Consider the following 72089-nt stretch of genomic DNA (forward strand, 5'->3'; position numbering starts at 1 on the left):
GTGATTCCCTCCAGGATAAAATGATTACAGAATTGTGGCTTTTCATTTACTATCCTTACATTTGACAACATGACAGAAACCTTCAGAGTAGATTTTTCTAAATTCCAGGGGCCTTGCCCCAAAACATCAAAACTTCCAAAAACTGTCAAAGATAAAATTATTTCTCTATTTTAGCTTCTTACAAAATATAAAAAGCTGAACAAAGAAATAGTTACAGTTAATATACAAAATGTACTCTATTTAAAAAATGGCATTACATCTATGCATAAATCTTTCAGTCTGGTAACTGCCCCATTCCCAAACAGCACTTCAAATTGATAGAGATTGTCTTGCAGGCAATAGCCTCCCAGCTGCCTGCATTTATTGGAATATTGCTCTCTGAACACGCATGCATTCAGATTTGTTAAATATATCCTCTTCTGCTTCTGGAGTTAGTTGGATGTTGTCTTTGACTGGCGATAGGGGATCTGGCTTCTTACAAGAAGGAAGCTTTTCAAAATCTCTGCAAAATACAAGAAAATGAATTTGGTGTTTTTAGGGTACTAGTTATTAGAGAATAGTCTACCTAGACAAAAGAGAGATATATGAAGACAAGACCTTCTAATTTGTCTCTCTTCTGAGTATCCCAATAAAATGTGAGTTTTGCTTCTCAGTTCCCCCTTCCTGCTTCCTAAATCACCTTTTAAAGCTGGTGCAAGGCCACTACTAAATATGTACTAGCTAAGAAAGAATGATTCCAATAAAGAACCTTTAGTTCCTTTCTCCTTAGCACCCTTCTCCAGTCTGGCTAAGAACCAACATAAGTGAAGCATGAATAAGGTTTAAGCCCTATCTTTTACTCCTGCCTCCTCACAACCTTTTTTTCTTTTTTTGGGGCTGAAAATCTCTAGGTCTATAAACATCCTATTAGGAACACACTTAGGAATACTTCTGCACCCTCAATTTCTCTTTAGTAGCAGTTCTCGAAATATGGCCCACGGTCTCCTAAAAATTCTCAAGACCGTTTCAGGGGGTTTACAAGATCAAAACTATTTCATAATAATATTTACACTTTATCTGCCTTTTCCACCGTGCTGACATGTGTTCATCCAAAAGCTGAACTGACGTAGAAGCTACTGGCAACTTAGCACGAGTCAAGACAGCGGCCCCAAACTACACGAGAAATACAAGCAGTATTTGTATTCTCCAGCTCCATGCACTTGTAGTTAAACAAAGCCAGTCTCGCTTAAGAATGTTCTTAAAAAAGCAGTAAAAATCATTAATTTTATTAAATCTCAACCTTCAACCTCTTAGTGTGAGAAAATGGGAAACCAAGGAGGCACTTTTGTTGGTACTGAAGGATGATGGTTATCTCCAGGAAAAAAAGCACGTGTGACACTATTAGGGTTATTCAAATTTAGGTAATCGACTAACAGTATTTGTTGCCGAGGATAAAATTCACGCTTTCAAGAGAAAGTTAAGATTTTGGAAAACTTCCTAATACTTAAAGACTTTGCTGGTAAGATTGTGATTTCTTTATATTGTAAAATGAAATGTGTCAATATTTGGAAGATAACTCAGTAAGACAACATTTCCTAAATGACCACTTCATGCATGAATAAAAGAGGCACTCAAGGTGCAATCTGGACCAATGGATGGTAATGTAACAATATGCAAAGTTGGCTGACAAGTTTCAGACTCTACACTGCAACCTTTAAGAAACCATCACTTGTTGAATTTTGGTATCATGTCAAAGTATAAAATTTACAACTAAACAAAAAGTCTATTAAATTATGTTTCCCAGCCAAAAATATGTATGGAGCCAGATTTTATTCCTATACTTCAACCAAAACAATCTACCATAACAGATCTAACACAGAAGCAGACATAAGAATCCAGTTCAATCCTGTTAAACCACAGTAAAGATTTGCAAAAAAACCATACTTATTTTATGTAATAATATACTATTGATTTTAGTATGGGCTTGTCACTGTTAAAGATAAATATTTTAAAATGTCCATTTTAATTTCTAAGATAGTTAAGTGCTGACAGGTATAATCACGTAAACCAAAGTATTATAGGGCCCTTAGTAATTTTTAAGGGTGTAAAGGGTGCCTGGAAGCAAATGTTTGAGAACTGCTGCAATATGGTATAATCCTAGACTTTACACAATGCAAAATAAAAAAAGTTGTCTGGCACTTGCTTATTTAAAGTGAGTCCCCTCATACCATCCATTTCATCTGACTGTGACAACATTTCTATTAGATAAGATTTAATCCCACCACCCATGTAAGTTTCCCTCCCTCTATTCTTAGCACATTTGCTTTATTGAGAAGAACAAGAGAATAAGTTAATTATAAATCACAGCTACTCCAAGGCTAATTTTGTAGTCTAACAGAAGGAAGTACTATGGCTCAAAAAACATACATATACAGAAGATCAATTCTATTAAAATAGTGTCTGCCCCCTACATTAGAAATCTGGCACATTCATCATAGACACTGGATGATTCTCCCCACTTTAGATGTGATGATCTAGGGAAACAAATTGCTTTAAATCAAGAAGTGTGATGCAGCATTATTTTCCCACCCCCGTGTCTAGAACAACCCTACTCTCATCACAATCCTGAGTGACAACAGAACAAAGCTGAGACACTTAGGCCAGAAAAAGTAATCTGCTTCAACAAAAGACCCCAAAGCCAGACCAGGAACTCAGGATTTTCAGTCTGGCACCTTTTCACAAGAAGGCATAGACACTAAAATTAAATGTACTTAAAAAGAGCTAAAGAGAATAGAGAAAAATAATTCTTATAGGGTACTAGAAAACAAAACTGACTCATATGAAAATAGAAAGAAATGGGAGAAAGTAATTGAAGTTACAAAAAACAATAACTTATCCTATCTTAGAAGAAGTAACACGGCAACTCACTTTTTAAATCCAAAATTTTTCCAGAGCTCATTGATTTTTATCTGCAATCCTGGCCTGTTCTCAGCATTATGATGATTTCTCTTCTGGATGTTTGATGGCTTCTTGCTGAGCCCACTGGCTCGAGCTGGAACTAGAGGCTTGATCCTGGTCGCAGAAAGATTGTCCACAGAACTAGATTTATACAGCCCGGGAATCTGAAGAATAAATGCTCCTTTTAATACTCTTCTGTTCAGGCAACTACCTTTAATTAACTTTGAACTAGTATCTGTAGATACTAGATACTGTTCTACTAGAACAGTAGAACAGAAAAATAACTGATAAGCAATGTGTAAAAATGTTCACTTAATATATTTCGATTCTACTTAGTAATGTATCTTGGATAGTTTTCTTTTTTACATGTAGAAGTGAATTTTGTTTTGAATAAGTTGTTCAAACACATCACTAATGACATTTAGCTTTTTCTATCCAAGGGTTGATTTTTATCCTGTGGGAAACATGGAGCCATCAACATTTTGTTGTTGTTTAGGATAGTAAAGAGTGAGGAAGATAAAACAAGGCTTTCAGAATGATGCAACTACCAGAGGAGGTATGAAGAATGGAAAAGTTCACACATGAAAGATGAAATCTTGTCCGGGGTGCTGGTGAGGGGAAAAGGGAGAGAGCAAGAAACAAGACAAAGAAAGAAAGATTAGAACTTGGATAGGTACAGATGTGTGGTGGTTTTTCTTTATCTCCTGCAGAAGGATCGAGCTGGCAGAAAGAAAAAGGATAACCCTAAGATTTTGAAACTAAATGGCAAAGAGAATAATATAACTTATGTAACAGATAGAAATGTTCTGAGAGGTTTGAGGTTAAGAAAAAAAAAGGTTTGGGGTGCCTGGGTGGCTCAGTTGGTTAAGTGTCTTGACTTCGGCTCAGGCCATGATCTCACGATTTGTGAGTTCAAGTCCCGAGTCGGGTTCTGTGTTGACAGCTCAGAGCCTGGAGCCTGCTTTGTATTCTGTGTCTTCTTGCTTTGCCCCTTCCCCGCTCACACTCTGTCTCTCTCAAAAAGGAATAAATGTTTAAAAAAAAAAAAAAAAAAAAGGTTTTATTTTAGATATTAAAGATGGATATTGGGGAGCAAGGGGGAAAATTCTGGGGAGTTTCACTAAAACAGGAGTGACAGACCCCTGACAACTTCTGAGAGCAAGAATAATAATAAAAAGATGGCTTAATGTCCAGACATAACTTCTTTTGCGAAACTACTTTCTACATTTCCAGTCCTGTCGCTATAAATAATTTTGGTATCTTTCCGACTTTCTACTGTGATTATGTAAACATAACACAGTGTGCCTGAGTATTTGTGAATATTTAAACAAAAATATCGTGTCATACATACGTTCCATGTTTTTTCTCTTTACTCAAAAATAAAATGGAGGTGCCTGGAAGGCTTAGTTAGTTAAAAGTCCAACTTCAGCTCAGGTCACCTCAGTTTGTGAGTTCGAGCCCCACATTAGGGTCTTGCTACCAGCACAGAGCCTACTTTGGATCCTCTCTGGCAACCCCCTGACCCTCCCCTATTTGTTCTCTCTTTCTCTCTCAAAATAAAATAAACTTAAAACAAAAACAAACATGGATACCTTTCTGAGACAGGATGTTTGAAAAAGGCTTTTGCGCTCAAAGATTTAAAAATAATCTTTTTTTAATGTTTATTTTTTTTGAGTGAGAAAGAGCGACAGAACATGAGCAAGGGAGGGGCAGAGAGAGGGAGACACAGAATCCAAAGCAGGCTCCAGGCTCTGAGTTGTCAGCACAGAGCCTGACACAGGGCTTAAACCCACAAACTATGAGATCATGACCTGAGCTTAAGTCAGACGTTTAACCAACTGAGACACCCAGGAGCCCCCCAAAATAATCTTATATTTACATATTCCACATTTATATATTTAATATATCTAGGATTTATATTTGTATAGTAGGAGATGGGGGATCTTCTTTCAAATCGATATGCAGACCATTTACTGAAATTTTTAAAAAGTGTTTATGCTATTAGAAAAATAATATGTTCACTGTGGAAAAACAGGGGAAAACAACAGAAAAAAATTCACTTATATTCCTACCACCTAAGAGCTAAAACCAGTAATGTATTTAATAATTCACCCCCTTATTTTTAGATAGGCAATTTTCAATTTTTCACTATTGTAACTAATGCAGGCTAAGTGTTCATGTACTTTTTTTTAATGTTTATTTGTTTTGAGAGAGAGAGACAGCACAAGCAGGGGAGAGGCTGTGAGAGAGAGAGAGGGAGAGAGAGGGAGAGGGAGGGAGGGGGAGGGAGGGGGAGGGAGGGGGAGGGAGGGGGGAGAGGGGGGGAGAGGGGGGGAGAGGGGGGGGAGAGGGGGGAGAGGGGGGGGAGAGGGGGGAGAGAGGGGGGAGAGAGAGGGGGGAGAGAGGGGGGGAGAGAGAGGGGGGAGAGAGGGGGGGGAGAGAGAGGGGGGAGAGAGAGGGGGGAGAGAGAGGGGGGAGAGAGAGGGGGGAGAGAGAGGGGGGAGAGAGAGGGGGGGAGAGAGGGGGGGGAGAGAGGGGGGAGAGAGAGGGGGGAGAGAGAGGGGGGAGAGAGAGGGGGGAGAGAGAGGGGGGAGAGAGGGGGGAGAGAGAGGGGGAGAGAGAGAGAATATCCCAATCAGGCTCCATGCTGTCAATACAGAGCCCGACTTGAGGCTCAAAGTCACAAACGATGAGATCATGACCTGAGTCGAAATCAAGAGTCGGTCGCTTCACCAACGAGCCACCCAGGTGCCCCAAGTGTTCATGTACTTAAACTCTCATGATTTCCTTAGACAAGTTCTAGAATTGGAACTTGAATTATTTAAATTGGGTTGAATTATTTAAACTCATTCAAATTGCTTTCCTGAAACGGCAGAGCAATTTATACACAATTAATATGTTTATTTGTCTCGCTATAGTCTCATAAAAATGAGTACAACTAAAAATATTTTTTGAAAATCTGAGCGGTAAGAAATTATGTTTCATTATTTTAATTTGCATTATTTGATTACTAATGAGGTTGAACATGCTTTTATGTGTTAACCAACCATTTATACTTTTTCTTTTGTACTATATATGTCCCTTGTACATTTTTGAGTTAGAAATTAGCATTTTTCATATTAATGGGTAGAACACTTCATACGTAAAATATGTTTTAGCTTATGAGCTTTCCCTTTGCAGTCATGCAAATATTTATGTATCTTGACAAAAAAAATAACCTGGCTTCTCGGATATACAGTTTCTAGAAGGTCTTTTGGCAATATATATCAAAGCTCTAATTCTGGTGCCTTTAGACTAGCAATACCACTCCACGGAATTCATCCCTATGAAATAATCAAGAACGGCACGTAAATATTTATCCACAAGTTCTTGGTTGCAGTCTTGTCTGCTACCGCAAAAAATGTTTAGTTAAATGACAAACATAGAGGGTTGGCTACACTCATCCAATGGCTATTACTCAGTCATCATGAGTAACGCTGTAGAAGCACATGAGAACAAGAGGTTTATAGTGCAGAAGATAAGGGTTTCTTCAACAACTTTACCACCTACAGTCAGGCATAAACATGGCCCTAGAAGGACTGAGAGTAAACATTTCTCCTGTAAATTAAAATATACGCATTTTCAATTCTGTTGATATTTCTCATTTTTTGGTAATAAACATATACTGCTTCTGAAATTTAAAAAAATTAGATGTTTGTTTTACCTTGTTTTTTAGAAGTGTGACTTTTCTTGAATACTGAGATAAATGTAGTTTGGATTCCAGATTACCTTGATTCTCAAATGACTTATTATTGCAGTCAGATTCCTAGATTCCCCAATAAAAAAATAAAATAAGATTTTTACTATGGATTTTTTTATGACTACTAACCAGTATTCAACAAACTAGCAAAATGTTTTACCTCAAGTAAATTGTATAAAAGAAACGATACATTTGAATTTGAAGACTTTTTCTAACCCTTTCAGGAGCCTGTCAAAATGCTGACTCTGATTAGACAAAAGTCTCCTGATGTAGTATCATTGCTTACCCAAGCTCGGCTAATAGGTTTTGTGAACTACTAGCTACAAAAAGCTGAACCAGTACAGCCAAATCTTTAATTGTGGAACACATTCAACATTAAAGAAAAAAAAAAGGCATCTGCTTTCAAGAAGTAGAGTAATATTGCGTCAAATGCAGTTACTTTTCCCAATGCCACTGAGATCTAACCTCTGCCCTATCCCATCATATAAAGCTTTGCTTTACACAGAAAAATCTGGATTCCCACGAAACTCAAATAAAAAAAGGACAATGAATGAAGACTTTACATTTCTGCATTTTTCAAGAGGATTTTTTTTTTCAATTTATTTTGGGATTCTTTAGAGTATTAGATACTTAAAAAATAATCCCAAAGTGAAAAATACTCCATTAACTTGACTGTAATTTTCAGAAACTCTAATATTCCTTGCTCATAGTTAACAGTAGTGGTGACTCAGGGACAAATCATTTGCTTATTTTTCTTTCTTCTTTTTTTTTTAGTTGACACGTTACATTAGTTTCAGACGTCAAATCATTTCTTAAGATAAAGGTCATGAGTAAGGTCATAAGATTAATTCACCTCAAATAGGGTCAGTGAACTCAATACACACAGAATCTAAGATTGTTGCTTTTCACAGTGAACTACCAATGGAAGGCCCCAATACAGAAATATTTTCTTCAGAGCCACACGGTAAAAACTAATATTAAAGATGAAGCCCAATGGCACTGTGGCTTTCTGACACATTTTCTGAATCAACGAAAGATTATGTAATTTTATGTTAACTGTTAGTGTTCTAATTCTTTGAGAATTAACAATTCATTTATCCTAACAGGAGTATACTCCATCTGGTGGCAAGAGAGGACTTAATGAATCATTTCTAGTTTAGGTGGGTAGTTGTTTTTGTGGGGAAGGAAGGGAGAAGAAGGTTCATGTCTCTATAACTGATTAATACAAAAAATGGTTAGCTAGAAGACAGAAATGTGGAAAGTTCATCAGTAGGACCAGCCCACAGCCTGTGAACTGGTATGCTTCTCAGCAACACATGGCTAAAAGATTACAAACTTTTAGTGAAACAGGAAGATGTCTGTTGAAAAAGGAGAAAGCACTTGCCTTGAAAGAGCTCAGCAGACCTAAGAGTAGTCTCATAAATAGATGACGTTTTCATGAAAGATGTTCAAGAGACAGCTACTGTGTTGGCACCCAAATGGGGCCAAGGGCAAATGCAGTATGCAGTACAAAATGAAAAGGATGGTGTTAAAATGGAGGATTGTAGCATTGTTTTTTTTTTTTTAACGTTTATTTATTTTTGAGACAGAGAGGGACACAGCATGAAGGGGGAAGGGTCAGAGAGAGAGGGAGACACAGAAGCTGAAACAGGCTCCAGGCTCTGAGCTGTCAGCACAGAGCCCGATGCGGGGCTTGAACTCACGGACCGCGAGATCATGACCTGAGCCGAAGCCGGATGCCTAACCGCCGGATGCCTAACCGACTGAGCCACCCAGGCGCCCCTATTGTATTGTTTTCAAATGTTTATTTTTGAAAGAGAGCGTGAGTGGGGGAGGATGAGGGAGAGGGGGACTGAGGATCCAAAGCGGGCTCTGCACTGACAGCAGAGAGCCTGATGTGGGGCTCAAACTCACGAACCATGTGATCACGACCTGAGCCGGAGTCAGATGCTTTAACTAAATGAGCCACCCAGGCGCCCCTAAAATGGATATTAAAAGAAACAGAAAGAGTGTTGTAGACCAGTATGGATGAACTGAGGGCAAAGCAAATGAAAGGAAGAAGAAAAGCACACGTCTCCAAGGCAGCCCAGGGGTGGCCTGGCCTAGTCTTCACACTTCAATACCGCAGGGAACAGTTTGAATTCAACATATTAACTGATTTCAGCTTTCTCTAAATGAAAACAATTTGTTCTCACATTGTAAGTTAGCTTTTTTCTTCACTTTGAGTCCAATACAACTCAAGTTTCCTTTGGAAACTTGAATAAAATATTTTCCTTTTGATAAATACAAGCTATCCTGATAGACACACTCCAAAATTGAGGATTATCAAAATTCTCTCAAGTAGTACCGCGGCTATAACTGTTCTTATAACTTGGTAATTACAGGTGCTGAAGATAAAACGAAGTATGTTATATTGGTAAATCTGAGGTAACTCAGATGTAAAGGAAGCTATTCTGTCGTCATGTCATTTTACAACATCACGGCATCTTATGAGCAGTACATACTCGAAGCTTTAAGTCAGACTAAAAGATATTTCATAAGCAAGGGAAAAAATGGTTAGGATGCTTTTATTAACTTAAAACAGAATGACAAAATCACATGCATTACCATTTTGTTTTGTTAGAAAGGGGAAGTTCAGCAGGACTAAGAAGGGTAAATGAAAATATATTTCTAAGTACTAAAACCTTAAGATGAACATCATCAAATTGATAAGGCCATTTACTTATAAGGTTTCAAATGTTATTTGAATCCAAAAGTATATTAAGGAATTAAATGTTAAATGTATTGTAAGTTACCATTCTGCTTATGTCTTAACTGTTCCACAGTATGTAAGTAACTCAGGAGATAGAGTTAGATTGAATGTACAAGAGTTTAAAGAAGTCCTTACAATGAATAAAATGTGAAGTTTCTACACAGTAAGACCTAGAATAAAAAATTCAGACAGCAGGGGTGCCCGGGTGGCTCGGTCAGTTAAGCCTCGGACTCACGATTTCATCTCACATCATGATCTCACGGTTTTTCAGATTGAGCCCCACATCCAGCTCTGTGCTGACAGTGCAGGGTCTGCTTGGGACTCTCTCTCTCTGTCTCTCTCTGCCCTTCCCACACTTGCGTGCATTCTCTCTCTCAAAATAAAAAAGTAAACTTAAAAAAAAAGTTAAGACAGCCAATTATTTCCATAACGTAGGCAAAATTTCCCCAGTGATCTGATTAATACCAGATCTTCTCTTATGTATGGATTTGAAAACAAAGGCTTCATAATGTGACTTACCTCTGAGTCGGAATCCTTACTAGAAGGCTGAGACAGTTTTGACACATTTAAATTGTGTGGTGACAGTTCTGGGCTTCCTTGAGACTTTGGACACCAAGCCGCTGCCCGCACGGGAGGCGCTCCATCACCGGACTCCTCACTCTTTAACTGGGACACAGCAGACGCTTCCCTCTGGTCCGGTGCCACAGTGAGGGGATCGGTCCTTCTCCGGAACTGCTGCAGTGCTGCGCCTGGAGAGGGGCTTGAAGTTCGTGAAAAATCTCCGAGACTTCCAGACCAGCTAAAACAATTTCTGAGTGTCCCCAGGGTGGGGGGTGAGATGGTCCTTGTGAATTTGCTGGTCTCCAAACATAGAGAGTCGTCAGCAATCATAGTTGCATTATCTGGAACCTGATCACCTGAATTACATGCTCCATCTGGACCAGCCAGCTTCTTGCCATCCTGACAGTCTGGTTTATCTACACTGGTCTCTTCATCTGCGATAGAACTTCTTTCATCTGGAACCTCATCATCTGAATTATATGCTCCATCCGGACCAGCCAGCTTCTTGCCATCCTGACGATCTGGCTCAGCTACACTGGCCTCTTCATCTGTGACAGAACTTTCATATGGAATCTCATCATCTGAATTATATGCTCCATCCGGACCAGCCAGCTTCTTGCCATCCTGACGATCTGGTTCAGCTACACTGGCCTCTTCATCTGTGACAGAACTTTCATCTGGAATCTCATCATCTGAATTATATGCTCCATCCGGACCAGCCAGCTTCTTGCCATCCTGATGATCTGGTTCAGCTACACTGGCCTCTTCATCTGTGACAGAACTTTCATCTGGAACCTCATCATCTGAATTATATGCTCCATCCGGACCAGCCAGCTTCTTGCCATCCTGATGATCTGGTTCAGCTACACTGGCCTCTTCATCTGTGACAGCACTTTTTTCTGGGGGCTCACCGCCTGCTTTCGCTGATACACAGTTGGCGGAATCCAGAGAGCTGCAAAAAAATCTAACAAAAAAAATAATACAAAGAATGCATAAATGTTTTAGAGTTTTCTCACAAAGGTGATAAGATTCAGATAATGAAAAATGGAAAAATGGTCTTGTTTCTTCAAGAAAAACTCTCCTAAATACATAATTTCATAAATAAAGAGGAAACTGTTCTTGAAAGTTTAAATTTTGATTATAACAACATTCACACATTCAGAAATTTATTTGAAATCCTGAAGTTGTAGACAGGATTTCCTAAAACCAGTCCTCTCTACATACGTGTATTTGGAACTGGCATAATTTATCTATACCTCATTATCATATAGGTATCCTTTCTCCTAACCTTCACTGAATAGACTCCCAACAGACCAGAAGCTCCTTGAGGACAGCTACCATCCAAGCCATTGTGTCCTCCACAGTACCTACAATAGTGGCTAACACACGGCTGACAATCAAATATTTGAGGAGATATGGAAATATGCGACAGAAAGGACAATTTACAACTACTGTCTCTTACTTTGTAAATGCAAAATAAAAAAATTTAGTCATTTACTCTTTATCTTGGCTTAGTCCATCGTAGTGAATCATCTGGGAACTTGTAGTGGTCCATACTCTACTGGCTTTTAAAATAAATGTCCTATAAACTTTCACACTATTTTAAATATGTGAGGTTATGACTTTCACCATCAATCATTTTTTTAATAAATTTTTTAAAATGTTTATTTATTTTTGAGAGAGAGAGACCGAGAGACCAAGCACGAGTCGGGGAGGGAGGAGGGAAAGACAGAATCTGAAGCAGGCTCCAGGCTCCACACTGTCAGCACAGAGCCTGATTGGGGGCTTGAACTCATGGACCGTGAGCTGAAGTCGGACGCTTAACCAACTGAGCCACCCAGGTGCCCCTCACCATCAATCATTAAATTCTGTATTAATAAGAGGTTTACTCAGTCTGGTAGCTTTAAAACATCACTTATAAACACTCCAATAGAAAAGAAAGATGAGTATCCTTATAGAGAAGATATATTCAGAGAGTTTTTAGGTTAAAAAGGAAATTCCCAGAGTATATGATCAGATAAATATGAAATCTAAAGAGAAATTACTGCTTTAATTAGTTCAAATCCAAGATGATAAACAGAATATTTACTAAATGCTAGAGAATAAAAATACCCTCTCTATCCTTCATCTAATCCCCAGCTGAGGTGTGGGTACAGGGCAGGAAGGAAAGGTCTTACTAGGCTAGTCACTAAGCACAAAACAGCTCCTAGATCTGATTACATAATTCATTTTTAAATAATAACCCCTATGATATCCAAGTATTCTTCCAGGTATGATTTCATAGGTAAGAAAAGTTATAGTAACAGTGCCCAAGGTTATAAAATTAATCAGCAAGAGAGCAGAATTAAAACCCAGAACTCCTCCCAGATCATGGCTACCTCTTCCCAATTAGTGTATGTTGTTGCTTAACTTATATTTCTAGATCTCAAAAGATAAACTGGCATGTTTCTAGGATAAAGTATCTATATAATAAAAGAGTTAAAACAGACTTCTAAAAAAGCAGACAGGATGAAGACAAACTTTGGCATATTTAATACCTCCTGTTGCATTAGGTTAATGTAGTGGGGTGATATTACATTAAATACAAATCACATTAAAGAGTGGGGTGATGATAAATTCTCGCAGATATATTACTGACTGGGCACTGTGTCAGGTGCTTGATATACTTCTGCTAGTCTTCAGAACAGCTGATACATATTTTATAAAGAAATAGGCTCAGGGAAATTCAATGGTGTGAAAGATCACTCGATTAAATTTTTTTTAAAAATTCATTTATTTATTTTAAGAGAGAGACAGTGCAAGCACAGGAGGGCCAGAGAGAGGGTGAGAGAGAATCCCAAGCAGGCGCTGAGCTGTCAGCATAGAGCCAGACGCAGGGCTCGAACTCACAAAATTGGGAGATCATGACCTGAGCCAAAACCAAGAGTCAGACACTCATATGACAGAACCACCCAGGTGCCCTGGATCACTCAATTAATGTGATGACACAGTGTGAATTCACATCCAGGCCGATCAGATCATGTGCTCCTTTCCACCCACCATGCTGAGGAAGACCAGGACCTCTCCCATCGCCAGTCCTAACTATGCCACCCTGGGAAAATTTTTTTTTTTTTAAACCTCTTGGAGCCTGAATGTCTTAACCCAAAATGGAGAAAATAACACCAACCCTGAATGTCTCATCATTTTGCTGAAAGGAGGAAGTGAGTATGTTAAAGAACTTTGAAAATTAGCTACAAATACCAACTTCCTAACACTTAGTTGTTATTAGATGTTGTTATACCACCCAGGTCAGAAAACTGTAGAGACTTACAATTATTTCATAGGTAAGTAACAGAAAAAAACTTTTATTTTTCCAAACATCTCTCAACGATTTATTAGTGCCACATCTACCTAAACTATTAAAGCAGCGATGTGCAGCTGTGAATGGAAATTTGATTAAGCTTCGCTGGTGACTAGGTGAGGCCTGCAGAGATATGCGAACTCTGTTCTCATTAGCCCGTCCTCGAAGAAGAGGTGGGCACTGAGTGACAGAAAAGGGAAATTTTATTTTCTCCCACATGGAAAAACAAAACGCAAGTTCTAAAAATTTCTCCAAGTAAGAAAAGCCAACTTTCTAGGATGTTATTAATCAGTGTGTATCATCTAGAGCCGCTTTCATCTTTGGAAGCCTCCTTTTTCATCGCTGCACTGGTAATGCCATCTTTAATGACAGTGACTAGGAAAGGCAAAATCAAAATGATCCTTTAATTGGGACATGGCTGTTCCCTTGAGAAGGCCTGATGGGAGAGGAGCAGTGGGGGGTTCCTTCCTGCCCACTTCCCACAGTCATGGTCAGACAGCCTGGCTCAGCCTGGTGTATACACTTGAAGACAACAGCCTCTCCAAGTCTCCTAGGGGAATGCGGGGGCTGCTCGGTTCTCAGAGTTGCTACCTCATGTGCCCACATAACTTTCGACACTGAGACGTCCTGTTGCTCGTTGTGACTTCACCACCCAGACAACAGAAGAAGAGCTATTCATTGTGTATTGATCATCTATCAGGTACTGTTTTAGGCACCTTTATTTACAGTATTAATTTAATCCTCTCAGTGGCCCTGAGGTTGTCAGAGATGTTGGTCCCATTTTTTAAAGAGGGTGCGCCTAGGTGGCTCAGTCGGTCAAGCGTCAGACTTGATTTTAGCTCAGGTCATGATATCATGGTTTGTGAGTTTGAGCCCCGTGTTGGGCTGACAGCCCAGAGCCTGCTTGGACTTCTCTCCCTGCTCTCTCTGGTCCCCACACCCACTCATGCACATGCTCTCTTTCTCTCTCTCAAAAATAAACATTAAAAAAAAAAAAAAAAAAAAAAAAAAGAGGGAACTGAAGCACCCAGAAGTCCGCTTACCTAAGTCAAACATCTCATGAGTGAACAGGATGGGATTCAAATCGAGGCGGTCCAATCCCAGGGTATAAACTCCAGACCCCTACATTATCCTGACCCCAAAATCTCATCATCACTCACAGGGACTACAGAACAGCCTACCCAATCTTTCTGTTCCACTTTGGTCTTCTAGAATCCATCCTTCATGGCACACTTGGAGTGGTCCATCAAAAGCAGGTATGATCAAGTCATACCCTACCCTGACCAAAACCCTCCAAATATCTCCTGTTACCTCTAAAGATGAGAAGTTCCTTAGCCTGGCTTGCAAACTGAACTGGCCTTGTGCCTATTTCTGCTCCCTCAGCATCCTTCTAGACTTGCATTTTGGCAGCTAATAAGAGCGACTGACAGCAAGAAGCTGTCCCCATGCTTGCCCCATGCCGCTGCCCAGCTCCATGCCTCTGCCCAAGCTGCCTGCCTCTACTGGGAAGGTAGAGGCTGCATTCTTTGTAATGGCACCTGACCCCTGCCCCTTCCTAACCACCCAATCTGCATGAGACGTCCATTTAATGCCCCCAGAACACCTCAGGGATACTTTTGTCACTGTACCCACCACACTGTATAGATTTCCTTTACGGATCTATTTTTGCAACTGGACTATAAGCTTCTCAACAAATACTAGGTCTCTCATTTTTGTAACCCAATGCTTAGTGTGGTATTAGTTTTCAATTAATATTAGAGCTCTATAGTCATCTGTATTTAAATGTACTTCTAAAAATACCTTGCATCCAAAATCTATAAAGAACTTACCAAACTCAACACTCAAAAAACAAATAATCCAGTGAAGAAATGGGCAAAACACATGAATAGACACTTTGCCAAAGAAGACATCCAGGTGGCCAACTAACACATGAAAAAATGCTCTACATCATTTATCATCAGGGAGATGCAATTGCACTACTAGGCATTTATCCACGGGATACAGGTGTGCTGTTTCGAAGGGACACATGCACCCCAATGTTTATAGCAGCACTATCAACAATAGCCAAAGTATGGAAAGAGCCCAAATGTCCATCGATGGATGAATGGAGAAAGACGATGTGGTATATATAATATATAATGGAGTATTACTCAGTGATCAAAAAGAATGAAATCTTGCTATTTGCAGCTACATGGATGGAACTAGAGGGTATTATGCTAAATGAATTAGTCAGTCAGAGAAAGACAAATATCATATGACTTCACTCATATGAGGACTTTAAGACACAGAACAGATGAACACAAGGGAAGGGAAGCAAAAATAATATAAAAACAGGGAGGGGACAAAACAGACTCTTAAATATGGAGAACAAACAGAGGGTTACTAGAGAGAGGGGTTGGGGGGGGGGGGGATGGGCCAAATGGGTAAGGGACATTAAGGAATCTACCCCTGAAATCATTGTTGTACTAGATGCCAATTAACTTGGATGTAAATTAAAAAAATAAAAAAAAAAATAAATGCTCAAAATAATAATAAAAATACCCTGCCAAATTGTTTTTAGCTCTTAAAAAAAGTAGAAACAAAGAAGCAGGGGACCCTCCAAAACAAGAGAATTTTTCTAATGCAAAATATAATAAGTTGATAGTTCTTATTTTGCGTCCGCATGACAATAGCTGTGCATTTACGTCAGGACTACAGCTACACGATACAAATGGTCAAGGGATTAAGCCAAGCCCACACCTACTCCATGGACTGCTTATTTAAGACAGCTGAAATAAATATCAACAGAGTAGATAATACAACAGACACACAACATCCTGTAGATAAACTGTACCTGCTTCGTGTCCCTGGAACCACAACCGCACCACTTTCTTCATTTTTTCTCTGTAAAAATGCTGCAAATTTATTTCTTGTCGTAGGTGGTGTGCTTATGTTTTTTTTAACAGTAGTTCCATCTACCAGGTGAGGCATGAGCATTTCAGAGTTCAATGATTTATGACCTTCACAGTTACTTTTCTTGGTCTTCTTTGTGAATGAAAGGGAATACTGACTCAACAGATCGTCTTCTGACAGCTCCTCTAAACAGAAACAGAAACAAAAACAGTCTGTAAATCTTTGTGCCTGCCGTGTGCAGACTCAGCCTTAATGTTACAGCCCACATCTCACTGTCTTAAGGATGAAGTCTTATTTCTTTAACAGTGCATCCCAAAAGGAGATACAAGAATGACTTAGAAGAAAAAGGAAATTCCCTTAAGCTGTGGTTTACAATTTCACAAATTAGTTAAGATTTAACGTCCATTGTTTTTATGATTTTATGTGAAATTACTGAAACCAAAATTTCAGGATACGATCAATTCTGTAAGGCTATATACTTATTATACTAAAGGCTTGATTTTGAATGAAAAAAGAAATTAAGGCAATTTACATGCCAATATATGATTTACTGTTTGACTTTTAAAATGTTCCAATAAGACAGCTCAGAGCCTGGAGCCTGCTTTGGATTCTGTGTCTCCCTCTCTCTCTGCCCCTCTCCTGCTTGTGCTTTAACTAACTAACTAAATACAATGTTCCAATAAAACCAGCAGCCATTTCTACACACCGTCCATACGTTACAGTCTCGGAAGTATATGTGACTGTCATGTTGTGAAGTCATCTATGCTCCAGTTCTGATCCTCATTACCGAGTTATGGGGCCCTAGAAACCTGTGTGACAAATGTATTCTATGGCATTAGAATAAATCATAAGACTAAATAATACAATAGGTTGATGCCTGACATAGGCCACCAGAGACAGTGCTAAGGTGCTTTAAATCAGTCCAACTAATTCTTTCTGAACAGCCTCACTCACGTAGGAATAAATACTCACTACTTTATGAGGTCAGAAAAATGGTTGCAGGTACCAAACGCTAGAGAGACGATGATGCCTCAAATTTAAAAACGTATAGATTTTTAAGAAGCCACAGATGTGCAAACTTGATTTTGATTCCTGGCAAAAGCCTAAATTTGTTTATTACGCAGAGAACTGTGGGCCCTTATGGAAGAAGGAAACAAACGCTGATGATCCTCAGCAAGGTTTCTCCAAGAAGCAGTCATGCTAGGCAGGCTAGCCTCATTTTCCTTTTGTGATAAGGTTTTAGACTAGCTATTTGGGGGAATGTCACGGATTTAGCATATTTTGAATTGAGCAGGACACCTCAGTGTGTCTCATATTATCCTGGTGGACAATGCAGAGCAAAATAACTGTATATTAGCTATTATGTGGAATTGCAGCAAATTGAAGAACCCCAAAGACTGCAGGCTGAACGGCGGTCTGGAATCTAGTGTACGTTCTCTCAGTGTCTCTACTTGTGCTGATTCCATCAAATGTTACACAAGCAAACACATTTTAACACAGGGAGCCACACTTCTCTAATTTCCAGGTGACACACATAATACCCATATATTAGTAGACAATACGAAGATTTTTTTTAATAAAGGCAGAACAATGGATTATAGTGAAGATTGCCTCAATACAGATAATTTACTTCACATTCAAGTTTAAAAATATAACTGTACCTAGTTTAACAACTAGTGGATTCTGATTATAAACAGTAAATGCAGCAAAATGACAGGAATGTTAATAAAAGCTAATGCTATCTTATTTTGTAATATTAAAGCATAGTCTCTGGGTGAAGGGCTGAAATAGTGACATAATTCTTAATTTTTACTGTGCTCTGTGGTAAGAAGACTGTATTTCAACAATCACTGACTATAATAGTCACACAATCATTAAAAACTACATTGTATCCAAAACACAACATGGTAGGTAAGAAACAGCTTGGGAAAGAAATTTAGGAGAGTCACAGTGGCTGTCTCTAAATCTATGACAGGCTGCTGACTAAAAGGGGTAAACTTATGGGGCTCTTGGGTGGCTCAGTCGGTTGAGTCTGACTTCGGCTCAGCTCATGATCTTGTGGTCTATGGGTTTGACCCACATCAGGCTCTATGCTGATAGCTCAGAGCCTGGAGCCTGCTTCAGATTCTGTGTCTCCCTCTCTTTCTGCCCCTCCCCCACTCAATGCTCTGTCTCTCTCTCAAACAAACAAACAAACAAACAAAAACCTTCAAAAGCATTTTTTAAAGGGGTTAACTTACTGTTTTCTGTTCTGTTGTTGTGTTTAGATGTGTGTCTAGGGCACAAAATCCAGTGATAGGTGGTAGTTATAGCATAAAGAACTTACAGATAAGAAGCTCCCTACATAAAATGAATAGCTGATTTTCATGGGAACAGAAGGGAAGGAAGGAACTAACATGTATACTGTACTTGATACATACCAGGGGCTTTTAGAGGTTACCCTATAGAACATATACAAAAATTTGTGAATAGGCAACATCGTTGCCATTTCAGAAAAGGAAACAAAGCTCCAGAGATATTATCAGGAAAAGATTTAGGTGCAGAAGGAATCAATACATTTTGACAAAAGATGAATAATCTATACCTGAATTTACAAAGGGCTTGTTTTATTTTTGTTGTTAGACTTTCATTCATTCATGTAGCTATCCGAGGAAAAGAGAGAGGGGACAGATTGCAATCATCCTTTCTACTTCTACACAGCTTCTAGGAGAAAAGTAAAACACCTTTCTTTGCCCAATACTTAGTATGCCACTCTCAGTACTTCTGTTCAACATTGTACTGGAGGTTCCAGAAGACAAGAAAAAGAAATAAAAGGAGGGGAAAACAAATGAACAAACAAACAGCATCTAGAGTGGAAAAGGAGAAGCAGACTAATCTACCATTATTTGCAGGCAGTATGGTCATCTATACAGCAATCCTGCAGAGTCTACAGAAGAGATACTATGAACCAATATATAAATTTAGTAAGGTTGTCAAACAGGAGATTAAAGCACAAAAGTCAATTGTACAGTTGACCCTTGAACATGAGAGTTAAGGGCACTGACCCCCTCGAGTCAGAAATCTGTGTATAACGTTGGACTCCCTGAAGACTTAACTACTAGTGGCCTACTCTTGACCAAAAGCCTTACTGATAACATAGCTAATTAACACATATTCTGTATGCTATATGTTGTATTGTAATAAAGCTAGACAGAATAAAATGTTAAGAAAATCATAAAGAGAAAATACATTTACTGCACTGTATTTATAAAAAAAAAAAAAAATCCACATATAAATGGAACTGGACAGTCCAAATCCTTGTTCAAGAGTCAACTGTATTTCTAGCAATGAATAACTAAAAATCAAAATTAAAAGTGTTTGCAATAACATCAAAAATCTGAAACATAGTGATAAATTTGACAATATATGTCTGTAAGACCCGCACACTAAAAATTACAACACACTGCTGAAGAAAAATGAAAGACTTCACTAATCAGATCAGAAAATCCAAAATAGTGGAGTGCCTGGGTGGCTCAGTTGGTTGAACATCCGAGTTTGGCTCAGGTCATGATCTCGCAGTTTGTGAGTTTGAGCCCCACGTCCAGCTATGTGCTGACAGTTCAGAGCCTGGAGCCTGCTTCAGATTCTGTGTCTCCCTCGCTCTCTGCCCCTCCCTGCTCATACTCGTCTCTCTCTCAAAGATATAAACATTAAAAAACAAACAAAAACCCAGTATAGTTAAGGAGTCAATTCTCCCCAAAACTGATCCATAGATTCAACCAAATTCTAATCCAAAATCTCAGCAGGCTTTACTTATTAAAAAACATTTTTTTAAAATGTTTATTTATTTGAGTGTGTTGGGGGGGGGGGTGGCAGACAGAGAGAGAGAGGGAGACACAGACTCTGAGGTAGGCTCCAGGCTCTGAGATGTCAGCACAGAGCCTGACTCAGGGCTCAAACTCAGGAACCACAAGATCTTACCTGAGCCAAAGTCGGATACTCAACTGACTGAGCCACCCAGGTGCCCCTATTTATTTTTAAATTGACAGCTGATTCTAAAAATTGTATGGAACTATGAAAATCAGAGAATAGCCACAACTTTGCAAAACACGAACAAACTTAGAGGACTTCTTTCACTTAATTCCAAGATTTACTATAAAGCTATGGTAATTAAGACAATGTTCCGGCATGAAGATGGGAAAAGACCAATGATACAGAATAATAGAGTCTAAAACAGACTCACAAATATATGGTGAAGGTCAACTGATTGTCAACAAATGTGCCAAGGTAATTCCATGGGGAGAGGGCAATCTTTTAACAAATGGTGGTATAACAAATGGATTGCCACATACACAAAAAGTGAACCTTGATCCTTACCTCACACCATATAAAAAATTAATTCAAAATGGATCAAAGACCAAAATCTAAGACCTAAAACTATAGAAGTTCTAGGAAAAAATAAAATAAAATAAAATAAAGGAGAAAATCTCACTGACCTTGGGTTTGGCAAAGAGTTCTTAAATGTGATCAACACTCACTAATATTTCACAATATGTACCACAAGCAAAATACATACCACTTCTTGGTCTTTTCACAATGGATGACTTCCTTGGAAGATTTAATCCTTTAACACTGATCACTTGTTTAATGCCCACAGTACTTGGACTTTCCTTCAATCTTATAGCATCTGAAGCAATATTCAGTTCAAGTCTAGGGCAATAATTCCTATGCCAAATGCTATTAACATTAGAGGACTTCTGGCATGTTTTGTCATTCCAACTATGACTTCTTGATTGGGCAGGCTAAAATAGTAAAAAGGAAAAGGGTTACTTGAAGAAGGAAAATAGCCAAATCATTTCCCTTATCAACATAAATTATAAGTAAATAATTAACTTATTCTTTTGAATAGCTTTTGAGGAAATATCTGTTCTTTTTTCTTAATATTTATTTTTGAGAGAGTGAGAGAGTGAGAGAGAGAGAGACAGACAGTGTGAGTGGGGGCGGGACAGAGAAAGAGGGAGACACAGAATCCAAAGCAGGCTCCAGACTCTGAGCTGTCAGCAGAGCCCGATGTGGGGCTTGAACCCATGAGCCGTGAGATCATGACCTGAGCCAAAGCCAGACACTTAACCAACTGAGCCACCCAGGCACCCTGAGGAAGTATCTGTTCTTTAATAACATTTTCTATTTTGATGTACTACACTTTTCCATTAAATGTGTCTTGTATTCCTGGGTCTGCTTCTCTTAATGAAACTCAAGTGACCTTGTTAGCTCATTTCTAAGAAAAAGTGAATCTTCCTAAGATGAACAGTGCAAGAAATGAAAATGCACTTGAACAAATGTAGCCAGAAAAAAAGTACTTTCTTTTAAATTTATTTTTTAGAAACATTTTACTTATTTTTATTTCAGAGAGAAAGAGCATGTGGGTGTGTGTGCAAGAGTCAGGGAAGGAGAGGGAGAGAGAATCTTAAGTAGGTTCCATGCTCAGTGCAGAGCCTGACGCAGGACTCGATCCCAAGACCCTGGGATCATGACCTGAGCTGAAATCAAGAGTTGGATGGTTAACAGACGGAGCCACCCAGGCGCTCCAAAAAAAAGTACTTTTAAAATTCCAGTATTGTTTCAAAAAATAGTAATTAGTTTAACAAGCATCTGGTAATAAGCCTCTGAATAGTCATTTACACACCCTTTACAAAGCACCTGAAAGTTAAAACCATAAAACAGTGTATTTAAAGTAATCAACCATCCCACCTCTAGAAAATGGTTGAATTCAAACCAAAACAATCTAATTCATAAAACTCTAGTTTCTATTAGACCCATACTTGGTACCGTCTTCAGTGGACAATCTGGAGAAACAGAAAGCTACTTTGGTCTACACTGAGTCTTGCATAAAACTTTCTCTGACAAAGAGTTTACTGACAATAAGTGCTGGTAAGTAGTCATTCTTAATGCTAATATAAGTTATTCACAATGGCATCATGGATATATTGAGAGGATATCAATAAAACTCTAATAGAGAGGCAAAGGGAAAAATTAACAAAGGCATAAAAAATGTTGGTACTCAGGGCATGAATTCCAGTCAACAAAAATCCCACCTAACTTGGAATGAATCTAAGCTCTCAAAGAATGGATAAAAATAAATAAAACAAGGTGACATTATTCAGGATACACTTTGAGAATTAACAAGAAAGGTAATTTGGAATAAATGAGGAAATGGTTATAAAAAACAGCTTAATTGTAACGGCTCATGGCAATAGATCCCATTGACAGTTTTACTGAAAAAGACAACAGGCAAGTAGAAAACCAGACTGGGAAGACTAAATTTTAAATAAAAAGGATTAATTTGCTTGTACAGTTAAGGATTCCTACAGAAATTTCTCTATAAAGGGATGGACATCTTAGTGAGCCATAATACTCTCATTAATGACTGGATAGATTCGATACAGCCAAATATTATAGAGTTTCTGAGACAAAGAAACAACTTAAGAATCATTCCTGATGAGGGGCGCCTGGGTGGCTCAGTCGGTTAAGCGGCCGACTTCGGCTAGGGTCATCACCTCGCGGTCCGTGAGTTCAAGCCCCGCGTCAGGTTCTGTGCTGACAGCTCAGAGCCTGGAGCCTGTTTCAGATTCTGTGTCTCCCTCTCTCTGACCCTCCCCCATTCATGCTCTGTCTCTGTCTCAAAAATAAATAAACATTAAAAAAAAAAAAAAATTAAAAAAAAAAATTCCTGATGAAATTATAATATCAATAATTCAAATGTGTAAAGATAGCAAAGTATACACTTTTCAGTCCCCTTCTTTTGATTATTATCCCCCAGAACAAAACACAAACTCCATCTGCAGTAAAATTAGAAGATATCTGTGTCGATCAAACAAGAGTATAGACAGAGGAATTTTAAGAACTCAGCAGAAGAGAGATCAAGCCCAAGTGTCTGCAGAAAATACCAAAGAGAAGTCAACTTCACCTGCACACACATGAGAAAAGCTCAGGAATTGAAGGCACCAGTTACCACACAGGCTTTACATGGGGCAGGGCTAAGAAAAGGAAGATTATTTGACCCTTGGGCCTTTATCTTCCAACTGACCAGTCAACTCACACCTACCTGCCTTCAGAACCAGAGCAACTATTCAGCTGAAACCCAGAAACAGAAGGCACTTCAGAAGGTGGGAAGATCCATTTATCTAAAGACAGATATCAAATGAAAGGCTCACCCCAACTCACTTTCCCTAACCTGCTCTTAAAATGCAAACTGCCATGGGGGCACCTGGGTGGCTCAGTTGGTTAAGCGTCTGACTTCAGCTCAGGTCATGATCTCGCAGTTCGGGAGTTCGAGCCCCATGTCGGGCTGTGCTGACAGCTCGGAGCCTGGAGCCTGCTTCAGATTCTCTGTCTCCCTCTCTCAAAATTAAACATTAAAAAAAATGCAAACTGCCACGTTTCCATGTGCAAGTAGAAATTGTAGGATCCCTTTTTGGAAAAATGGAACTGTGCAGAGAAAACATGCTGACATTTGGGACTTCACAAAATCAAGCCAGCTTGTTGGCAACCAGATCACCCAAGGGTAAAGCCCAAAACTGTAGGCCCCACTTGTTCACACAAATCTTCTCGAGCTTCTCAGTGCCTCTCTCAAATAGGAACAAATAGACAAGAAGCTTCAGATGTTTGAATAAAAGTCTCCACTATGAAAGAGAAAAGGCCAAAACAAGTAGAAAAAAAACCCAAAAACAATTCAGAGCAGAAAATGCAGACACCAGCAGAAAATGTGCAGGAAATTATAATTGGTATTCTCAGAGAAAGATCCATGAAACAGAATCTTTAACAGGCCACATGTGGCCACTGGCTACTACACTGGATAGTACAAAGTTGGAAGACAAACGTTTCCCAGGAAAAAACAAAGGACAAAGACATGAATAAGAAAAACTAGAGGACTAAGAAATAACATCTAATTAATAGAGAGGTTCTAGGAAAACAGAAAAGAGGAAGGTTTACATGATTTGAGATGATCAACATAAGGTTCTTTCCTAGTATCATTAGGGATTTGTGTCCTCCTGGTAGGCTTGGTTTATTTCAGCTGACAGTAATGATTTCTTTTCAACGCTCAACTGGTCGCCAGTTTATCAGCAGCCACCTTCTCCAGGCTCACCTCTTTTTCTTTCTCAAGGCCCTCTGCTTCCTTCACATGGAACACTAGGACATTCTTGGGCCATCCATAATGAACTGCTTACTACCCTCTTCCACCCATGCTTCAACCTGGAGTTACTCATCATCTTGAAAATCCCCACTGACATTTGCAAACCCAGGACACATGTTTCTCCACAAGGAGACAGCAAAGCTTGGCCTGGGATCATAACTCCCCAATTATTTAAATGTGTGATCTGGGCAACTTCCCTAACCTCCCTCTTGTTGTTTATTCATTTGTAAAATGGGAATAATAATATTGACCTCACAGGCTTGTCGAAGAGTAAATGAGTCACTATGCGTAAGGTTATTAGAATAGTATTTAGAACATAGTAATGCCCCGTAAATATTTGCTACTATTATTATGAAGAATTCTCTCCAGTGGAGTTAGGTGCATGGTCTTTTTATTTTTTTTTCATGGAGCCTAGAATACATCTCTACTACAGAACTTACTATTTCTATCGATATAACCACGTCTCCCTCCCCTAAGGAATGAGCACCAGAGAGGAAGAATTAGATTTTATTTTTGTTTATATTCCAGAACACTAGCTAACCTATGCTAATTACAGTGCTTAATAAATGCTAAGTCAGGAACTGAATTAGTGAGCAAGGGTGGGAAGACCTGGATTAGACCAGAAGCTTTGTGAAAGAAGAAACTATCCTTCAGGAGGACAACTTAAAAGCAAAAGGACTTAGCAATGAAAGAGCAGCCAAAGTTTATTTCCAAGTGTTCTAGTCTGAGAATGAAAGAGATCATGTAGCTGATATTCATTCCTTCCATAGATAAACATGGTAAAAATAATATAGCAGCGAAGTTCTTAATGTCCTGCCTTTACGAAAATTGCATTCTGCTGGGAAGACTCACAAAATCAAGTATTGAGATGTAATTTATGTAGTGAAAAGTGCTAAAAAAGAAAAAGGAGAAATGTTATTAAGGAAAGCTGATAAGGAATGAAGAGTTGCTTTTTTTTTTTTTAATTTTTTTCGTGTTTATTTTTGAGAGAGAGACAGAGCGTGAGTGGAGGAGGGGCAGAGAGAGAGGCAGACAGAATCTGAAGCAGGCTCCAGGTTCTGAGATATAAGCACAGAGTCCAACGCAGGGCTCGAACTCACAAACCACAAGATCATGACCTGAGTCAAAGTTGGACGCTTAACTGACTAGTCACGCAGGCACCCCAAAGAGTTTGTTCTTGACTGTGGATGGATTTAAGGTTCTAGGAAAACATTTACGTAGAAATCCAAGAAACATTCAGAATTACGTGGCTGGTACTAGACTGGAGATAGGGTTAAAGATGTGCGAGGTTTCTGCATGAGTAAGTAAAGCCATCTGAACTTATTTTAGGAATAGATATGAACAGAAAAGAGAACAGTCAGAGAAAGGAGAGAATGGTTGGGGGGGGTGGTTGTCAGAAGGGATATACACAATTGGGAAAAAGTAGAAGAAAACATGGAGGGGCTCAAGGACAGAGCTCAGAGGCACTCAATATTTGCTCAACGAGCAAAAAAACCAGCTTTTCCTTCTAATGGTAGCATTTCTAGGTTTGAATCTTCAAAATGCCAAAGGCCAAAGGCAAATGGAATGGGATGGAATGGGATGGAATGGAATGGGATGGAATGGGATGGAATGGGATGGAATGGGATGGAATGGGATGGAATGGGATGGAATGGGATGGAATGGGATGAGAAGAGAGGCTTGTAGACACAAAAGAAATGTTCACATCTAAAGGTCTGGTAATATATCATGTGATTGCTTTTTAACTTAAGGAAATTAACCAATATACCTATGTTCTAAGACAGACAATTTCTCTAGCATCAAGTTGTTTTAAACCCACATTGTGCAAACAGCTGGGATACAGCAATCCTTAGAAGATGTTTATTACATGAAGATTTGCCTTTAGTCACAGTTCCTAACACATTAACTAAAACATGCTCTCTAAAAGTGAAGTCACTTAAAAAAAAACAACTCATTAAGACGTTACCGTAGCAATGTCTGGATTGTAGTTATCGATCTGTTCAAAAGTATTTATATCTTTATTTCCAAGTGCTATTTGAAGAGCTATGGAATCATCAAAATACCTAGGTTGGTAAGATTAAGGAAAAATGCTTTCATTAACAACCAAATGAGTGTAACTACGATAGAAAAGTGTTTCCTATCGTTGCAGAAAATGCTCAGGTTTAGGGCTCCAGCAGATCCTTTCTACCTTCAGCATTCCTGAAACCACAGGTGTCGTTCACTAGTGTCTACTTGTCACTAGTAGATCACATATGCGACCCAGGGCTTTGAACCACACTGAGTGTCTGTAGCCCGGGTTAGGAGCAGGGCACACGGCGTGCACAGGTGCCCAGGATGGCCCTCCTAATAAATCGAGCTTGTTTGCCGAGAAATGCCACCCTTGCCATGGGTACCTTAAGTGACTGACTCGGTACATGTTTCTGTCAAGTCAACCCAAGTAATTAGCAAGTTATAAACAAAAAGCTGCTCTAAATTTTCACCAGCATGGTATTTAAAATTAACAAAAGATAGGCTTCACTATAAAAAAGAAAGCAGAAAACAATTTACAGGCTTTTTACTGAATGTTTCACTAAAAATATCTCCATAAAAATAAGAAAGAAATACAAAATTCTATTCTGGTTCAGAAAGGATACTGCCCAGCGTAGCTCAGTGTTTCAGGATCAATGTCGTCTTCATATGCATTCAGAGGGATGAGTTTCCTTTTGATGGGATCAAAAACTAGCTGATAAAGAAAGGTATTGTTGGCCCGAATAAATCCTTTGATGTAATCTTCTGGTACCGTTATATTCATCTTAAGATAGTGTCCAATTTTCTTGATGACCTAATAATGGATGTAAAAATATTTACTGGTTATCTACAAATACAGAATAGGGAATGTATCATCTCCAAGACCAACTGGTTCACATTACAGGAGGCTGAGGCGAGACAGAAAATCAACTAATTTTATCTACATTAAAAACCTCTACCAGAAAACACAATCATGTTGCAGTACTAAAAATTGTCTCTATGACAGTATCTTCTTTGATTTTTCTGTTAACCCAATGAATGAACAATTCAGTTACAACGTCAAGTTTATATTCCCATGTGTGATGTTAAGACACATTCCTCACCCTCAAAGTCCCTTTTATCTAAAAAAGCAAAACAACACACAAAACCTGAGAATTAAAAATGGAGTCATCATCGCATCACACTCACAGGTGAAGAGCCAGAGAGTGAGAATCAGTGGCCCGGGAGTCACAGGCTAGTTAGTGCCACGGCTCCAATCCCAGCTCTACTACCAACTCCTGATGAGAACTGCCCAAGGCGGGTGGCGGAAATTAGCTTAACATATACTTATTTTTTAAGGTAAAGCTATCTGGGAAATGACAGAGTGGTGATGGAGGACTCTCAGTTTTCCAGAGGATGCCCTGCACATGATATTGCATCAGATTGTATGAGGATGTAGATGTGAGAACTCAGCTGTCTCCTATCAAGCCATGTTAGAGATTTACATAAATGTGCAGTTCCTGTCATTTTCATGTTTTTAGAAGACACGGCTATTTTTCTTTAGAATATGCTATATATGTTGAGAGTGAGAGCAAGAGCAAGAATCCCAAAGAGGCTTTGCACTGTCAGCACAGAGCCCGATGTGGGGCTTGATCTTACAAACCATGAGATCATGACCTGAGCTGCAATTAAGAGTTGGACACTTAACTGGCTGAGCCTCCCAGGTGCCCCATGAATTTATTATTGTTAATTTTAAATTAATAAACATTTTAGTTTTGTTTGAATTTCATTCAGTAAATATCAATAGCTATAACCCATTAAACAAAAATTATTGCCATGAAGAGCTTTTAAGAGTGTAAGTGGTGGGGCGCCTGGGTGGCTCAATCAGTTGAGTGTCAGCTCTTGACTTTGGCTCAGGTCATGATCTCAGTTTGTGAGTTTGAGCTTCACATCGGGCTCTGTGCTGCTAGCACGCAAAGTCTTGGGGATTTTCTCTTTATGCCTCTCCCCTGCTTGTGTGCTCTGTTCTCTGTCAAAATAAATAAATAAACTTAAAAAAATTAAAAAAACAAACAAAAAAAAGAGCGTAAGTGGACCAGAAAGTTTGAGAACCACTTACAACAGACAATAGGACAGAAACTGAAAGATAATTTTAACATTAATTTTATCTAGAACACTTTACCCTTAAGTCACTTTATATAAGTCTTCATTTAAAAAATTTGTCAATTGCTTAAAACAGGTCCATCAGTTGCCAAAAACAAAATTCTAGTGTTTTAGTCATTTTTTCCTTTCAATGACATAACATGGGCTGTTGACAGGATAGAATATTTAAAATTCATATTCTGAGGGGTGTATCTATGATGGAAGAAATGGTTTGGAAACTGAATATGGCACTTGGTGAATCACTCCCACCTTTACAATATCCGGATTATTGGCTAGTCTGAGCACTTTGCAGGCCTTTGCTAACCCGATCCCACGCAGTGAGGAGAGGTAGTCACAGCCTGAAAGTATGCACATATACCGGAACTTCTCCTCGGTGAACACGTCCCCAAGCTGCCTGCACATTCCCAGCCGAGCCTGGTCAATTTCTAGTCCATTTCCAAACTGGTCCATTTTTAAAATCACCTTCAAAAGGAAGGGAAATTGTTAAATACCTAAGTACCTGTAAGGGTCATTTTAATGTTTCGTGATCTAACCCATTGTAATATTCCTAAGAATTCTTTCTTGTTATTTAGCATCACATTGAGAAGAGAGATAGGCCAGGTAATCACTGTGCAATTTGTAAATAAATTAAACTGAAACATACACTATGTCTAGATAGGGTCCTGCACCAGGACTCCCTTGCCCTGACTCTGGTAGAAAGAGTGTCTCTTACCCCCTACTGACATTCAGAGTTGTCATGGCGATCAAATAACAATCCATACAGAAATCCTTTCTCTTAGAGTAATACATGTTCATTGTAGAGAATTTGGAAAACAAGGAAATTCAGGAAGAAGGAAACCAAAGTTGCCTGACACCTCTCATTTGTCACTGTTACCCAACATTAACCCTTCAACAGATCCTTCTAGTCATCTATAAAATATGTAGATAATATGAATAACATTGGCAGTAACAAAAATGAGATCATCTTATAGTTTTGTATCTTAATCCTCCCTTACTATGTCATGATAAAATTTTCCATTAAACAGTTTTATACATAATTCTAGGTAACTGCAAAACATCCTGTTAGGTAAGTTATTTACCTCACCTAGTTGAAAAAAAATAAAGCATATAAATTATTACCAAAAATAAGAATAGCAAGTCTACACTCTACTGAAGAATTCGGATAAAACAAAACCTTTTAACCGTAAGAGCTTACTCTGAAAAAGTGTCCAGATTACACAAATGTCAAGCAGCAAAACCCTGCATTTTAAATAAAATAATTATTAACATTGTAAAGTAGATATTAACTGTAGGTATTAAATAAAGTGATGATTCCTGGAAAAGAAAAACTTTAGTGCCCTGATTTACACCATTGCCAACTGCACAGAAAACAGTATGTAGTAGTAAAGTACCTTTTTACAGCCAAAAGCGAGGAGATCAGAGTCCTCTGTGATTATGGCTTGTACAATACCAGCTTTGTTAAGATAGGCCAGCTGCGCGTCTGCTTCGTATGGAGCCACAAGACAATCTACTCCCTGGGACCGGGCAGCCTGCCAGAGAGGATCATGGTCAATCTCCAGGATGGCATCTGGAGAGCACTGAACAATTTCCTGTTTCACTACCAGCCTCGACATGCACATGCTGATAATTGTTTTCAGAAATCATTTCCTTTGAAGTGTTTCTACTTTTAGTCCTAGCAAATATTGAACTAATCATAGAGCCACAAAGAATTTAAAAAATTCTTTTTTAAAAAAATCACTTTGTAAATTTGGAGAAAATAGCTGTACATTCAGGGGGAGAAAAAAAAAAAATAGAAGCCAGAAAACTTTAATTATTTCAAGTTGTAGAAAGCTTGCATCTTCAGAATGGCTACGCTCCAAAAGCATATAAGACATTTGTTTGGAGCTCTGGATGTATTTTCCCTATGAAAATATATTTTCTTTTCACACTACAAAAGTCTACCTGACACTGTTTTGATAAAACTACAGAATTTAATCACTATATTTATTTTCCTATTTGTTTACCAAGCAGTTTGAACAGAGGCCTGAAGGAGGGTAAGTGAGGGCTGGGACTTTGGGCCACTGAAGTAGGTCTATGGTTGTAAGATGCTTTTAAGCAGAAGCTGATTGAGGAAGACTAGGGTCAGAGAGTTCCGGAGTCAGTGAGGCTGGTTCTACAGACCTGACGGCCTACAGAAGTGAAGTTTATACATGTTGAAGACTACAGGGCAGTGGGGTGAGACTGATGCTCCAGGAATTAACACTTCCGTCTCTACGGAACAAGGTGCCCATGGAGCTCATTAAGTCACTTATCTAAAAAGGGAGAGTGTCTCTTAGTCCTTAGGATTTCTCCCCCTGGAGACTGGTGGACTCTTCTCTGTCAAAAGATCCTGCTTCCTCTTCCTGAGACCTGCCACTTCCTTGAGGTTAGACTGAAAGTAATTTCCCTCCCTTCATTTTCTTGCTCTCCCATCAATATACAACTCATAACTAGCTTCGATGAAGTTGGCCATTTGTTCTCTTTGGCTTCATTTCCTATTGGGCTTACTTTAATGACTTTGTGGGCCATCACATGTGTGATATTGATAGAACGGGTAAAACATTCTCTGGCTTCTGAAACCTTCCCCTCACGAAGAAGCTGCTTTCCCTTAAGAAGATTGGCTTGTCGTCTTCTGCAAGGGGAAAAAAAAATATTAAGAGGCTGACTTCAAGAAATTCAAGAAATTTTCCTAGGGGAAAAAAAATAAACTTTGACTCATGGGACAGTGTGTACCAGGTGCTTGAGAACATTAATCTGGATCTTTTGGGCTTCGAGTCAAAAAGAACACAGGTGATTTATCATGTATGCACACACAAGCATATCCTCAGACTTTTTTACATCACGCTTTATGTCAAGGGAAAATGCAGTAATTAAGACACTTAAGAAAATACGAATCAAGGGTTTTATACCATCAAAACTTTTAAGTATAGGGGCGCCTGGGTGGTGCAGTTGGTTAAGTGTCCGACTTCAGCCAGGTCACGATCTCGCGGTCTGTGAGTTCGAGCCCCGCGTCAGGCTCTGGGCTGATGGCTCGGAGCCTGGAGCCTGTTTCCGATTCTGTGTCTCCCTCTCTCTCTGCCCCTCCCCTGTTCATGCTCTGTCTCTCTCTGCCCCCAAAATAAATAAAAAACGTTGAAAAAAAAAGAAAAAATTTATAAAAACTTTTAAGTATAAAGGGTGCACCTTTATGGAATATAAAGAACTTGAGAAATACTGTTTCTGAGCTTTTCTGTGGAATCTACTAGACAACAAATTTCAGAAAAACCAAAATAACATCTGCATAAAAACTGTCAATAATAATCAAGTATGTGGTAATTTGTAGAATACTAAATACAGGTTAAACAGGGAGACAGTGATAACACACGTTCTAACAATATGGAACCACTATTTTTAAATGGGAAGAAAGCATATGCAAAAGGAGAAAGAAATTTTAACCATTTTCAATAATCATATTGGTAGGGGTATCAGTATTTTATTCTGAATCTATTCTTGAGTATAATAAAATACGTGCATTTATTTTGGGATAGAACAAAGGAGTAATTATAAGATACTCCAACTTCGTCATCCCTTTACCCTTGAAAATAAGGATTCTAGGGGTGTCTGGGTGGCTCAGTTGGTTGGGCGGCCGACTTCGGCTCAGGTCATGATCTCACGGTCTGTGAGTTCGAGCCCCGCGTTGGGCTCTGTGCTGACAGCTCAGAGCCTGGAGCCTGTTTAGGATTCTGTGTCTCCCTCTCTCTGACCCTCCCCCGTTCATGCTCTGTCTCTTTCTGTCTCAAAAATAAATAAACGTTAAAAAAAAAAAAAAATTTTAAAGAAAAAAAAAGAAAATAAGGATTCTAGGTATGAAGAAAGGAGGTGAAGATACACTGCAGAAGAGGTAAAAACCCCGAGTCCTGAGTTTGACTTGGAAGAATCAGTCTGAACTTATGAGGTTTTTATCTTTAGGTAAATGTGTGCATACACATACAAATACCCTAGTTCCACAGACTGGGCTCCATGGAGGAAGAGACTTGTAGGAAAGGATTTTAAGCACCCCCTCTCACTGCTACAGTGGCACAGAAAAAGCTGATCTTACAAAGACAAAAAGAATATGCAGGACAGAGACAGGCAGCTGAGACATGTTTTTAGCCATTCTTGAGCTTAGCAAGAGAAAATTAGTAAGTATCTGCAATTAGAATTAAGACCCGGTGGGCGACACCCGGGTAGGATGTGGTTTGGACTAGTCTCTCAGCCGCTCTGGTTTAGGTCTGTCATTAATCCTTTCAGAACTAACCTAGAATGAACTAACTTTTATTGAGAGTATATTTGGTAAACTGTACATTATTTGTAATAGAAAGTGGGCTCACACAGTTTCAGTTATTCCTTTATAAACAGTCTTTATAAAGTTCTGGCTTTAAGAATCAGAACCCTCCAGCGTGAAACTGATTTGACTCTGTATGTGAATCAGAGCCCTCCAAGTACAGCTAGGTTCCAAAACCTAGGTCTGAAAAACTCTCTCTAACCTATCTAGGCCGAGAGAGAGCACAGCCAGGACAGCAGCACCCTAACAGATGGCTCCCTCAGCGAGGCTTACTTCTGTCTGGGTGTGATTCACACTAGCTCTGACAACTAAGCCCAGGGGTCTTTCCTATACAACACAAGGACTCTGGGACCTAGAAACACAGATGGGAGTGGGGGTGTGGGGGGGAGGGACAATGAGAGCAGATGAATATGGGGAGGATACCTGTTTTATTAAAATACAGAAGTTCTTTCTGAGGCCTGTTGTTAGAAACTTACTAGAATATGTGAAGTTAAACATGAATGATAAAATTTCTGGGTTAACTATTAAGGGAAGTAGAAGACATTACTTTTCAACTAGAAACAAGAGACAATAAAGGTAGAAAAAACAATCCAGAAGTCAAGCAAGGCAGGGGTTAACCTCCCCCCCCAAAAAAAGAGAGAGATGGACAAATATAAAATACATTAGTAATTAATGGTCAATGTGAAAAGAATAAACTCTCCATTTAAAAGATTTTCAGGGGCACTTAGGTGGCTTAGCCGGTTGAGTAGTCTGACTCATGGTTTCAGCTCAGGTCATGATGTCACAGTTTCAGGAGTTTGAGCCCTGCCATTTGGCTTTGTGCTGGCAGCGTGGAGCCTGCTTGGAATTCTCTCTCTCTGCCCCTTCCCTGCTCGTGCTCTGTCTCCCTCAAAATAGATAAATAAACTTAAAAAAAAATTTTTTTTTCAAAAAATGGCAAAAATTGACAGAATGGATAAAAAAACAAAAACAAAACATAGTAATGTGTTCTTTGTAAGAGACAAACCTTAAAACCAATGAAGTAGTAAGCTGTAGGTAAACAAATAAAAAAAGACAGTGGGAATATAGAAGGAAAAGTTATGGCTACGGTTATAATCGGACAGAAGACTTTAGAACAAAAAAGCAAAACTAGGGACTAAGAGTCACTAGTAAAACAGTTACCACAAGAATGTAACTAATTCTAAACTTGAATGCAACCAATAAAATAGCTTCAAAATAAAACAAAAATGATCAGAACTATAAGGTAATTGACAATTCCACTACCCCCACCCCCCCCCACGACCAAAACCAAACAAAACAGCAAAGATAGATTTGAGCACCATAATCAATAAGCTTGACTTACTGGACAGACAACCAATCTTCCTCTTAATAACTGAAAATACATATTCCTTTCTAGCACACATGAAACATTTCAAGAAATTTGTTGAAGTACTAGGCTATGAAGCAAGCCTCAATAAATTAAAATTCAAGAAAATTGGTATAGACTATAGCATCAGACCTTAACGCAATTAGAGTGAATAGAGAATCAGCTTACTCTCTTCTAGACTTTTCCACTTCCTTTTTAGAAGGTAAAGTACATCCATCAAATACAAGAATAGGCTTGATCCCATGAGAGAGTAACATATTTACAAATTTCATACAAAATCCTACATACCTATGAAAATAAAGAAAAAAAATTTTAGGTGCATTGCATATTATAAAGTAATACTCTTTAAAACCAGAGGAGATGGATTATGAACAGGGAAGTTTTTTTCTTTCTTTTCTTTTTTTAAAGCAAAATGTTTTCACAGGACATGGAAACTCTAATTTAGGCTTCAGGGTTCAAATCCTGCCTTGGATCCTAACGGGCTATGTGACAGCTGATGAGTTATTGACATTCTCATCTACAGATTAAAAGGCTTTCACATCCCTTCCAGTTCTGATATTTTGTGGTTCCAAATCTTGCCTTTTTTCCATTTTTTTTTTTTTTGCTTTGAAAAATTTCAAATCTACTGAAAAGTTGAAAGAATAGTACAATAAATACCTGATCCCTTCAACCATACCATTATCACACCCAAGAAATTTAACAGCAACAAAATATCATCTCACATACAGTCTGTACTAAACTTTGTCCAACTGTCTCAACAGCTCTTATAACCAGCGTGTTCTGGTGAAGATTTAACAACCAGTTTGGCGAGAGGAGGCGCCTGTTCCGTAGCATCTGTCCATTTCCCGGACATGAATGTATTACAACGGTGGATAAACTACCAATGCGGGGTCACGGAATGCTGAACTGGGAGAAGACGGTGGTGCGCTGTGAACTTGGATGAGCTGGCTGCAGCACAGCATTGCTACATCCCACCCTGCAACGGTCCAGGATCCAAACAAGGATCAGGTATTGCATTTAGTGCTCTATTCTGGCAAAGCAATTAACTGGACAAAAAGAGCTACATCACAACTTCCCTCATTTATGAACAAAAGGATATTTAATATAAGTCTCAGTCTTAACTGGCAAAGGGTTAACACAAGGTGCAGACTTACTTATCAGTAGGTTCACCTTTGGCTAGTTTTTCAGCACAAGCAATAGCTCCTTTGTGAAGCCAGCAATATGTATCCACAGCTACTACCTGTCCTTTATACTTCCTCACGTGGATTGGTTCAGAAGCTTCTTTGATAAATTGCAGTAATCCTTGTATCCCCATTGTGCCAAGTTAACTGCATGATACGAGGGGAGAAAGAGAAAACAGCAATATTCAAAGCAAAACATATTTATCCAAAAGGTTTAGAAAAATAAGAAGAGATCAGAAATTGATATAGCGACTGTTATTGCTTATTTGAGAATCACCTCTTTAATACTCAATTGGGCTCCTCCCTGCCAACAATTTCCATAATCTAGAATACTTTCGCTAATCGCTAACACTAACTCTAATGTCACTTGATAGTTCCTTAACATTTATTCTTTCCAAAGTGCTTTCTCACTTGGAATCATCATGTATGTTTCAAGCTGTTAACACACTACTAGGCATACAGAAAGTGCTAAAAGAGCATGAGTCTCTCTCTCTCTCTCTCTCCAAAAAGGCATTGCTAAAAGCCACAAAACCGTGCATGCTAAGGCATCACAGCGCCTCTACACAAGCATGTTAAGAGCCAGCATGCACATCAGCGTAGGAGTGGAAACTCCAAACAGAAGGAAAGTAGACATTTCAACTGAGAAAATAAACAGAATTACAGAAGTAAATTGGTACATTTTTAGGACTTAAATTCGCTGCCATCAGAATGTCTTATTCCAAGCAACCAACATTCTGTTAATAAGCAGCAATGGTGCCCAGCGACAACTCCATCAGACTCTCTGAAAGTTACTCCAAAGAAATGTGAAAGTGTGCTCGCTGTGCAAAATACTGATTTCAGACGAATGCTTCTTTCACTTCCTACCCCGTCCCGCCCAGAAAGAAGCCCCTAAGTCCCTTCTATACAGAAATTCTGGACAAGGAGGGGGATTATTTGCACCCACCCCTACCCAGTCAAAAATCCACGTATGCCTTTTGACTCCCCCCAAACTTAAAGCCTCACCAATAACATAAAGTCAGTTAACATATATTTCACATGTTACATGTGTTACATACTGTATTCTTATAGTAAGCTAGAGAGACGAAAATGTTAAGAAAACCATAAGCCACACTTACAGTACTGCCGAGGGACTGTGGGGCAAGCTGAGGGCTAAGTACAGGCTATTAGCACCCGCCCCACCCCCGCCAGGTGGAATGTGTGTGATATTCCTCAGACCTCCTGGCTACCCAAGAACAAAGGAAAGGGGTGTAAGTGCTTGCCATGGTGATGTGGGAAACTAAGGCAAATGAAAAGTTAAATTCCCTTACTGCTTACAGACCATTGACAAGTCCTTGAAACAGTAAAGGAGCTCAGCTGCCTTGATGATGACAAAAGGTAATCTTTCTTAGGGGCAAAAGGTAATCTTAGCTTAACATTATCCCAACCTGGAGGACACTGTCAGTTTACTTTAGCATAAAAATTCCTTGGGAAATGTCCTTCATCTCAACTCCCCCAAGATATATGCTGGCAATCATACTCCAAGCTTATGACCTCCCCTGACGTGCATCTGAAGGGTCCCAGGTTTTACTAATCCCAGGTATTACTGCAGTAATTAATGGCATTTTCCTAACAGCAGCTCAAGGTCCTGGTAACCTTGCTTCCAAAATTCCTTAGAGACCTACCCTATCCTTAACCCTCTCCCAACCTGAGGGGATATAATCAGTTACCCCCAAAGTTACCCCAGTGCAGCTCTTCCTGCCCATGGGTCCTGTCCCTGTGCTTCAATAAAATCATCTTTTTGTACCAAAGACTTCTTCAAGAATTCTTTCTTGGCCATCAGCTCTGGACCACCACACCATCACCCAGGAACTTCACCAGTACTGTACTGTATCGAAAAAAATCTGTTTGTCGTGGACCCTCACAGTACAATCCCCTGTTGTTTAAGGGTCAGCCGGCCTACCCACCCCCCCACTCCCACTCCTCATGATAAAAATTGACAGCAATGAGGCTGAACAGCTGCTTGGTGTTTCCTAACATCAACCTCTCCCACCAAACTACGTTTGGAAGGAAAGGAAGAAAGCACAGGGTGGCAAGTCAGCCTCACCTTGATGCTGTATCAAAACTCGGATGCTCTAGTTCAGCAGCGCATTCACCAGCTGCGGAGCCAGGTGGGGGGATTCCGACGTTTAAATCCAGGTAATCTGGCTGCAGGTGCTCCTCAAGCCGCAGTTTGAGAAAAACAATCAGCCTCCCACCTCTCAGACAATGCCTCTAAAAAGAGTTTTCTTCCACTTTGAGGAAAACTGACGTAACACACATTCTGTGAAGCTGATGTCTCTTCTAAGCTGGGTAAATACGCTCGCATAAACGTTTCCTCTGGAGCGTGGTGGGAATGGCCGGGGGCCGCTGCGCAGGCATCATCTCAGGGCGCCCGCCAGCGGCACGCCAGCTACAACACCGGCGACCTCGCCGCCCCACTCCTGTTCACAGGCTGTGCACAAGCGGCCCGCAAGCCCATTCCAGAGAACACGCTTCCTTTCGCCTGCACGACATCAAGAAGACAGTTCACTTTCCACATTTAAACGCCGGGGGAGACTGCTAGGTCGGCGGCAGCCCTGCAGGAGTCCCGCACGCAGGAGCCTGCGCTCGCGGACCCTCCCTGCCCTCCCGAAGGGCAGCCCCGGGCCGGCCTGCACCGCGATATGCACTCGGGACTCTGCGGCCGGGCCGGGAAGACCTCGCCGGACCCATCCCCCCGTGCTGGAAGACAGGAGTCCCGAGAGGACGCCACCCAGGGCCCACGCGTAGCCCGCTCCGCTCCCTCTCCGGGCAGGGCTCTCCCCGTCCGCCCCAAGGGAGCCGTGAAGGGGCTCCGAAACCCACCCCCGACGCGCCCAACTCACCCTGGGCCAGCTCGCCCGAGGCAGGCGGCTCGGAACACAGAGGGCCTGGTGGCAGCCGGGCACCAAAGACTTTTCAATTTGCGCGGGAGAGCCCGAGGCCCCGCCCCAGCGGAAGTGACGCCAGAACGCCCCTCCGCGGCGCCGCTTCTCTTGGCCTCCACTTCCGGGACGTGAGCCTCGCTCCTCGTGGAAGCGACGGCGGCCCCGACCCTGAGACCCTGAGACCCTGAGACCCTGCGACCCTGCGACTCCGCGACCCCGGCCGCCGCCTCCCGCCTGCATACTGTGCTGCCTTGCGATGGCGCGGGTGGAGCTGGTGCAGCTGACCCACGGGAAACAGTCCCCGGAAGTTGGTAATTTTCACTCGCCGGCGCTGCTGGGAGTTGTAGTTCTCTGCTGATTGCGGCCTTCAGGTCGGGTCTGCTAAGGTTTAAAGAGCGCCATCGCGTGTTTGTGTGGAGTTTTTTAAGCCTGAAAAAGATCCTGCTGCAAATTAGTCTCCCTTAATTTCTGTGGTGTGCTGTAAATCCCGAGGCTCTTCAGAGACAGATGCGCGGTGGGCTCCAGGGAAACAAGATGCCTCTTGGGTTATATTTTTTGGACCCTTCCTGTAGACTTTGGGGGAGGGGGGGAGGGGGAGAGAGAGAGCGGTTAGTAATCAATGTCACTAGGAAGTGACAAAGAGTTGCTTCTTGACCACACTCAGCCCAGACTGCTATGAGCCCTCCTCTCTACTGGGTCCCTCCCTCGGCCCATAAAGACTTGAACAAAACACTAACACAGTTTCTAACAGTTCAAGGCCACATCCCTAGGATTTACTGCTGGTTCCAGCCCACATCTGATAGTAGGGTCTCTGTCTCCCAGGGTCTGTAGGAGCCTAACTTCTACAAGGCTGGTAATAGTCCCAGGTGACTCACTTACTCTCCCGTCCTGGGTTTTGCCATTTTTCACCTCCCGGACTCTACTGAGCCCTCATTCACCCCTCCCTGTTCCCTCACTCTGTCTTCATTTTATTTTTTTTTAAGTGTGTTTGTTTGTTTGTTTGTTTGTTTATTTAGAGTGCAAGCAGGGGAGGGGCAGAGTGACAGGGAGAGAGAGAATACTAAGCCGACTCCGAGCTGTCAGCACACATTACCACGTGGGCCTCTCACCAACTGTAAGATCATGACCTGAGCAGAAATCAAAAGTCCCCTGCTTAACTGACTGAGCCACCTAGGCGACTCCCTCATTCTCTCTTTAAAACAGCCCTCCCCTTGCACCACCTCAACACAAATCAAAGTTAAAAGCTGGACTGTATCCTGCTGCAATAGCATAATGCTGATTAAAACTGTCCTTACCACTTTATCTGGTGTCCAGCTTTGTTCATCTTTGACCTAAGTCAGGGGCGGGAGGGAATCTTTATTGCCAAATATTCATGGAAATGAGCCTTATGGTTTGCAGAACTTAAAGACAGTTTGGACTCGTAATCACTTGGGTGAGGCTTCCTATCCTCATAACACTCTAGACCTTGTGTCTGTCCTCTTCTCTTAGAGCTACTGTGGTAAAAAATTGGGAAAGAACCTTAGACCAGACCACGAAGTGTGTTCTGGATCCAGGGATGGGGAGGAATGATAATTCCTACTCAATTTAAAGAGCTGATGGGAAAGAATTAAGCACGTTTAACAAAATGCTCCCCATTTGATGAGCTTCTCTACATGGTTCCCTCCTTCTTTTAAGGTCTTTCCATGATCAATTTAACATCAATCATGCCAACATTCTCCCTTAGAAACTGCTGAAACGGTGCCACTTTTGGGTATGTGCTCAGGGCTGCTTCCTTCCCTGGTCTGGTCTTTAGAGCTGAGGCTAGGAGAGGAGGTCAGAAAAGTTACCTTTCCTTGTGCTTCCAACAGCGATGGGTAGACTTCATCCTGGACCAGCGTGGAGCTGACTGTAGGGGAAGCTGGGGGTCAGTTCCAAACTGCAATAGGGTAGAGAGGAACTTAAGGGTGGGTGGGGTGTGTTTGTAGAGAAACGTTCTAACAGTCACTGGACTATCGAATTGTAGCCAAGAATATGCCACATATGGGTCCCTTCCTGACACCCAAGCATCAGAAAGGTGCCCATTCCAGCCACGCTGAATCCATCATGAAGCGAACATAGAAGATGGCTGCACTGTAAACAGCTCATACCTTTACTGCTAATTTGACTCCTTAGTGTCAGACTGGATTCTTGGCTGCAGCGTTTGAATTGGCCACAGCATGTGAAGGCTGAAACTAAAAAAGAAAACATGAATTTGAAAATGATTTCATTGAACAGGATGTTTTTAACTTTTTGAAGGGATAAAACCATTTGAATCAATCCATGTGGTAATGTGCCCGAGGTGTGCCTGTCATCCTAATGGTAGCGGAACACAAAGAAATGGTCTCTGTCCTCAAGCAACTTAGGATCTAGTTATGCAGACAAAACATGTATTCATGAAAAAGTTGAGGAACAAACCATGATGGTGTGTTATTAAAATCTGCAGTGAATGGTACAGCCCATAAGTTCTCAGCTGAAGACTCTGCTGAATGCCACCGGCTTTCTGAAATTTTCCCTGACGTGCACCCAGACACCCTGTGATGACCACTTTGCCCCGATGCTTTTCATACTCTCTATTTTATGGACTTTTTCCCTAGATTTAGCAAGTAATAATAATATAGACCCAGTGAAATTTGAATTTCAAACAAACATAGGAGACATTTTTAGTTATGTCTACTGCAATATTTGGGACATAGACTAGAAAATCCATATTTATCTGAAATTCAAATTTAACTTGGTATTCTCTATTTTTATCTGGAAACCTAATTTTCATATGCCTGGTGTTTTGCACTGGTATTGATAAAAAAAAAAAAAGTCTGAATTTATGGACTAATAAATGAATGTCCTAGCTACAGCACTATGCATTCTAGATTTTCTGGGAAGCTCTGATTTTTAACCTTTTTTTTCCTTTCTTTCTTTCTTTCTTTCTTTCTTTCTTTCTTTCTTTCTTCCCCCTTTTTTTTCTTTAAGTAGGGTCCATGTCCAACATGGGGTTGAACTCATGACCCTGAGATCAAGAGTCACATGCTCTACCAACTAAGCCAGCCAGAGCCCCTGCAGCTCTGATTTTTAATTTGTTGAAAGGTCATGCATTCTGATTTTTATTTTAGAAAATACTACCTCTGTTGTTACGGAGCAGTGTTTTCTAAAATGAGGAACAGGGGTGATTGTTAGGGGCCCCTCTGGGATGTCCCCCTACCCTTGCCTGGTTTAAGGTAGGCTTGCTACAGCCACAGCAGACTGGCACCCCCACCCCCCACCACTCATAGAAAAGTGAGCGCTTTCCAGGAAAAGATGTGGGAACAGGGGTTCTTTTTGTTGGCAGCACAGGAGGCTTTTTCTCAGCACTAAGTTTCCGTCCAAGCCATGGAGACACGGAACTGAAAATGACCTGAGGTGCTGGGAAAGTCAGCATCCTTTGTCATAGAGTTGTGGGGACTGCATTTTCATTTCGGTCCTCTGTTGAACTCAATATGAATGTGTGAAAAAGGACGCTTAGAGTATAAGGGTGAAGACGATGGTGGTGATTGTTGTAAAGACATGGGACACAGTGCTCCTCTCTCTGGTCATTAACAGCTCTAGTTTTTTGACTGATGGGCTGGTTTTTACGTGTTCATTTTGGTAGCTCAATTCGATTGATTTTTATTTACATTTCTTTGTTTTTACATTTTTTAATGATTTCAAGTGAATGACATGCTTTCCTTGTATTTTTAGTTGCTTCTATTATGGCAAGTGACACTTATAATTTGAAATAAATTTAAGTTGAAAATGAGTCAGTTTAAAGAAAACGTAGTTAAGTAAATAATGGGACAGGTGTTTCTCTCTCGTGGCAAATATGAGTAAGTGGAGTTTCCCAAACAGTCATTTATTTCTCCCAGCCTCAGAATAACCCTTTTGCCATTGTCCCATTTCTCAGCTCCCCTTATGGTAAAATGTCTTGACAGGATTGTCTGGGGTGGGGGGATAAAAAAAAGAATTGTCTGTTCTTGCTTTCTCAAATTCTTCCGTTCACTATTGTGTATTGTTTTTAATTCATGTATAAATATGTACAGAAAGGTGCACAAATGCTAAGCCAGTTCTCCCAAGATGAACATAACATATTACCCTCACTCAGCCCTCCCTGAAGACCCTTGTTCCCCCTTTCCACTTGCAAATACCTCTTTTCCTCTCAAAGTTAACTATGATCTGTCTTCTAACTGCATACATTAGTTTTGTCTTCTTTGTAAAGTTTATGGAACTGGAACTATGTAGTTTTTATTCTTTAACACTTGGCCTCTTTTACCTAACATCATGACACTCATCCATATTGTTGAGAGAACCTATATTCTTTCTTCTTCATTTTTATGTGTAATTCAGTTACATATATGTACAATTAATTCATTCTGTCATTGATGGATATCTGAGTTGTTTCTAGGTTTGGGCTATTAATAATGCTCCTACGAACATTCTTGTGACTTGGTGTGTGACTTCAATTCCCACTAGTCTTGCACTTGCTCACTCTATTTCAGCCCCACCAGGGTCCTTACCATTCCTTGAACAACTACTACCTTTGCTCTTGCTTATTTTATTTATCTATCTATGTATCTATCTATCTATCTATCTATCTATCATCATCTATCTATCTTTCATTTGAGTGTAGTTGACACACAACATAGTAATTCAGTTGCTTACTTTATTTTAGCTGCAGTAGAATCCTTGCCATTCCTTAAACATTCCAGGTACATGCCCACCTCTAGGTCTTTGGCCTTCCTCCTAGAATGCTCTTCCTCTAGATATTCACATGACTTACTCCATCACTTTTCTTAGGCCTTTGCTGACAGACTTTCTCTCAGTAAGCATTCTCTAACCATGCTACCTACATTAAAATTAAATTCCTGTCCCTACCTTGGGACACTCAGTTTTTTCCCCCTGATTTATTTTCCTCCATGTTACTTATTGTAGTTTGACATATTTGTGCATTTTAGTTGTCTATTGACTGTCTTCCACCCCACTATAATGAAATCTCTACAGGGGTAGAGATTTTTTTTTTCTTCTATAACACGGCTTGACATGTAGACTCCCAGTAAATACCAGTTGAATAAATGAGAGAGTAAATATTAAAATTAACTACCAGCCGGAATCTAAAGTAGTCACTGACATTTTTAGAACTTTGAATAATGTAGCTATTTTCAAAGCTGTTTATTTTATTTTATTTTTTTTATTTTTTTACCGTTTATTTTTGAGACAGAGAGAGACAGAGCATGAATGGGGGAGGGTCAGAGAGAGGGAGACACAGAATCCGATTAGTCTCCAGGCTCTGAGCGGTCAGCACAGAGCCTGACGCGGGGCTCGAACTCACGGACCGCGAGATCATGACCTGAGCCGAAGTCGGCTGCCCAACCGACTGAGCCACCCAGGCGCCCCTCAAAGCTGTTTTACAGTCAAATTGAACAATCAAAAAGTTATCAACACAAGTATTATTTGAATATCTAGTACATAAAATGCAGAAAGAATAAATGTTGCTTCTCATTCCCTACTATGGAGAGAAAACACTTTAAATGGCCTTTCTATGTAATACATTTACACAAAATGACAAGTCCAACAAATAATATCCCCAAATGTGCATTTTAGAGAAGCTGGCATAGATATTTGGCAAAGCTCTCTTTTAGGGATTGAAACATCAGAATAAACATTATCTGTCTGTCTGTCTAAATAAAAGTTTTTTTTTTTAATCTTTTTTTTTTTTTAATGTTTATTTATTTTAGAGACAGAGCATGAACAGGGGAGGGGCAGAGAGAGAGGGAGACAGAATCTGAAGCAGGCTCTAGGCTCTCAGCTGTCAGCACAGAGCCTGACGCGGGCTCGAACTCATCAACTGATGAGATCATGACGTGAGCCGAAGTCAGACGCTCAACCGACTGAGCCACCCAGGTGCCCCTAAATAAAAGTTTTACTATGAGAATACTAATTATAACAGTTAGGAAGCACCTAGTATCCTTCAAGGTTGTTGTATGTTTTACCTGCTTATCTTGTTTAAACACTCATAACAATACTATGAGGTTGGTAAATTTATGATCCCCATTTTACAAATGAAACAACTGAACTACAAAGGGATCTGAACCCCATGTAGCTTAACTCTGGAGCCTGTGCTTTGACCCACTACCTTTGGACGGCCATTATAGATGCTTATCCACGCACATAGATATTGTTACATTTTCAAAGTTATTATTTTAATTTTTTTAGTTGTTTTGGGAATAAGAAAGGAAAAGAACAACTTTTATTTAGAATCTACCATGTTTTGTATGTTACCTCATTTAATCCTCAAAATGGCTCTGGAAGATGACTATTATTGCCCCGTTTACAGAAGAGAAAACTGAAGCACAGAGAAGCATATAAGCTTATCCTAGTCCTAAAGCTATTATTATGTGATGTGACTCAAATGTGGTTCAAACCTAGGTCTCCAAAAACCCATACTCCTCACCATGATTTACAGGGAGGAAAACTGGTGTTACCCACTAAACAGTGGAGCCCCGGGACAGGGGGAGTGACACACAGTTCCAGCTGGGAACAGGCTGTAATGGGGCCGTGGAATCAGGAAGACAGAAGACACAATCTCAGCTGAGAATTTCTGGGTCAAACAGATGCCTTTTCCTGACCCAGGCCCTCGGGGTTTCCTTGCCACGTGAGTGCTAGGAGAGTAGGTGGAGTGGGGCCCTGTGATCGCAGCCAAGCTAACTCTTCATTCCGGGAGGAAGACTTCAGTAAGTCACACACACTGGGTCCAGTGGTTCAGACTGAGGAAACTCCTCTTCCTGCCATTGGAGCGGCAATCACACCTCCAATGATCCTCACTGTTACCATGACTTCTTCATGGCCCAAGGTTACTCACTCATCTCAACACTTCAACTCTTCGGTTTTGTTTTGAAAACAAAATGGGGAAAAAAAAAAAGTTCAGAGAATGCTATCCCCTTTCCTGGTGAGCTTGGGATCAGTCATTCCATAGGCACAGAATAGATATGGCTTTTTCGACTTTAGTGGGAAGGTGTGAGTTGCAGCAGGATGTCAGAATAACAGTTCCAAGGTGGTAAGCTGATGGGGACACTCATTCACCACATAGCTGGAAGGGACACTTGTATTGAAAAACTCAGTGGAATACAACCCGGAACAAGAAGCAGACGTGAATACATCAACGGAGTGAGAAAACAACCAGAAACAGCCTGCTGAGTGAGGAGAAATACAAGATGGAGAGGCTGAGCTTGAACAAAGGAGTCACAATGATTATGAGGCAGAGTGGTCCTTGTGTTTAGAGAGCCAGATTCTGCATGAAGCAGCTGCTGTCAGAATGAAAGAATAATGAATTCCTGTCCATTTATTGGTCTTTCAGCCTCCAGGGCACTTACTCAGCCGGCAGTTCTATTTTCAGAAGCAGAGGATAAACACATGCTTTAATCTCACCATTTAAAATCTAATAAATATTTTTGCCAAACATCTGTGACCAATTTTTCCATTGTTCTTTTGTATATCTGTAGGCATATCGATATCTAGCTGCCTTCTGTTATCCTTTACATACTGCCTCACTTGCTTAAGAGCTTAAGGTCTGTACATGCATTACTCAGATTCACATCTGGACTATACCACCTGTTAGCTATTAATTAGCTGACTTGGGAAAAATTTCCTTGTCTCCTTATTTTTCAGTTTCTCTGTAACTGCAATGGATAAATAGATCTAGGTTAACTGGTTCATAGGATTTTGGATATTAAGTGAGAGGATTTGCGTAAAGCAAATATAATGTCTCGATAATTGGTTAAGTGAAAAAAAAAAGCCCACAATATTTAATAGTGTGTGGTGATCTATAGTGTGCTGAGAGCCTTCACACACAATTTTTATTTGGTTTTCACAATGACTTAGTGAGACAGTCCAGGTTTGTCCTTTTCATAAAAAGGTAGGAGGTTTCTAGCTCCATTCAGGGGCTCACATAATACCACAGAGCAAATGGTAGATTCGGAATATTTTATCTAACAAGACATTTTTGGGATACCTGGGTGGCTTGGTCAGTTAACAGTCTCACTTCGGCTCAGGTGATCATCTCATGGCGCATGAGTTCAAGCCCCACATTGGGCTCTGTGCTGACAGCTCAGAGCCTGGAGCCTGCTTCAGATTCTGTGTCTCCCTCTCTTTCTATCTTTCCCTCTCTCTTGCTATTTCTCTCTCTCTCTCAAAAAGACATTTTAATCCTTAGATTAATGGCTTTTCCACACTTTTATGTTACTTCCCCTTAAAATGAAATTGCTGTTCTTTTTGTAGCTGATTTGGCCAACTTCATTCATACTAGGAGGAGCCTAGGTCTCCTCCTGCCAGAACTCATCCTGAACTTCCGGATTCCCTCAAGAACTACTCAGAGGACCTGAATTGGTTAAATAAAAATTGTGCCTGTGCATATTGTCGCCCATTTCTGGAAATATGCAGGGGCTTAAAGGAATACTTAGTTATGTAAGGGAAGGAAATTGAAATTTAGTGAGCAGAAGTCTTTTAGTTGCAAATGACAGAAGCCCAACTTAAATTAGCTCTTGTAAAAAGGGAACGTATTCCCTCTGTTTTGAGTTGAATTGTGTCCCCCTCAAAAAAGATATGTTGAAGCTCTAACCCCCATTACCTCAGAATGTGACTTTATTTGGAGATAGGATTATTACGGAGGTAATTGAGTTATCATGAGGTCATTAGGGTGGGACAGAATCCAATGTGACATGTCTTCATGGAAAGGGGAATTTGGATACAGAGATGTGCACAGAGGGAAGACAATGTAAGAGACACAGGGAAAGGTTTACCATCTATAAACCCAGGAGAGAGACCTGGAACACAGCCCTCCCTCACAGCCCTCAGAAGGAACCAACCTGCCAACACTTTGATCTTGGACTTCTAGCCTCCAGACCTGTGAGTTAATACATTTCTTCTATTGTTTAAGCCACTTGATCCGTGTACTTTTTTATAGCAGCCCTAGCAAGGCAATACACCCTCTTATATCTGAAAAGTGCAGGAGTAGCTTAAGGATTTAGGTAGGAGTGGATCATCAACTATTGAGGCTTGGTTCAAGAATTGTGTCAGTCATAGTGAATCCACCCCATTCCACTGTGAGACTGTCTCCATTAGGCATAGACTTAGGTTTTCTGCATCAAAATTCCGGTAAGCAGTGTGGAATCTATAAATATTTTTGACATTTCTGGCATTTCTGGGTTTGCATAACCCAGATACAGTACCCCGTTCTCCATACCATTTTCTCTTTATACACCTGTCTTCAATAGCTCTTCAAATGATATAATTACTTTTTCTGAAACTTTGAATTTTCAGTTATATCTGTAACTGATACTGGTGAAATGTGGCTAGTAGCTTTCTAGAAATTATCAGAACTCCCTAGAAATCCCTTTTGAGTTTCAAACTGTAATGATATAAAGAACCTTATGTTTGAAAAGGACACTGACTTTATCCATCAAAATTTCTCAGGTTGAGTGACCTTTTGATAGTGAACCTGAGTGGACTGCAGACCATTTATTGCCTCTGTTTTACTCTGCACATCACATCTCCTCTAAATGATCTGGCTGTGGCAGTGGGAATCCTAATGCACCACAAGTCCTGCTCATCCCTTTTTTTTACACTGTATATTTTGTAAAGATCTGGCTCCTAAAAAGTAGCAACTGCAGAAATGCTCCTGGCAATCACTTTGTCATCCTTGGGTAGTATTTCTGCTTAGACCAGATGTCATGTCCTTCTTCCTCAGATTATCTGTTCATGACAAGTCAAGATGTCCTTGTGCTTCTTAAATTATTTTGTATTTTCTAATTATAATAGAAACACATATTTTTGTATTGTATATTTTGTAGTGACCTTAGGTAAATACAGAAATGTATGGAGAAGAAAACAAAAATTCCCAGGAAGACTATAATATTCAGAGAGAACTGTTAACATTTAATGTGTTTTCTGGCACTGTATATATGTACATAATCTCATGTTTTTCCCATACATTATTATCTCATGAGCATTTTACTGTGCAGTAATAATTTTGAACACATCGTATTATATATTTCTTCCTTATAAATGAATCATAATAATTTAACTCTTTACCTATTGTTGGATATTTAGCTTGTTTTTATCTTTTCTTATCTTTTCTTATAAATGGTGGACATAATTATATCTTTATCCTCTTATCCTTATCAATTCCTTGAAGAGGAATTGCAGAACTTGATTATCTTTATCCTTAATGTCCTTGATGTGTACAGACTGCCTTTCCACAAACGATTAGCAATTTAAACCACCAACTCATTATGAGTGCTTCTCCTCTTCCAATGTTCCCCCAATGATATAGGACATTCTCATTAAGAAACATTTTGACTGTGGGCTAGCTGAAAGATGTTATCACACACTTCCTTTACTTCTTTGGTTACTAAGAAGTTGAGCATTGTTTCTTGTATGGTTTTTCCTTATTTGCATTTATTTTCTATGTTCATTCGTTGTGTCCTCTGCTTATTTTTTTTTTTTTTTACTAGTTTTCAAGTTTTCTTTTTTCTTTCTATTCTTTCTCTTTTAATATTGGACCTCAGAGAGAGAGTTGAGTTAGTGATACTCCTCTTTTCATGGACATTGCTCCCTTTCATCCTGATTCCTGATTCCCATCTTACTACTGCCTCTCCCCACACCCAATGTAAGCTTCCTAGTATACGCATTCATGTGTGTTGTAAAATAGATACTATTATAAGCATATATTTTAGATTGATATAAATGAAATGGTATTGCATATTACATTTACGTCTGCTTCTCAGTTTCACTTACAGCAATTTTAAAGGTCATCTATGTTGCTCGGTGTGTATCTGGTACTTCTAACTGCTGCAAAGCACTACATGGTGGGTGGATATGTGCATATTCAACAGGAGTGGAATTGCTTGGTGATACCTAATGTGACTATTGAGCCAGTGGTCTTTAGAAGGCTAGTCCAGTCTTAATTCGCACCAGCTGTGCATGAAAATTCCTAAATCCCTACATTCTTCCTATACTTACTGGTCACTCTAACAGATGAGAGTAATAAGGTATTATTTTACTTTGCTTTTCTTTGGTTGCTAATGAATTTGAGCATCTCGATTTGGGTTTTCTTTTGTGTATATTGCCTAATCATAGAACTTCTGCAGTTTTTAAAATATTTTCTGGTGTATTTGTTTTTTTCTTTTTTGTAGATTTCCAAGTCTCTTGTATGTTTTGCTCTACTTGTACATCATATTTGTTAGAAGTGTTTCATCCAGTTCATTTTACTTTTAATTTTGTCATGCTATTTTATGCATTTCTATTTTAAATTAGTAGGTAGTCGCTTCTACTAATGGTATTATGTGATTTTGTCCAATGCATTTATGACATTTGGCAAAGTGAATTATGTTTTCTTTGCACTAGCAATCTATCTGTTTTACTGCTTTCCCCAAATACAGTCTTCCCAATATGCCAGCCAGTTGTTTCAAAAAGTGTGTTATCACTTTTGATCCACTAGGGGCCAACACTTCCCTGAAAGAAACTGATGTGCCTTCCTAAAACTCATCCTTTCCTCTCTGAAAGGGAGGAAAGTAGCTAAAAATAAGTAATTTCCATTTAAATTAAATGCCTGGAAACTATGTGAAAAGATCTAAATAAAATGAAAAGGCTACCGAATTACATCAAAAGAATTCCAAGGCTTTTTTAGTGAAAAAAATAAAAGCAAAAAATACAAGTAAAGCAGTTAAATGTTTAAAAAATTAACTAAAAACCTTTTAGTTTTAAAGGTTTTTTTTTAATGTTTATTTTTGAGAGGGAGAGAGAACGAGTGGGGGAGGGGCAAAGAGAGAGAGACAGAGAGAGAGAGAGAGAGAGAGAGAATACCAAACAGGCTTTGAGCTGCTAGCAGAGTCTGATGTAGAGCTTGAACTTATGAACCGTGAGATCATGACCTGAGCTGAAACCAAGAGTTGGATGCTTAACTGACTGAGCACCCCAGGTACCCCAAGAAAGTTTTAGTTTTAAAATAAAAATAAAAATGGTTCAACCTCTATTCAAAATCTACATAAGACATTAGTAAATAAGAGATAGGTAACGAGAAACAGCAGTAATGACTTTTTCTACTTTTCTACACTTCTTTGCTCTGAAAAGGCAGGGAGCTCTCCTGGCTTCATATTTTGTAGCTTCTACACAAACAACCAAGTCAAAAGCTGTTCTCAAGCTAAAAAAAAAAAAAAAAAAAAAAAAAAAAAAATCGGTGTTTTAATTCCAATGAGGCAATCTGTACAAAAGGTCCATGCTGACCTTAAAGCAATCCTTGAAAAATGCTTCCTCTCTGAGTCCCATTAAAATTCTTAAAATCATGCTTATGACACAAAAGTAGACAACTCCACAGAGGAAGGAAAGGAGGAAGAGAAAGAGGGGAATGAGGAAGGCAGAAGAGAAAGGATAATCAATTACCAAGGCTGCAATTCTTTTATCTAGGAAGATACAAAAGGACAGCTGAAGACAGTTCTTTACACATAGAGAGCTGCTTCTGTTTAGTCCTGGAAGAAAGGATCAAGATCCAATCATGGCCCACATGGAAAACAACATGAAAATAAAGTGCTATTATTCTTTTAAATATTAAAAAAATTTTTTTAACGTTTATTTATTTTTGAGAGACAGAGCATGAGGAGGAGAGGGAGACCCAGAATCCGAAGCAGGACCCAGGCTCTAAGCTGTCAGCACAGAGCCCGGCATGGGGCTCGAACTCACAAATTGAGAGATCATGACCTGAGCTGAAGTCAGTTGCTTAACCGACTGAGCCACCTGGGCACCCCTAAAATTTTTTTAATGTTTATTTTTGAGACACACACACACACACACACATGCACACACACACACACAGCACACAAGTGGAGGAGGGGCAGACAGAGAGGGAGACACAGAATCTGAAGCAGGCTTCAGGCCCTGAGCTGTCAGCACAGAGCCCGCCACGTGGCTCGAACCTGTGAACCATGAGATCATGACCTGTGCCGAAGTCGGACTCTCAACCGACTGAGACACCCAGGTACCCCTAAGGCACTATTATTATACAAAGATGCATATGTCAGGTTGGAACTTGGTTTCTGGGGTGTCCCTTCCTAAGGGCGGCGGCTATCTCCTATCAAATATGACGGCCCATGCTATAAGAAGCAATTTGCATGTGAATTCAATCAAAATGACATGATCTAAGAAGCGATTTGTATGTGAATTCAAACAAATGCATGAAAGTTTTATATTTGTATGTAAGACAAGGTAAAATTTTAAGGATCAGCTAAAACACATCTTAAGCATGACAATTTACATTATAAAACACTTTCGAATTAATGTCTATTCTGTTTACTTTCAGTTTAGTACTTACAAAAGCAGGATGTACAACTGTAAGAACACATTTACGAGTACTAAGAAAGCCACGAATTAGCTCATAAAGTTTATTTTTTTAACTCTTAATTGATAAGGGTCATTTTGTATGTGTAACTAATAAGCAGAAAATTATTTTCTCTGAAAGCACACTATCCTTCTGTCTCTACCCCCACCCTCTGGTCTCCTAGTTTCACTCTCCAGAGGTGGAAAAAACTGTTGTTTTATTGCCAGTTTCTTCCTTTCTGATTCATGTGAATTTTCTTTCTTTTTTTTTTTTTTTTTTTTGCAGAAATGGTAGTATGGTTATAGGGATTGTTCCATACCTTGCTTTATTTTTTTTTCAAGTTTATCTACTTTGAAAGAGAGAGTGTGAGTGGGGGAGGGGTAGAGAGAGAGAGAGTCTCAAGCAGGCTCCACACTGTCAGCCTGGAGACTGATGAAGGGCTTGACCCCATAAACCTTGAAATCATGACCTGAGCCGAAAGTAAGAGTCAGATGCTTAATCTAGTGAGCCAGACTGTTCTTGTTATTTGCAAGCCTTTTAGTCAACAGCAGGTCACTAGCAGTTATGTTTTGGGGAAGTCAACAATTATACATGGATTTTCAACTGCATGAGTTTTTGGCACCCCTAAGCTCTGTGTTGTTCAAGGGCCAACTGTAGTTTGGCTTTCATTTCAGGTCAGTTAGAACAGAATGAGGTATGTCTTGTTCTTTTTAGTGGTTACAAAGTATTCCATTGGTTGAACATACGAGAGTTGATTTCTCTAGTCTCCCATTGAAACACATATAGGTTGTTTTCAGGCACTGACTATCACCACAATAATTAAGTGATTTGCTGTGTACCTGTATTTCTTTTGTGAGAATATAATTTAGGAATAGAAACTTGGAAGAGGAAGTGATGGATCAAAAGTTATGAGCATGTTGTGTGTGAATAGTGCTGAAATTGTCCTTCAGAGGGATGTAGCAATTTATATTAACACCACACTCTCTCCAAGATTGCTTTTTGTCAATTTTTTTTTGGTCTTTTCCAATATATTGGGTGAAAAAAAGACTCTTATTGTGATTTTTAACTTTCATTTCTCCTAACTTCAACATCTTCCTATATTACTTAAAAACTTTTTTAATGTTTATTTATATTTGTGAGAGAGAGAGAGAGAGAGAGAGCGAGCACACATGGCTGGGGGAGGGGCAGAGAGAGAGGGAGATACAGAATCTGAAGCAGGTTCCAGGCTCTGAGCTGTCAGCACAGAGCCTTATGCAGGGCTTGAACTCACGAACCATGAGACCATGACAGGAGCCAAAGTTGGACACTCAACTGACTGAGCCACCCAGGCACCCCTCACATCTTCCTATTTTAAAACCATTTGTATTTTTGGTGAATTGATTATGTTTTTTGCCCATTTTCCCATTTTTCCATATAGTTGTAAGGCATTTTTTTAACGATTTGTAGATATTTGTGAATATGGAAATTAGCCCTTTGTTTTTATATGTTGAAAATAATTTCCCTGAGTTTATTAGCATAAATTTAACATTTTTATGTAGCAAAACTATCGATTTTTTTCTTATATGGCTTTTGTGTGTTTTATCAGTCTTTATTTTATTTTATTTTTTTATTCCCCTGAGGGGGGTACACCATTACTGGAGGTACTGCAATTCCAGATTGATGCGTGGAGTGGACAGAGCAAGCTCCTATTCCATTTCCTGCTCCAGAAATCCGTTTGATATACTGCCCTTGGGTAGAGGACATACCAGAGATTAAACTGATAAGAACAAATAGTATGCTTGATCTTAGCTAAAAGGCTGAGAAGCCACATCATGTCAGGTTTTAAAAGGTCCCCAAGTCTGAGACTGCTGTTAAAATTCTTCCATATTTCCTTCCAGTATTTTCATTATCTCATTTTTCCCTTTAGTATACTTAATCCGGCTAAAATTTGTTTTGATGTAATCCAGAGTATTTTTTTCCTAGATGGCTCCCCAAAACTCTCTAATTTATTGACAATTCATCTTTACCATTGATTTGAAGTATTCATGTCTCAAAACTGTCCCCATAAGTATCTGTATGTTTCTTGACTCTTATGTTGATTGATCTGTATATTTCTTTATGTGCATGTAGTAGACTATTTGATTACTATTGCATTTTAATAGGTTTCAAAATCAAGACAAGAATGCTCACTGCCATCACCTGTATTCAACATAATACTGAAAGTCCAAGCCAGAGCAATAAGGCAAGAAAAGAAAAGGCATTCAAATCGGAAAGGAAGAAGTAAAATTGTTTCTATTTTCAGAAGACATGATCTTATACATGGAAAATACTAAAGATTCCACACACACACACACACACACACACACACACAGAAAAAAAACTTTTAGTACTAATAAACAAATTCAGCAAAGTTACAGAACACAAATCAACATAGAAGTCAGTTGCATTTATGCACACCAACAATAAGCTATCCCAAAAGGAAATTACAAATACAATCCCATTTACAATAGCATCAAAAAGAATAACATACTTAGGAATAAACTTAACCAAGGAGGTGAGTGACTTATACACTAGGAAGTATAAAACACTGATGAAAGAAATTTAAACAGACAAATAAATGGACAGCTTTGTCATGTTCATGTATTAGAAGAATTAATAGTGTTAAAAGATCCAAAGTAACCAAAGAAATCTACAGATTCAGTGCAATTTATCAAATTCCTAAAGGTATTTTTCACAGACATAGATTAAAAACAACCCTAAAATTCATATGGAACCACAAGACCCTGAATAACCAAAATGATTTTGAGAAAAAGGAACAAAGCTGGAAGCCTCATGCTATTTATTTATTTATTTATTTATTTATTTATTTTCAATTAACTGACATACAGTGTAGTCTTGGCTTTAGGAGTAGATTACATACAATACCCAATGGTCATCGCATGTTCCCTCCTCATTGCCCATCACCCATTGTCCCCACCCCCATCAACCCTCATTTTGTTCTCTGTATTTAAGAGTCTCTTATGGTTTGCCTCCCTCTCTGTTTTTATCGTATTTTTCCTTACCTTCCCCTTTGATTACCTGTTAAGTTTCTCAAATTCCACATGTGAGTGAAATTATATGATATCTGTGTTTCTCTGACTGACTTATTTTGCTTAGCATAATACCCTTTAGTTCTTCCATATTGTTGCAAATGGCAAGATTTTATTCTTTTTTATCACTGAGTAGTATTCCATTTGTGTGTGTGTGTGTGTGTGTGTGTGTGTGTATGTATTTATGTATGTGTGTGGAGAGATATATATATATATATATCATATATATATATATATATATGATATATATATATCACATAGATATAGATATATATATATATATGATATATATATATCACATTTTCTTTATCCATCAGTTGATAGACATTTGGGCTCTTTCCATAATTTGGCTATTGTTGATAGCACTGCTATAAACATTGGGGTATACATATACCTCTTTGAATCAGGACTCCTGAATCCTTTGGATAAATTCCCAGTAGTGCAATTGCTGGGTTGTACGGTAGTTCTATTTTTAATTTTTTAAGGAACCACCATGCTGTTTTCCAGAGTGGCTGCACCAGTTTGCATTCCCACCAACGGTGCAAGAAGGTTCCCCTTTCTCCACATCCTTGCCAACACCTGTTGTTTCCTGAGTTGTTAATTATAGCCACTCTTACCATTGTGAGGGGGTATTTCAATGAGGTTTTGATTTGTATTTCCCTGATGATGAGTGACATTGAGCATCTTTTCATGTGCCTGTTGGCTATCTGGATGTCTTCTTTGGAAAAGTGTCTATTCATGTCTTCTGCCCATTTCTTCACCGGTATTTGCTTTTTGGGTGTTGAATTTGTTAAGTTCTTTATAGATTTTGGATACTAACCCTTTATCTGATATGTCATTTGCAAATATCTTCTCCCATTCCATCGACTTTCTTTTAGTTTTGCTGATTATTTCTTTCGTTGTGCAGAAGACTTTTATCTTGATGAGGTCCCAATAGTTTCTTTTTGCTTTTGTTTCCCAATAGGGTTAAAATATTTATTAGTTAATTATTATATGCACACTGCAAAGCTATTGGTTTTTTTCTGCATTAATTTTGTACTAGACAGCTTGCTGAATTTTCTTCTTGTTTATAATGGCTTTTAAGTTAATTATCTTGGGTTTTTCAGGTATATAGACACAACATGTGAGAATAACACATTTACATTTTTTTCTGTCTTCATTTTTAAAGAGTAAAGTAAGAATCTACTAACAAATAAAGCTGTATAACTTTTTGTTGTACATAGAAACATTATTGATAGAATAAACACTTAGGATACAGAGTAAAAGTTAGGACTATTTTAAAATAATTGGGGGTGGGTGTAGAGAGAGAGAATTTACCAGGAAAAAAAAAAAGACTAAGTTCTTAGCAGTCATTAAGAAAATTAGCAAGCAAATCATAAAATATGTATAATAAGCTTGAACATTAATGGACATTAGTGTCTGTGAAATCTGTTATATTATGACTCCTACCTTGAACTTTAGGTTAAATACCTCCTTGTGTTGTGAGTGAGATGGTCAAGTTATGTGGCCCATCCTTCAGCCTGCTGCAGTGGCAGCTACTGAAAAGAGGGTACCAATGTCCCCTTTTCCAGCAGCAAAGCTGCAATTAATGGCCAATGATCACTCTGACCTGCTTCCTCTTTTTCCTCAGCCAGAGATTAAAGAATTGTCACTGACTCTTCATAAAAGGAAGGGGGAGAGAAAGGGTGTGAGAGAACCACTGGATTCAGTTGAATATGACTCAGTAATGGACTGTTAACAAAAGAGGGCAGCTGTGTTGCTGTTATCACGATGGGGACACTGAGCACCTGGTCCCTTGTGGGAAGAGTCGCCTTATGGACGGGGCAGTTGGCTTCACTCTTTTAGAGACACTTCCTCGCTTTGTTGGCTTCCTTGAAGTTAGCATCACTGCACTGGCTGGCAGCCTGCTTCCTCCCTGCCAAAAAACTATTTTGGATTCAATTCATAGTTTGCCTCCTAATTTATTTTTACACTTTAAAGAAATCGGATACTATATCTATTTGTGTGCTAAGTAAATTTTATGTGCATTTAAGTATTCTCAGGCAGACCAATAAGTTCTACAGAACTCTTTTTGTAAAGACATAGAGAAAACCAACTTGATTGAGAAATAGAAGCCTGGCAGAACACTGGTTATGAAGTTTCAGTTACATGAATGAGATTATATGTTTAACTACATGAATGGGCTTAACTGTTCAGACCTGCCTTTTTCACCAGAACAGTCCAGCTTGACTTTTCATGTCCGTACATACAAGTGTAACTCACTCTTTTAATGATTTATAATTATGCACTGTGTGAATGTACTATAAATGAATCGACCCGTCCTTTGTTAATGGAAATTTGAGTTGCTCTCGCAAAAATTCATTGCATTATATGTACCAAGGTATACAGAATGAGAATGAGGATGGTTATACCAGAATCCCAGTTTTGCCCAGAGCAGGAGTATTTCTTACTGGAGCAGTATCCACTCTGTGGCAGTGGAAACAGCAGAGAGCTGCCAAGCATTGGGAACTGTGATCAGGGCCATTGATATTTGGATGTGACAGCATTGGCAGGTGGCCTGATGCAGAGGGAGGCCATGAGAGGAGCCATAGGAGTCGATTTGGTAAGCTCCAGGACTGAGGCTTAGTAACTGCAACACTGGAGAGAAATAACAGGACTGGCCATATTTACATTTTCTTAATCCTGAAATACTGGCACAAATGTTGGTATTACTGGCAGTCTTCTATTTAAGAAAATAATTGTATGGTGTCGTCATCTACACTTTGTCATGAGAAAATCATGAACTTGAGAGAGAGCCAAGGACTGTTGTTCCTGTGCCCTTCTAGCCTAAATCTTTCTAGAAAGGGTAAGCTTGGAAGAAGTTAGAATAAATTATCCTAGGGGAGAACCATCTGTTTGTATGAAAATGGGTTTGGTGCTCTCAGGAAAGAAAGGGAGGAACCTTTAATCCAGAGCTTCCTTATCTTTTCTTTTTCTCCTCACCCAATGCCTTCCCTCATACTACATATTCCCCAGGGCCCCTTCCTAACTCCCTATCCCCACCCTCACCCCCATCCAGATTCCATCAGGGACTTCTGGACACTGGGCCCAAACTAGCTCTGGGAAATACAAAGTGCTCACCTTCATCTGTAATTTAGAACATTGAAATTAATGCAACCAAAGGATACTTTGAACAGGTCTTTTCTTTTCTTTTCTTTTCTTTTCTTTTCTTTTCTCTTCTCTTTTCTTTCCTTTCTTTTTTTTGAACAGATTTTAAAAGGGAAGTGATGCAGTGAGAGAGATTTCTAGCAAGTCACCTCTATTTAATACAAAATGTAAATGAAGTATAGAACTTTCTGGATATGTGTCATAATGTCCATAACTCAGAGGTTAGATTTTTGAAATACTGAAATAATGGGACTACACTAAGAAAAATACCACAAGATACTTGGATTTTCAAAAAATAGCCTGATATTCCGGCATACCAGAATGCAGTTGAGCACTGAACAATACGGGGGTTGGAGCACCAACCCCCACACAGTTGAAAATTTGTATTTAACTTTTGATTCCTCCAAAACTTAACTACCAATAGCCTACTGTTGACCAGAAGCCTTACTGATAACATGAACAATTAATTTACACAAATTTTGTATATGTGTTACTGTCTTCTTATAGTAAAGTAAGCTAGAGAGAAGAAAATGTTATTAAAATCATAAGGAATAGAAAATACGTTTATAGGACTGTACTGTGTTTAGCAAAAAAAAAAAAGCCCGTGGATAAGTGGACCCATGCAGTTCAAACCCATGTTGTTCAAGGGTCAGCTGTACTGCAAAACGACATTTCAATCATTTATTAGGTCAAGGTTGGAAAGACAGAGCAAGGCAAAGTACTAGTTTGGGATACCAACTGACAATTAGAAGAATCCCATGAAATTGGGCCAAGTAGAATGGCATAGCAAAGAGGGCCAGAATTTGGTGCCAACAAATTAAGTCTCAAGAGTCCTGACTATTTTACTTATGAAGGTGGCTGGGTTGAAACAAGGTCTTCTATCCCATTGGGCCTTACTTCCTTCATCCATAAAATAAGCATAGTAGCACTTCTCTGTCTCTCCCACAGGGCTGCTGTAAGATAGTATAGAATATTGGCAATAGAAACTATAAAAATAAGACCTTAAGCTTCAAGGGTAGAATTGTCCTTTATTTAAAAGTGTCAGTGTTAGGAAAGAAACGTTATGATTTTGCTCTCAATCTCTGCATAAAGATGGTTCCTTCCTTGAATGTTCTCTTATTCTTATGTAGATGTAAATTGAGGGGAAATTTTGAATTACAGGATGTTTCCTTCCTCACTAACAATGTTAGCTCATACCTCTCATGAATGTGTTTAATTTTTAGCTACTGTCATCTCCATTCAGAATGATGTAACCTGAATGAAAAAAGAGCTCTCATACCATACTGTTGGGAAGGCTAGTTTTGTTTAGTCTGTACACACGGGGTCCTCTCCCCATTATTTTGAAGCAAGGCTCAGATATCATATTAACAGACTCTTTGAATTTGATGTTTAATTTGAACTGTCTTTGATTTCTGCATATCTGTTAGCCTTACACCCTGCAGCTGACCTAGTCTTGAAGATTCATGGGGCATGAGAGCCTTTGGCAGTTTGTTTGCTTGGAAAGGAAGCTTGGCTCCTTCCTGGCAATCATCCTATTCCATTTGGTCCTCCCTTGTTCCTGCTCTCTCACCCCATCTTTGAACTCTGGCTCACTGAGGCTTCAAGCCCCTGCTTGGTATTTGTTGCCACTGAGCTGGGTTCTCACTCTCTCCAAGGGACAATGGCTTATACTTCCTCTTCTAAGCTTTCCTGACTTTTGCTTTCTCAAGCAATTCACATGTACTTCTAGCCCCTCAAATCCCAACCCTGGCAGGACTGGTTCACTGCCAGGCCCAGTCAGGAGGAGAAAAGGACATGCAAATTTGTGACAGCTTCCTCTCAGGTTGTGGCGTTGCTTCTCCTTAATCTGGTTCCTTAAATTATCCTCCAATGGCACTCTTCCAACCAGAACTGACTAGTCCAAATTTTCATGGTTTAGTCATGATAACTGCTGGGAAGAAGATGATAAGTATCTCATTTTGTGTTAAACCTTGCCATTGGGCCACTGTCTTGTTTTTGGCCTTATGATCCCAGTTTTCTATAGCACTTTTAGGTCAGCAGCTCTTTATCTTGACTTGTATGGTTCTGATTCTGATTCCAGTCACATTGTTTGGGTTTCCCACACCCAGGCAACTTTCCAACACCAGCCAGGTGTCCTACAATTCAACTCTGTTCAGATGGTATCTGATCTCACAGGTTAATGGCTCAGCCCCACAAGACTGTCTACACTTCAGATGCCCAAATTGCAGGTCCAGATTGTTCCCTCTGCTTCTGACCAACTATAAACCAGAGGTTCCCATGACTCCCTCTTTGGGTTGATTAAAAAACAAAATTCAACCAAGTAAATTTGAAGATCAAATTGGCTTTATGTAATGATTCATAATCAGGCAGGATCCCATCTAGATCCAAGAAGCGGAAAGCTCCAGGAAGCTGTAGAAAATGGAAGTTTTCTAAAGCCAGGAAGGGGCAGAAGAAAGAAATTTATTAGCAAGGAATGCATTATTTTAGGCAAAGATACCCTTCTAATGGTGTTGGGAAAATGAATAAAGTTTTACACCATAAGATGGCCAGTGGGACTAAAACAAGCTCTGGTCTCTAGCTTAGAGACTCCTCTTCCAGGTTCTTCTTGCCCTGTTTGCAGAGCGTGTGAAAACCCCCACTATTATGGGAGCTGATGGAAGCTCTCTAAACCCCAGACTTCTGGATTTTTATGGAAGCTGCATTACATAGGCATGACCGATTAAATCATTAGCCATTGGCGATTGAACTCAATCTCCTGTCTGCTCTTCTCCCAGAAGTTTTAACCTTTTACTTTATTTTTAATTTTTTTTAACGTTTATTTGTTATTAAGAGACAGACAGAACATGAGGAGCAGGCAAGGGACAGAGAGATAGGGAGACCCAGAATCTGAAGGAGCTCCAGGCTCAGAGCTGTCGGGCACAGAACCCGAAGTGGGGCTCGAACTCACAAACTGCGAGATCATGACCTGAGCTGAAGTTGGTCGCTTAACCGACTGAGCCACTCAGGCGCTCCGAAGTTTTAACCTTTTAATCACGTGGTAGGTTCCTCTGGTAACCAGGCTCCCGTCCTTAAGTGACCTAGGAGTTTCCAACAATCATTCATTAACATAACAAAAGACTCGTTTATAGCTATGGTCACCTAGGAAATTCCAAGGATTTTGGAAGCTCTGTGCCGGAAAAGGTTTGAAACTAATATCACCATGTGACAGCTTGCTCTTCAGAATTCATGCAGCCCCTTTTGCCCAGCGAGGCTAAGAAGGAACCCAGGGAGCACATCTCTCTGCAGCTAAGCTGCAAGACAGTTTGGGTAACACCAGACATGCAGCATTCAGAACCGTCCCTCAGGACACCCAGCTTCTCTGTGTCTGGAACCTCCTTGGGATTCTTTCTACTCTCTGCCCTTCCCCTGTTCTGTCTCTCTCTTAAAATAAATAAACTTAAAAACAAAACAAAACAAAAACTTTCCATCCTGTTCTATCTTGGATTAGAGTCAGATTGGCTTTTGAACTAAATTGAGGTCCAGGGCGCCTGGGTGGCTCAGTTGGTTGTGTCTGACGTCAGCTCTGGTCAGGATCACGTGGTTAGTGAGTTCGAGCACCGCATCAGGCTCTGTGTTGGCAGCTCAGAGCCTGGAGCCTGCTTCAGATTCTGTCTCCCTCTCTCTCTGCCCCTCCCCCACTCATGCTCTGTCTCTCTGTCTCTCAAAACAAATAAACATTTAAAAAGATTAAAAAAAATAAGTTGAGGTTCATAAGAGAAAGGATTTTCTCTGCAGACAATAAAAGCTATGTGGGTTTGTTTATGTTTTCTGAAAACCCATAGAAAGCTGGTCCTACAAGATGGTCTAGAATCTCAGAATTAGAATCAGTGAAGGAAAAGCACGTTATCGGTGACCCAAGCTATTTTTCATTTTTCTTCTTGTTATTTCAAGCAATGAGGGAAATGTCAGAAGAACTGACATGGATAAAAAATGGACAGTTTCTAAGATGTGAGCTTTGCTTTTTCTGTCTCCTTCTTATTAGGTTACTTGTGTTCATTCAGGAAAGGGCAGTACAAAATGGAGTGCAATGTTGGAGGAAATATCAGAAAATATTTTGTGTATAATATTGGCAAGAACAAAGTGGGGTGAATACCTAGGTGAAATAAAGCTGAAAAAATATAAATGCACACATGTATCTATCATCTATACACATATAAAGTGTACATTAAATAAGTATATATGTGAATATATATTTTGCTAAGCAGTTTTACATGCACTATGTAATTAATCTGCATAATAACTCGATGAAGTAAGTACTATTATCATTTCATTTTGGAGACAAGTACACTTGCACACAGAGATCTCAAAGAGCTTGCCCCAAACCATGTTCATGTGGAGACAGGATTTGAATCTGGTGGGAGATGGGGGGGGGGGCTAATTCCAGAACCTGTGTTCTTTACCACAAAAATAAGTCTGATTTCCTTCTGTGAATTATGAACAGCAGGAATTTACAGAGTTTCTCTGAGGATTCAGTGCCACTCAAGGGAAGTGTGGGTGGCCAGTGTGATCTTTAGACTAGATCCAGATGGTCGCTCTCCTCCAGAAGAACCTTTAGAACAACCAGAGACAGTCCTGGAACCCCAGATCAAAAACATATTCTGGTTCTGGACTGAAGTGGCCTGGCCATCTGAAGAGAAAAAGAGGAATTCTGTTTACCGTTATGTTTGATGGACAATCTACATGATTATCACCTGTACAGGTGAATTGGAAGCATATATATTCTTTCTGTTGTTCTGACTTCTGAACCAGTGTTGCAAATAACTGCATGTAACATTTCTTATCATTGTGCTATTTTAATCAGAAGAACATAAATAGTGAAATTAATGAAATTCCTTAACTATTGTTTCAGCATATAATTTTCACCTATTTGTAAGACTGTTCTAATAAAAAATCCTTTGTTCTATGTAGCAGAAGTGTTTTCTTCCGAACATGTTAATCTTCTTTTGTTCATGAATGATTAAGTCAGTATGGCAGAAAAATAATATGTCCGGGCAGTGAACAAAAATGCAGACGTTGAATTTACTAGCCAAGCACCAAATCTGAGTCATTATACCACAAGTAAATTATGCTGTGCATGAGCAATGCATTAACTTGTTCAATTTGTTCTGATAACATACGACATTTTAAGGAAATGTTAGGGATGTTTAGTTTATTTCTATTCATTGAAAAATTTTATTTAGCCACCGATGCCTTTGAGCTTTCTTGCTGTCTCCAGCCTTTTATGTAGGAAAATACTTCTAAAAGTAGATATGACATTTCTTTTAAAACCAAATGCTTCTTCGAACATGTTGCCATTATAAAAATAGGAAGTAGTACAGATGGCATGTAGCTGTAAACGAAAGCTTATTTTGACTTAGACGCCACATGCAATCATCTAGCATTTAATCATATAAAATTGGGACTGGTGGTATAAATAGGAATCCTTTTTGTTGGTCATTTTCATACCCATTTCTACTGCCAAATCTTGTTGACCCTTTTATGTATTATTTCCTGCCTTTAATGTGGTGTACATTTCCTATAAAATAAAAACTGGAGAATGGCTTTCATTCAGCTTAAAAATAAATATTTCCTCCTTTCTGGCCGCTGCACAGATGATGACTGTCACTGCAAGTACAGGTGTGTGTCTGTCAGAATTAGAAGGTTTCCCATGTTCATGTGACACCTGTACTGACTTCCATCTGCACACCTGTAGCACTCGGTTCTGATTCCATCTGTGTTTCTTCCAGGTGATGAGTATCGTAGAGATCATCTCATATTTTCCTGGGTATCTCTAGTTTTTTACACAATATTTACTGAGCAAATTAATGTCTCCTTCTGTTTCTTACCTAATTACTTATACATCCATTTAAAAACTGGTATGTTAAAGAAAAATATAAAGGTAAGCAAGCTCATAAAGAGGTAAATTAAAATTTGGGGACACAAGGGTGCCTGACTGGCTCAGTCAGTAGAGCATACACCTCTTGATCTTGGGACTTGAGTTCAAGCCCCACCTTGAGCATGGAGCCTACTAAAAAAAAAAAAAAAATCAGTTCTGAGGCACTTATACTCTAATAATGTCTGAACTAGGTATTTAAGGAAAGTAGAAAAGAAATACTACATAGACATGATCTATTTCTTTAAAGCACCTCTAGATAATGGAAAGAGAGGGCATGAAAACACATACACAAAATGTAGGAACATCTATCACTGAAATGAGTGCAGGCATTTTGTTCACACACAAATACAAGCCACACAAATACAGTCCATTTTACTAGTGTTTGAGTATGCAATTTTGTGCTTTGCATTATCTCTGAGATATTTTGGATCCTAGCTAAATTTTCCACTGCCATCTAGCATGCTTGTATCCATTTTCCCCCCACCTATTCTGCTGTTATGTATTTGGTGGATGACAACTGTCCTCAGTGTTAAGCCACAACAAAGTCTGGAGGTATATCTGCTACAAAAATATCATAATATGTATTTCAAAGCCAAAAGAAAAAATCAGGTGTGGATTTCCAGATTCCCTCCACCACTGCTTTCCACAATAGTTTGGCTATTGTGAATATTCTAGACTTGTTCTTCCTGACCCTCACTCCTAAGAGCTTATAATTGTGTTGCTCTGCTCCCTCTATGTTTTTGCCAGCTCTTACCTCACCATGCACACACACACACACACACACACACACACACACACACGTCTTGCCTGCCTCTCTTATCTTTGTGTGCCTTCTTTCTTTTTCAGCCTTTTGAAGTACCAGATAATCTGACAAACAAGTCTTCAGGGATATATTCATGGAGAGGGCATATGTCGATTTCTCTAGACCTCTAGAAACAATGTTTTCATTGGATGACCCGGGAGGGTACCCCTCAAATGCCTCTAAAAAAGCAGATTGTTGCTCAACCTGTAGGTAGGGTTGGAGATCTGGATTCAGGAATGATATGCTTGATTAGACATTGGAAGACTAGCAGTCTAAATAATGCTGCACATATTTGCAAATGGGATTGATATGGTGGATGTAACTGCTCACCACTCATACTACCTACATGTAACTTGACAGAAGCCCTCTTGTCTTGGCCTGAATAAGCTGGCAGGGAATCAGGGAATCTGAATAATCATTTCAACAGTTGATTTCGCTGGTAAAGAGAGCATTCTCAATTGTCTGTCCTTCCTTTTTGGGTAGGGGAAACTGACTGGGGCCCATATTCCAGACCCCAAAGTCTGCATATCATAGATCCTTAGGCTTGGAACCCACTTTACAGATCACATGAGCAAATCCACAGTCCACACAGGACTACCTCTGCAACACCCCTCCTTGGACACCAATCTGCCAACCAGGCGGGGATGTATCAGCAAGGACAAGTAGGGCCCCATGAATAGCCTCTTTTATCTTGGGTAGAATTTGTGGCTGTCAGTCAGCAGCCTGCTCCCCTAGCCAGGATAAGCATTAACAAATTGTCTTTTCCAGACTCTGTGTGCTAACATGCCATGTAGGAGTTATAGTTGCATTATTTCATTTGTTCATCAAATTTACAGACACCTATTATATATTTCCATTGTTTCAGGTGGTTTTCTGAATATCAAATGTTTATATTTTCCATTATTACATTTCAAATCTAAAGTTACTGGGTGGGTACTTCTGTAAATTTCAGTTGCCATGTACATATTTCTTTCAAGATTAGTAAACACATGTATATGTTCTTATTAAATCCTTTTTGATTTCTGCTGAGAACAAAAGGAAAGGGAGGGAAGCTCGTGTACCTGGTTGTCACTGTGCTAGGCACCTTGCACCAGAGCTTCTGAGGGGGATTCTGTTCTAAGGACATACATGAGAGAACTGAATCCTGCAAAGGTTTGAATCTGAATCTGCTTGGTCACACAGCTAGGAAAATGGCCAATCAGGATTTGAAACCAGCTCTACTGGACTCTGTGCTGGCTGTCCTGCCTGGGGCTTCTTCTCTGGGTACTTTGTTCCTATGTAGCCTCCCCAGTGTGCCCAGAGTTTCCGGGAATCTCCATTCAGCAATTCCTTCGACGATGTAAGTGGTGGCTCCTACCTCTATCACCCATTCCAAAACAAAAACGAGAAGAAAAACCTGCTCTCTCCACCTTGTTTTCCCCTTACTTTGCAATCGCATTGCTTTCTCTCTCTTTCCAGCAAAGCAACTGGAAAGGCTTGTCATCTCTCCACTGTCTTCGCTGCCTGGCTCCCCACCTTGCTCTACAACATGGCTTGCTTCTGACTCTGCCCTTCTGCTTTCAAAGGTCTTCAAACTTGTCTTAGTTCAAAGAACTTACAGCACAACTTTATGCTCTTAACCTCTCTCACCTTTGAAAATGTCCAGTGTTGATGAGTCCTTCCTTCTTAAAACCCCCTCCTTTCTCGTAGACACACAATGGAGCCATATTCTCTCCTGGTCCACCTCCAACCTTCTCTCATCCCCAGGCTCTTTGACTACCTCTTCTTGTCTCACCTGCTCCTTCCATGGGGGAGACTGCTTGGTGTCTGCCTTTTTTCTTCTCCCACTTCCACTTCCTCTTTCTCTGCATTTAATTTATTTTTTTCCTATGAAGTCTTATCCATTGCCATGGCCTCAACTCTCAAATATATGTCTTCAGTTCCAGACCTTCCTTGTAAAGTACATACTGGGCATCTCCTGGTGCATGTCTCAAGATGCTACAAGCTTCTCTCCCCTCTCTCCCCGTTGCATCACTCAGTAGACCCCCAGCCCCCAAACAATTGGTTGCTCTGTACTTGGTGATAATGTAATACCTTTACATTAGATAAAAGATTTCTCTTTTATCACTTGATGTATTATAATTATTTATGCATCTCTTCCTTCTGTGGTTGATTAACTATGGAAGAGCTTATCTTCAACACTTGTAATAGTTTCTTCCATTTTTAGCATCGTTTCTGGCCAAAAGTAGGGGCTCAGAAAACATTTGTTGAATAAATGACTCAGACTGCAGATATGCCTTTACAGACTCAACTGAATCATTCTGAAGTAAATCTGGAAGCACAGTAATGAAGCCTACCTTTATGGCTCTGTTTTCTGTGATCCATATGGATAACCTGAATCCCTGAGATAAAAATGTGGGCCACTTTTGTTGAATGTTCTAAGCATGTGAGTGAAGAATACTCAGGTCTTGGCAAGGGTTCGGTCTTAGTATTTCATCCCACTGTAAAGAGTTATATAACCTTAGCTTCTATGTGATGACTCTATACCAAGCCCACCAGAACACAGTAGAACCATCAGTTCAGTCCCAGTGCCCAAATGTCCTGACCATGAGCCTGCATCACAGAAACACTCTCCAACTTTGCCACTCATGTTACCTTCCTTTTTCTTTCTCATCCCTCAGTTCACTGCTTATAATTATTCCCAATAGATTTGACTCAGTCCATACAGCATCACCTCTGGTAAGTTAGAAAGTTCTGAAGGTTTTAGGTGCAGCCATGAGAAGTTATGTAGACTGAGTATTTCTTTACAACCTCGTATCTCAGACAAAATATAAAACTGTTTGTTACAAAGATGTTTTTCTCAGTCCCGTACAGAATAAAGCTGAATTGGACAAGGTATGATTGAGTAGGTATTTCTAACTATAGTCAATCGGTAAGCATTGATTAAGCTTTAGAGTGAGCAAGGCATTGTTAAACACAGTGGGTAATAAAATGAAGAAAAAATGTGGTTCCTGTTTTAAAGATGTTTGTTGCTGACTCATTTAGAAATTGATCACAAGTATTATGTAATGTCCTGAGTCAGTCTTAACAGCCTAAACCTATCTGTACGTCACAATCACTTTGGTACCTTTAAAATAGTAAGGATGCCTTGAACCCACATTGGACACAACTGAATCAACATTTTTAGGGGATTAAGCCTGAGAATCTGCATTGTTTTTTTTTTTTTGTTTTTTTTTTTTTAAACAATTTATCAGCTGGTTGTAACGCAGCCAATAGTCTGGCTTTTAGAAACCACTGGTCCATGTTTCACCTAAGTAAAACTCAGTGGAAATATCTGGCTGTGGGAATAACTAAAAGAGCCGTGTTAATATGTCCCTTCAGTTTTAGTGACACAATTTTTAGAAACTCAGACAAATTTTCAGTTTCATAACTTTGTAAAGTAAAAGCTCAGAGAAAAGAAAAATGTAAGTCCATTTTTTTCCTAAGTGAAATGTCTGCGTTTTTTTTTGTGTGACTTTTATATAATTTACTTGTCATGCTGGAATGGTTCATGATTCAGCTTTGCTAATCAGTGCTAATAGCAAGAGCATCTGGCATATTGGAATAGAATTAGTTATGGCAATCATGAAATTCAAATCAAACAACAAATATTATCAAGTGCCAGCTATGTGCCAGGCATAGCATACAAATCACCAAAAATATTTTAAAAATAGATGAATTGAGCTACTAAGTAAAGGCAGACTATGGGAAAATATTAAGTAACAATGATTTCTAGGTAGTAGCATATTATCAGGGGAATTATAATAATCCTTCTGAGTCAATCAAGGGCAAATTGAATGAAATTCTGTAGTGTTAGAGTTAATGCCATTGATGTTGGTGTTATTAATTTCATAGTTTTAATACACATCAAAATGGACTTCAAAGGTCTTGTGTTGCATACATTCAGTAGGGTATTTATTAGTTTCCCAAGCTTAGGAAGGTCAATTTACTAATTTTAAGACAGCTAAAAGAATACAGAGGTGGAATAGTAAACGAGTTGAAGGAAAGTGTGAGAGAGAGGTCTCCTGATCCATGATGATTGACTTAGAAGCAGGAACTAAATTATTCCTTTGGTAGAGGTGTGGGGGAGGGGAAAAGAAAGCAGAATGATAAATGAGGTCGGTTTTGGTAGAGGTCAAGTGTGTGGGGAAATGGGGGAGAATGTCTTTAAAGGTAGAAGAAAATTATATTTGGAATCCACAATGGCATGGTATGCTCATGTTCTAGAATCTAGAAATATATGGTTCTCCTTCAGATGGATGGATCAGGGGAAAAGAGGAAGGGATGACAGGAGGGTCTAGAAAGGGGTCAGATCAATATCTGGGACTCTAAATGTTTGAAGGAGGATTTAACTTCCTCCCTCTGCAATCAAAAGGATTTGCAAACCAATCAAAAGAGTTTTGAAATTTCAATTGAGAACAACTTAGAAGTTAGATAACACTTCCTACATTTCTAAACAGTAGATTAAAACATGTAGATTAAAACAGTAGATCTAAACATGGTTAAATTTTCTTTATATTTATTTATTTAATGTTTTATTTATTTTTGAAAGAGAGAGAGAGAGAGAGAGAGAGAGCGAGCACACTAGCAGGGGAGGGGCAAAGATAGAGGGAAACACAGAATCCAAAACAGGCTCCAGTCTCTGAGCTGTTAGCACAGATGTGGGGCTCGAACTCACAGACCATGAGATCATGACCTGAGCTAAAGTCAGCCACTTAACCAACTGAGCCACCTAGGTGCCCCCTGATTAGATTTTCAATGTAGTATTTCAACCCCCTGAAACTTCTTATGTAATAGCAAATAAATTTAAAGAAACCTTTTACCTTTTACTCAATGAAAATATATTTTCTAATGGCTGGATATCTCTCATAGGCCTTCTGAATGGTTTAGTGGCAATGTAGTCTCCATATTTATTATATATCTTTCAAAACAATTAAGAGGATCATATTAACAAAAAAGAATGCTTCATCAGTTATGACAAATGTCATTCGTGTCCCAAGTTCTGTTTTTGGTGGATTTTGTTTTGTTTTCATTTTGGTTTTTGGCTTGTCATGATTTTAATAATAAAGAAAAGGGTTTTAATTCTTCTTTTCTCTTTTCCCTGGAGGCCTATTTACATGGAACGATCTAACTTATTCTCTACAATTCTAGAGGTTTCATGAATCCCATTTTGGGAGGAGGCACTCTTATTTGCAGACATTGGCTACTGACTTTTGGATTTGCAAATAGACTGCTATATTTCAGTTGTGCTTTATGGAAAACAGGTCGGCTTTGGGAGAAGGAACTTATTACTCATCAGAGGAACGTCATAGAAACAGACAAGATCAATTCATAAAAGAGAACTAGAGACTTAGAAGAGAATTTGAAAACACATTTTGTGCATTTTAATTCTTTAAACCCTGAACTACAAAATATGTGTACGTATATAAAATATGTGTACACAATCATCCATCCACACTAGATCTTATCTCACGAAAGGGCTAAATTAATTTATAAAAATACATACCATGCAAAAGGTTAACATAAATTTCTTGGGCAATCTGGGCCAGAGGACTATTTGTGCGAGAACCTAAGATGTAGTCATGTTCTAAAACAATGGGTAAGGGAAGGATACAAATTTGGCTCTAAACTTTCTAAGCCATCAGAGAAAAGAGGAAACAACATCCACTTATATGAACTATGGTGTTCCCAAGATCAAAGCATATCAGTTCTCTGGACAAAGCACAGCCTTCCTTAGCCCTGAGACCTGAGAGAGAGCTCTCTCTTGAGTCTTTGTAAAGGACTCTATGTGATCTAGGGACGATGCTGTCATCTCTGTATCACTGGGATGCGTACCACAGAGCCTTCCATTTGCTGTTTATCACAGTGTCCCTCAATTTAGGTCTGACAAAGCCAAAGTACAATTCAGTGAAAGCAATTCAATGGGTTACCAAAATAATGTAGCCCAAGTAGGAAGCTTCCAAACAGCATGATATGATACAAGGGACAAAATGTATATCTGAATTGCCTTTCACATATATTGACAGGTGTGTTCCATGCACAATAAAATAGCACATGATGTCAGCACATCACTCAATAGTATTTAAGATGCTGAGAGGTAAGCAGGACAGGTAATGCTCTTATTTTCCAGTTAAAATAATCTAGGATTGGGAAGATAAATTTATCTGATTCACACAGCTTGTGAGTGGGCCACACCTGGATTCTTAATAATGATCTCCTAATTCCAAGCCCAATGCTTTCCCCACCACATTCAGCAAGTTCTTATAGGGTACCTTCTATGGGCTTGCACCTTTCCAGAACTTAGGGACACAGCAAGTTGTGTGACCAGTGTCTCTAATCTCAGAGAGGGAGGAGTAACAGATACTAAAAAATAAGCAAATGGATATTATCAGCTGGTGCTAAGTGCTATAAAGAACAGTAAGGAAGACAGAGAGCCAATGAATAGAGACAGGGATACAGGGAGGGAGGTGCCATTGCAAATGAGAATCCTCAGAAAAGAACTCTTATGAGGTGATACTTGAGCAGAGATCTGAAGGAAGTGAAGTGCCCTGAGAGAAAAATATTCTCCTTTTACGCCAGATATACTGGCTAAGGTATATAACCCTCTTTTTTGATACTCTGCTCATATTTGGCTTATATATTTTAGACTTTTTTTTTTTTGCCTCATGTAAAAATTGCCTTTGGTGATTATTATCACATTGGTAATTATTATGATGTGTCTCAGCTTGGTGGGAGTAAAATCTGCTAGACTGGAAAATAATCTAATTATATCATCCTAAAATGTGGTAAGAAATTTCCTGAAATATCCTGGCCACACACAGCCCCAAAACTGGGCTGAATCAAATAGCAGATGGAGTTTTAGGATATTATGGAATAAAGATAACCAGAGTTTGATGGCCAAAATTGTATCTTCCACGATGAATGAGCCCAAGGATCCATTTCAATTGGATCTTAAAGAGTCTAAAATCTCCCTCCTCTTGAAAGAAAGACTTCATGGAGCAGCTGGTGGCTGTGTAGGTCTAAAGGGTAACTAAGATGTAGCAAAGTGAAAAGAAGGGTAGAACTTGCTCCAAATCAAAGGAATAGATGCATAATGGGAAAAATAGTTCCTGCTATTGTGATTTTCTCTATTTACACTTTTTAGGGACTGGAAGTCCAACAAGAGCTGCAGGTTTGGCCTACCCCAAACTGGGGCAGCTTATGACACCACCGAGTGACCCCGGTTGCTCTCACCAAGATATCTTTGAACATGTGTTACCGTCAGAATCCTGAGACTGGCCAATATTACTTTATCTTTCATTCCTGCTGTCCTTCACCCCCCAAATCCCGGGCCTTTCCGGTCATCTGTCCTCACTTATCCTTTATCCTAGTTCTCTTCTGGGCTTCCTCTATCCTGGCTTGTCCCCATACTCTTG

General features: G+C 39.5%; 1 protein-coding gene and 1 non-coding gene across 2 annotated transcripts; both read right to left on the minus strand.

Annotated features, from left to right (window-relative positions):
- Positions 1–240: 240 nt before the first annotated feature.
- On the minus strand, positions 241–38380 carry EXO1 (exonuclease 1). Its single transcript, XM_042925216.1, has 15 exons — positions 38294–38380; positions 37495–37932; positions 35385–35558; positions 34399–34518; positions 31070–31193; positions 29935–30072; positions 28793–29005; positions 27028–27215; positions 26361–26457; positions 20777–21002; positions 16163–16406; positions 9948–10953; positions 6641–6742; positions 2908–3101; positions 241–502 (listed from the first exon to the last, which is right to left on the minus strand). The coding sequence occupies exons 3-15, from the start codon at positions 35543–35545 to the stop codon at positions 361–363; spliced, it is 2955 nt and encodes a 984-aa protein (XP_042781150.1). The 5' UTR covers positions 35546–35558; positions 37495–37932; positions 38294–38380; the 3' UTR covers positions 241–360.
- Positions 38381–53343: 14963 nt separating this feature from the next.
- Positions 53344–53533, minus strand: LOC122212525. The gene has a single exon (XR_006199201.1). It is a non-coding gene; the product is annotated as a U2 spliceosomal RNA (small nuclear RNA).
- Positions 53534–72089: the final 18556 nt, after the last annotated feature.

The sequence above is a fragment of the Panthera leo genome, chromosome F3 (genome assembly GCF_018350215.1).
Source record: "Panthera leo isolate Ple1 chromosome F3, P.leo_Ple1_pat1.1, whole genome shotgun sequence".
Lineage (NCBI taxonomy): Eukaryota > Metazoa > Chordata > Mammalia > Carnivora > Felidae > Panthera > Panthera leo.

Coding starts and splice junctions, on each gene's coding strand:
- EXO1 (XM_042925216.1), bottom strand. CDS start 35,545: ATGGGGATACAAGGATTACTGCAATTTATCAAAGAAGCTTCTGAACCA. Junction 31,194..34,398: donor GTGGAAAAGTCTAGAAGAGA/GTAAGCTGATTC, acceptor TTCCCCTTGCAG/AAGACGACAAGCCAATCTTC. Junction 30,073..31,069: donor TGGCCCACAAAGTCATTAAA/GTAAGCCCAATA, acceptor CCTCTCTGGCAG/GCTGCCCGGTCCCAGGGAGT.